Raw genomic sequence first — 72,089 nt, 5'->3', positions numbered from 1 at the left:
CTGAAATTCATAATATTCAGTGACCCAATTTGAAATTTTTTTCTTTCAATGACATTTTTGCAAATGAGGGTATCTTTCAGTGACCTATATGCATTAAACCTGAGAACCTTTTAAAGGCTATTGAACAAATGTAACTTGAAAAGAACATAGCATCTGCCCAAGTTTCCAAAGCTAAAATTCATTAAAAACCAGTCAACAAACAAAAAAAAATTCTGGCGACTTAGTGCTTCTTTAATGTTTGTCTACCAGCTTTGTTCGTCTGTTGATTGAAGGAGATCTTCTCTCCTTGGTTTCATCGACTCATTCAGCCCTAGCTTTGATGGGTCCACTTTCGGGCTTCAACCCTCTATATTGCGGGCCTTGTTTTTCTTCTCAATGTGCTCTAAGTCTGGTTCATGGAAGGAGCTGGCCCACTTTGTCTATATTAGAGGTTTTCAAACCTTAGACTAGATAATAATTAAACGTACTTTCTTTAGTTTATGTCCATTCAATTTAGTAATCGTTGGTTACTTTTACAAGTTTCTCTACGTGTATTTATTCAAACTAAAAGTAGTCGTTAATGGCTAAGTTGAATACAATGCACTATTCAAATTTATTCTTCTTCTTCACTCTCTGTTCTCAACCTTCTTTAATCTATCTTCTTCTCTTTTTTATACTTCCACAATATATTGAAAATCGTCACAATATGAGAGCTCCACAGTGTTAGAGAGATGAAGTGCACCATTTTTTATCATGCTAGTTTGGTTTGGCTAGCTTATTTGATCCAACCTCGCCTTGGCATTAACTCTAATACTTACAGTCATTATCGATTGTTTGGCTTTGCAGGGAATATGTGTTATGGGAACTTCCCGTGAGATAAGGTAGAGAGAGAGAGAGGAGAGAGAGGAAAGATAAGAAAGAAATAGACGTAGAAAAATAGATCTAGAAAGAGAGAAAAATAGATCTAGAGGAGAGAAGAAAGAGATCTAAAGAGAGAGACGAGAAAAAAGAAAAGAAGAAGAGAGAAAGAAACGTAGAAGAAAGAGATTTGGGAGAGATAAAGATAGGGGTAGATAATTGGACATTCTCTAAGTATTTTTATGTCCATGTATTTTTTTGTTGGATCTACTTGTCGAAAAGTATTATAATGGGTACTTGGCATTATGCCATGATAAAAAAATTCCGAGCCAGCCTAATAAGCACTCGATCGGGCTGGGTTTCTCAGCCATATATACACCCCTACATGCCCAAACTACAACGTAATTAAGCCCACGGTCTAAACATTTATGGGCCCATGACCTAAGCATCTACAGGCCCACGGCTTAAGTATCCATCATCTCAAATAAGCCCATGGCCTAAAGCATAAAACATGTCCACAAAATTATAAAAAAATAAATAGAATAGATTTAACCATTTATAATTTTTTTTGAAGGAAATGTCGAAAGATCTGATTGTATCAAGTAAAAATCAATATAGAGTACCACATCATGTGGTAAACAAATCAAAAAATAGAAACAAACTAAATCGTACCGCACTATAATAGTGATGTCTTTCACAACACTTCTAAAGCGCCGTTAATATACAAAAAATATCGTTAAAGGTATTTCGCATCGCTTGATGAAACGTCGAACAAGCGCTGTTAATACGCACCAATTGCTGGGTGCGAATTATTTTTTGTTACGATGACGCTTTTATATATAGCATCAATATATCGAAGTTGTAATGACGCTTCATTTTAGTGTTGCAATTGTTTTTTTTTTACAGTAGTTATATTAAAAAGCGCCGTAAAAATAAACGAGCATTGACGCTTTCTAATAAGCGTAGTCGTTGATACAGTTTTTTGTAGTGTCGATGCCAACGGACATCAGAGGAACTACACACGGGTATCACATCCGACTCTGGACAAAAAAGACAACACAATACAAAACAAACAGATGACTCTTGTATTCATACTTGAGGTAGGATTGAAACAACAAACTTGCATTTGCAAAACCATGTCTATCGGTTTGAAACTACCTCTAAGACAGATTTATCAATTTGAGACAACTAGGGATGGAAACGGAGCTGGGCGGGGGCGGATCATGGTCGCCCCGCCCCCGCCCCGTACCTCTTGGTGGTGCCCCGCATCCCGCCCCGCCCCGCCCTGCCCCGCATGTCGTGGCGACTTTTACTCCCCATCCCCGCCCTACCCCGAGGATCCCCGCGCCCCTCCCCGCCCCGATTCAACTTCTTTGAAAATTACGAAATTAAATTTCTTTTACTCCCCATCCCCGCCCTACCCCGAGGATCCCTGCGCCCCTCCCCGCCCCTATTCAACTTCTTTGAAAATTACGAAATTAAATTTCTTTTACTCCCCATCCCCGCCCTGCCCCGAGGATCCCCGCGCCCCTCCCCGCCCCTATTCAACTTCTTTGAAAATTACGAAATTAAATTGCACACCCTAGGATTCGAACCTAAGACTTCTAGGTTGGAGAGTAATGAACTAACCAATAAGCCAAAGCTACTATCATATTACATTTGTCAACTAATTAAATTATTACCTTTACATACCACCTATTATATTTTTAACACAATTAAATAATTTTAGTTTTACTTAATGGGTATTATTTTAAATTTTATATTATACACATCTATAGTTTTAAATTGTTTAATTTTATACTTTGTTTTATAAAATCTTAGGGTCTTAAGATTTTATCAACATTTATGAGTAGAGGGTCATGTTATGGCTTTAGGGTTTAGTGCTTAGGTCTAGAGTTTAGGGTTTAAATTCTTTTAGGGTTTAGGGCCTTTAGGGTTTAGATGTTCCGGGTCTTTAGGGTTTTGGGTTTAGGGTCTTTAGGGATTTGGGGTTTAGGGTTTAGGGCCTTTAAGGTTTTGGAGATTAGGATTTAGGAGTATAGGGTCATATTTAACTTAAGATTTAGGGTCCAATATTTTTATCAAGATCAATTCAATTGACTTAGGAATAGAGACTAGAGAGTCATATTTAACTTAGGGTTTAGGATAAGCTTTTATTCAATATAATTAAGAGTATGATAATATTATGTTTAGAGACTTAGGGTTTAGGTGTTACTTGGATTTTAATAATAATATCAAATTAAAATATGTTTAGACAAACAAATATTTTTCTATATTATGTTATATATATATATATATATGAATATCTATAGTGGGACGGGGTGCAGGGAGGGCTGCTGGGAGGGGGATCTGGTTAGGGCGGGTTGGGAGGCATACCCGCCCCAGCCCCACCCCGCAATGGGTTGAGATTTTTTGCCCCGTCCCCACCCACTACAAGCCTCGGGTCGGGGAAAATCCACGCGGGGCGGGTCGGATGGGGGACAAATTGTCATCCCTAGAGACAACATTAAAGTAGATCTAGAAACAGAGGTAGATCCGGGTGTAGATTGAAAGAGATTGACCATCCTCACCATCATCGTCTTTGTTGCCGCATTGATGTTGACAATTGACAAACCCATAAGTAGAACACGTAGAGAACTCAAATTATTCGGCAAGCATACTAAGGCTGCAAGCAAATGATACATTTTGTCCCTCATAAATGGGGTGTATAACAAGTCAGACCCTCACGTTTCAAACGCATCAATTTGGTCATTGGTCTTTGTGAATTGTAACTGACCAATGATAATTGGCATATCCTAAAATTGACCCGTGCGAGTTACAATTCACAAAGACCAGTAACCAAATTGTTATGTTTGAAACGTGATGGACTGAGCTGTTACACACCCCATATGTGAGGGACAAAATGTATCATTTACCCCTAAGGGCTGTCCCACGAGAAAGAAAGAAAACAAAGGGGAGAAGGAGGAGGTGGAGAAGTTGAGAGTTTGGAAAGATAGAAGGTGAAACATATTGTTGGTGTGAGTCATGTTATATAATTGAGTCTGTATTTATTTGTGATTGATTGTTGTATTAGACAAAAGAGGATTTATAGGGATTGTAACTAGGTTACTATTTAGATTAGTTGACTACTGTAAGTTAGCTTTTCAATTCCTTCTCTTTCCTTTATAAATACAATAGACAAAGACAAAAACCTTGTAATAATCAACTGATCCTGTTTTAAGGTCTTCTAGTTTTCGCACCATCAATTGCAACTATGGAGAGAACCAATGCCGAGAAGGAGATGTCTCTAAACCCAAGTTTAATTGACTTGGTGTTTTCTTGGTATCTTGAGGATGTACTCAATAAAGATTTCTACAAAGACAAGGTATAATATATATATATATAGATATATATGCCGTCTACTTTCTCTCCAGTCTCCACCATACATGGGCATGCATGTGTAACGTAGCCATTGGTACATCTATTGCTTGGATAGTTCAACTGAATTTATTTATTTTTCTACGGATGGGGTTATTAATGACGTCAGTAGACATTATGTAAATTGAAAATATAAATTGTGGGTTTTGTTTAATGGTTTTTTTTAATAGAAGGTTTTGTTTAATGATTTACTTGTTTTGATTCCACCGAAGTTGAATTATTTTCAGAAAGAAAAAAAAAAGAGAGAGAGAGAAAAACTGATATATATGACTATATGTATATATGTATAATCATTTTCATTAATACTCACTCTGTCTCATGCTATATGATTATTATTATATTGATTTTTCTTGTAATGGACGTGTGGAGCCTCAGGTAGTTTTGCTTAAGGGCAGGCCACCAACTAACTTACTTTTTGCCTCTCCAAATTTTGCTTTTCTATTGAATAGATGTCGAATTCTTCATGCTCCATTATTTAGCATTGAAGTTCTGCATGAAATGATGGATGGAGACTACCACTTAATTTTGTAAGAGCGGACAAATATTTTACCATCAATTTATCACCCACCAAGACTCTCGAAAGTAAATAGCTGACAGAACACAAATTCCTTTCGTCATTCTCACTGCTTTTAAACATTAATTAAACAGATATGGTTCCGTCATTCGTTTAAAATTAAAATTATAAAGTTTACATTTTGAATTCAATAGTTTAAGAGGTGTGACACATCATATCACCTTTTTGTTTTTTCATTTTTAAAAAATATATGACTTTTTCTCTATCATTAGATGTGAATTGTAGACTCTGGAGGATTGTGGAGCCCCCAAATCTTAATCAAACCATCGAAGAATTAGGGGCATTACAAAAAAAATAAGTTGGGAGGGGCTACCATTCGTTTAGCTAGAATTAGTTAGGGTTAATTATATTTTTAGTCACCGAAAGATAGGTTACAATTCCCCTGAAAAACATCCGAAAACATGTTTTTTGGTTAATTATAGTAATGCCATAATATACGTTGAAAAGAATATTCATGTCTTGTTTCTCACATTATGTTGATTTTTGATAATTTATACAGAATGACAAAATGGGAGAAGTTTGTTCTAATAAGGACATGTCAAAATATTTTTAGAAATAAGTACAAAAGTTATAAACTTACCAAAATGCCATTCCTTTTTTTTTTTCTTCATTGCGCCATAGAAGAAAGTTGTCTTCTAATCATCGTTCACACCAAAATAAAGCTCTATGGTAGCCCAATCAACATTGAACGTTGATGATCACTTGGGTTGTTGAAAAAGCTTGGTGAAATTACGAACCACCTTTCAAACACACAGACAATGCACACAAAGAGATTGACTAAACCAAATCAAGTATCCAAGTTAGAACAATTGTAGCGAACAAAATCAAGGCCGTAAAAAACACATGATTTATGTCCACCAATTACAAAGAGAATAAGTCCACTCTAGATGCTATCTTGATCTCTCAAGCTCTCTCTATGTCCCGAAAACCCAATCTGCGTCACGTTGCCGGACAACTTGATGACCTGTCTGGATAGGTCTTGATCTGGTCACAAAATGAACACCCGCTGTCCGGACGGAAACTCCTCTTCAGCGACTATTTGAGCCCAATACTCCACAAACATGACATGGCATTAAAAAAATGAAAATAATTAAACAAGTTCATCATTTCCTTGGATTTCATTTAGCCCAAGAAGATATGGGAGAATCTAGTACATGTTATGTATTCATCAACTGGGGTTTCACACGTGTCAGTAGACTACGTGACGCTTGCCCAGTAAGTCAAACCTTCCGGATGTTCTTTCACACACAAAAATAAAATCCAAAATCTCCATTATTTTTTTTATATCTTTATAACTCAAAACCTCGGAACAGAAAAAGCAAGCCCAATGCAGAGGAAATGATGACAGAAGGGACAGAAGCAGAGTTGAAGCCCCAGAGAGGAAGTGTGTTCCCCAAGAAGAGGAGGTTAGTGAAGACGATGATCCTTCATTGCATAATCAAATCTATTGCCTCTGTTTTCTGCTCATCTTCCTCTGCACCTCCTGATAATTCTGAAGCATCAAATGCCAAGAAGAGTAAGAGCACATACCCATACCCACCATGACATCCATTCCATTACATCCACAGTGGCCGCCTTTTTTGTTGTTGCCGTTCTCCAATTCCTACATAGAATAATTGGGTTTTTGGTAGTTTGGAATGAATGTCTCTGTTTTTTGTTTTGGTTAATGGCAACTGCATGTTCTGTAGTTAGAACTTCCGTTGTGATTCTCTGTTATGAGTTATATCCTTTATTTTATTTACAAAGGAATGAAAGGATCGGAAATACTTTACTTATAAATCTTTAAGAAATGCATTAACATAAATACAGCAGCTAAAAGAGGTAATAGAAAAGTGTGTAAACTATAAGAATGGATCAAAGTGGATTGTCTCAGATAGTGGCGGATCCAGGATTTGAATTTACTGAGGGCATAATTAAATAGTAGGGGTTTGGGGTAGCACCCTCGGAATTTTTTTTTTGCCTCTTTCAGTCTTCCGGCTGCTAATTCTTAGCACAAACTCAGACTCAGTTGTATTCTTGGCTCTAAAACATTGGCCAATCTGATTAGCCTTGCTTCTATGATCTTTTCTCTTTGTATTATTCTTCACAAATCCACTCAATAGAAATGGTTTCAATCTTCCCTTGATAGGGTTTTTTTGTTGCCCAATTTTCCTGCTATTTCTGTCGAGCCATTCTGCTAGGCATAGAGATTGATTTTTTTTTTTTTTTTTAAGATTTGCCTCTGGGTCCTGCACTAGCACTTTTGCGTAGGGATGGCAAAAAATCAAGGGCACTACAGACAGGATACCCGATCCGTTTAAAACTCAAAAATCGATCCTATAAGGTGTGGAAACGGTTTTGATTTTGATTTCGTAACACTTTCGGGTCGATTTTTTATTTTTGATGCTGGGTTTATGTTACAAGAACCGTTTAGTAAATAAATTTAATTAAGCTAGTAGTAAAATATATCGCACTAATAATTATAAAAGAGACGTGAGTTATAGTAATTAACAATATTCAAAATCACACTATAAAGGTACACTATTATAATTGTAAATTACAACATGATAAATCATATTTTGTAAAACGAGGTAATAGAATGATAGATTTTACTATAATAACATCATAAATCAAACTATATTAAAAAAAGTGAATTGAATTTGAATTATACATTTTTGTTTGTAACAAATAATACGTTTTGTTGGTGATTGTAATTTATATGTTGTTGACTAGTTGTAGACTTGTTTTATATTTTTGATTTGTTGTATACTTATTTTAATGCATGATTCGAATTTCGGGTTTAGTAGCAGGACGGGTTAGGGTTCAAATTTGCGGATTTAGAAACGATTATTCGACCATTTATGAAAAAATAAAGAAAAACATATTAAAAGTTAAATGATAAACGGATATCCAGTGGTAAACGTTTTCAGTTTTGGAAATTGAAATGGTTTTTTAAATGATTTTGGAATGGTTTCAATAAATGGTACCTTAAATGAAAAAGATTTTGGTATTTCTTAGTTGGAAAGGTATCCAACTCGTTGCTATTCCTCGCGCAATAACTCTACCAAAGATCCTATTACAGGAATAGCTTCCGGTTATTATTTTTACTGCCCAATAATCAATTTGGCCTCAAGGTAAGGAATACGCGGTTAGATGATACTCACCAGAATAGTGAAGACTTTGCTGCTTGTAAGATGACAAGAATATAGCTTGGCTTTTTCAGACATGAAGCGACCAAGAGAAGTCTTTGGAATTAATTATGACTTCGAACGCAAAAGGCTATTACAGTCGATGAAAGCAAGTCTCTACTGTTAAATTAACGGAAAGTGAATAGATAATCTTATCATTAAATGTTAGAAAGCTGTATCTTTTGGTCCAAGACTTTATGAGGTGATTAAGTGGTAAAAAAAATCATTCTATAAGAGCTGAGAAGAAGATTTAACGAAAAAAGAGAGCAAGATTTGCTAGCCTAACCTTTTCCTGGAAAATATTCCTTAGCTTTAGTTGCTTTTGTTTCTTCCGAGTTGGTGAAAAAACAACCAAACTCACTATATTGATCTTACATGACTCCTATTGCCGTTGAAACATTAATGCAATTAACTTCTTCTGGGTTTGGACTTTGGATACACATTCATAGAAGGGAAAATTCCAGGCCGGTACCTTTAACGAAATTTTTGGACATTTTGGTCCACTTAAAATTACTTGAACACGTAAGTACTCATGAAAATGCCAATTACATCACTACCCCCGCTATATATCAGTTCATGTTGCTATTTCAAACAGTAACATAAAAGAAAATTTTCATTTGTTTCAATATAGTCATTTGATTAGAATTCTCAAATATTGGTTAGTCTTAGCGCCTACGTGGCGCATTGACCGTCAAGGCCAATGTTAATTGACGACGATTTGCTAGACGGCGTGATGACTGGACAAACTGGATGACATGGTAAGAAAACACGCGGGAGAAGGGATACCTAAGACCCACGAAAATCACAAAACAAAAACCCTAAGTGTCCTTTCGTTTGTCACAATCGATTTTCTCTCAAATCTTCCTCTCAAGGCTAAGAGTGTTTTCATCATTTCCATTGATTTTTTCACTTGATCGTCTGCAACTTGCCACTTCCACGACTAGCTTCATTCATTATTTTTGTCGCAGTCACGTTTGAGAAGGTAATGATCTTCGTTTGTGATAATTCTTTTTGTTGCATGTTGTCTATGTTGACCTTTTATGTTCGATCTTGGGTTTGGGGTGCTTGATGTAGCATTGTTGTTATAGGTTTTTGTTTGTAGCTTAATATATTAGGGTTTGCGTACAATACAAGTTTATTTCTTATTTGGATCATCTGTTTGTCAACTTTTGGCGGATTTGGGTCTTATATTCCTTCAATTTCTTGTATATTCATGTCTCTTGTCTAGAAAATGAGACTTGTTGTAATATCCCGTCCAGAAAAATAAACCTAAATCAAAATAAAAATAATTAAGAATGTAAAAAATTTTATAAATGAAATTGAGGTGTTTAATTGTGGAAGTGTTGATTCAAGAATAGTGTAGTACCCGGTTTTCGTCCGGCCCAAAAAAAAATATATAGAAAAAATTAAAAAATTGAAAAATACAATAATGATAATAATAATTCAAAAGCCCGTTCTGGAGCCCGTAATCTCACAAAAAATTCAAAGTCTATTTCTTGGACCCACAAACATGCGAAAATCCTAAAGCCCATTTCTTGGGTCATAAGCCTATAAAAATTCAAACCCAAACCCAATACAACAAAACCCTAGAAAATATCTAAAAAATAGGAGAATTAAATAAAATAATAAATAAAACCTTTAAAAAGGAAAGGTGACACCTTTAAAGTTTTTGCAAAAACATTGGAAAATACCAAAATATTAGTTTCTTAGGAGAAAATAAATAGGGTTTGGGGGGACATTTTGATAAAAGGATGAAATAGGGTTTTATAGGGATATGGTATAAAAGAAAGAGAGATTGTGGGAGAGAGGGGGAGCCGCACAAAAAAAACAAAGAAAAAGGGGCCAACAATAGTGAGAGCCGCACAACACACAAAGGGAAAAGGAGAACCGGGAGTAGAAGAGAAAGGGAGAATCGGGAGAAGAAGAAGATTTTGCTTCCACCAGTGTCGTTGATCTGAGAAGGTGGTAATGAGCTTACCCTTTGATTTGATTCCACTTCTTGTTTTTGTTCTCCTAGTTCTATTCGTGTATTTTTCGGGTTCCATCTTTGAAATAACATTAATCTAAACATATTTTTGGTCATTTTTCTGGTTTCGTTTCTTTGATCATACTTAGCATCTCTTCTGGTTGTGTGTTCTGTTTTTATCTCCGCATCTTCTGGTCCTCTTCATGAGAAGGCAGATATATACTCTCTGGTTGATGCTTGAACTTAATATGTTGTGCCGCTGTTTGGTTGCTTTGATCGGGTTAATCTGCTATGTTAATATACTGCATATATCTGGTTAATATACATGCTGATGTCTATATATGCTGATGTTTATATATGTTTATTTGATGACCGGTATATATATATATATATATGTATGGTGTGTGTGTATATATATACATTGTGTGTATATGTGTGTGCAGAGTGTGTGTATGTATAGATTTGTTTATGTGTATATACATATATATATATAGTGTGTGTGTATGTATATGCGGTTTGTGTATACGTGGTGCGTTTATATATATATACATTGTGTCCGAGTGAGTACATATATATCGTGTCTGTGTGTAAATATATGTGTTATATGTGTACAGATTTCTTTATGTGCATATAGATATAGTGTATATATTTGGGTGTAAATATTGTGTGCTTGTGTATGTATATACATTCTGTCTATATATGTTGTATGTGTATATATGGATCTGTTTGTGTGTATATACCGTAGGTTTATGTGTATATTTGTACATGTGTTTATATATGTATAGGTAGGTATACATGGGTTGGTGATGATTGTGTATTATATTGGATATGTTTATATGTGTAAATGAATCTTTAAATATGGATTTGGTTTGATATTATATTTGACCCCATTTTTTGTGTGATTGCTTGTTGGATTTGGACCGGGTTTGATCCCACTTTGGCCGAAGGGAATACTTAGAGGATTTGGGCTGGATTGAAGCAATGGGCCTCTCGGGTGAAATTGGATTTTTATACATTTTATTATTTGTCATGTATAATTGTAAAGTGTAAGTCTTGTAATAGTGTAACAAAAATAGTGGATGTAAAATAGAAAATGCATACATGATATTCTAGGATGCTAGAAGCATATAGACATTAGGAAATGTTTTTTGTGAATGATGATTGCATTAGGATGCATGCTTAGGACTTTGATCTCTCACACTATGCCATGATGCTTAGATGTATGCTAGAATTGTTTGAATGCAATGAAAATGAATGCAACGCGTTAGTCATTAGAATTAATCCAAGCCGTCTCACCTTAATAAACACACCAAGATTAACTTATGGAACCTTTATGTTTTGTTTAAATACCAAGGAGCCTTCAAGATATTGGGGTTCCATCGGCATTCATCCAAAACATTTGGATTTCGTGGACCCGGAAAGCAAATATGTTTTTAGGGATTAGGAGAATTTATTTAAGGACTCAAAGGGGGTTTAAAGATATTTGGCCCGTCTGATGGGCCTTAAATGGATTCTTTCTTTTCTCATGAAGAATATAATTATGAGTAAGGCTTGAATTGAACCTTTTTCATTGATTGTGGGCCTTTTTGGTGCATCAACCAAGTTCCAAAAAAATCTCTTTTCCAAAACCATCAAAACTCATTCCCATGTTTCTATCCAAATAGCCTTTTTTCCCAAATCATCCAAAACATCAAGACCCACTCCGATATGGATTTTTCATCCAAGACCAAGTAAAACATTTTCGGCCAAGCCGGGAATGGCCGTAGTGATCCCGTGCATCTTTTTATCCATAACCACTTCAAGTGGAGTCTTTTATTAAATATTTTCGGCCAAGCCGGGAATGACCGTAGTGATCCCGTGCATCTTTTTATCCAGAACCACTTCAAGTGGAATTTTTTTTTTATTAAATGTTTTCGGCCAAGCAGGGAATGGCCGTAGTGATCCCGTGCACCTTTTTTTTTCAACAACCACTTCAAGTGGAGTCTTTTATTTAACATTTTGGTCAAGCCGGGAATGTCCATAGTGATCCCGTGCACCTTTTTTCCTTCTTTGTTTATCAAAACCCATAAAAATAAGATTTTTAAAATCAAATCTTGGTCTAACATTAATGGAACATTTCCACCCATTTGATAATACATGATTTTCCGGGCATATGGAAAACTCATTAAAACATTTGGGACATACAATCATTCCTCAAAACAAAGTAGAGCCAAATAGGAAAACACTTTTGAAGGTAACCATTTTCGGGAGTTGTGGGGTGCCTAACACCTTCCCCATGCTCAATAGACCTCCTTACCCACTTTTCTCGTAGACCAAAATGGATGTCCAATTGCATCCTAAAAATCAATTGGTGGCGACTTCATTGTTTTTCCAGCCGGTTGCTTCAAATAGTGTGAATCAGATTTAAATCAGACTCAATATTTAATCTAAAATGTATTAGAAGAACTAATTGAAATGGTATAACTGTAAATAAATTGCTGGTAATTTTGTAAATGAAACATTTGTGGGGGCATACTATTAAATTGATGGTTGGTAATTCTGTAAATATGAGTGTCTGAAGGGGAACTTTCGGAACAATACTTTTGGGTGGCAGCTTCGTAAATAAAACTTGGTAAAAGCTATAAATATGAGAGACAATTGGGGATAGAAGTGGCAATTTCCTGGAGCTATTAAAGCTCAATAAAATGCATGAAAAACTTACTATTTTTGGAAACCAAAACCTGTCTATTTCTTCTTCCGCGTGCACCATCGGCCAACACCACAACTCCGTCGTCCGGCCACCGTTTCAGATAGTCAACCTACCAAGAAGCTTCTCCCGACCCCCACAAGCATAACCCAACCAACTTCACCTGAAACTGTCACTCATAACCACCGGAATCATTCTTGGAAGCTCGCGGCCACCGTGATTAATGCTGGGGGTTGATGCTGATGCTGATGCTGATGCTGATGAGGTATTAGATGCATTCATGACAAGTTTAGAAGAAAATGATGCTGTGAGAAATGCTACTGATGAGGATGTAGGTGATAGAGAAAGGGATGAATCATCTTATAGTTTCCACGTGGGTAACTGTCATGCGACACAAGCAAAGAAACCATTGGCTTTGAGGCAGTGAGCATGGTGAGGTAGAAGGGATGAATCATCTTATAGTTTCCACGTGGGTAACTGTCAGGCGACACAAGCAAAGAAACCGTTGGCTTTGACAGTCAGTTCAAGCGCTTCAGTCGCCACGTAGGCGCTTAAACTGACTGAGATGTGAGAATTCTGATCGAATGCCTATATTGAAACAAATAAAAATTTTAAGTGACCAACTTGAAACATTTGAACTTTCAATTACCAAATTGGAAAGTGTCTAATCTTTCAGTGACTAAAAGTTGTAATAATCTCTTAAAGGTAAATAGGAAATGTCATCCAGTTACAAAAAAAATAGAATCTTCATTTTTGGCCATCTTTAAAAACGCCCAGAACAATTTACAGGGTCCATTTGGTAGAGTTTTTGGATTGATTTTCAATACAAACAGAAAAGTTGTGAAAAAAAAAAAATTGAGCTTCAAACTTTGGAATATGTTGTGTGGTGTTTGACGAATTAAAAGTTGACGTTAACGGAGAAACTGTTGAGTAAAAATATTATAATATTAGATTTTATGATTTTTATATTAAATTTAATATTAGATTTAATCTAATAACGATAATTTTATTAAAATTAATTTTCAGCATAATTAATGTTATTAATAATTATAATAAAATAATTATTTTTGTTATTAGTTTAATCTCAAATTTAATTAGTTTTAAAATTAATGTGAAGTTTAAAATTTTAATTATTTTAAATAAAAATGTTAATAAAAAAATAACGTGCATGTCAAATGTATTGGGCACAAGTGCACAACGTATTTTTATTCTTAACATTAATAAAGAAATGTTTATTGTTAATTAATACAAAATGCAGCTGGACCCCACATGATTTTTTGAAAAAATAATATATAAAAGGAAGCGTCAAACGCCCGAGCGTCTGAAGTGTCAGCGGATCCAGTGGCATGCATGTGTGGGTCATTTGGTGCAGTGGAGCTGCGTCGCAGCTCCGTCAGTGGATCCGCCTTCGCACCCGATACACCAAACAAACGGACAATTTTGTGTTTTACTAGTAATTTTGGTCAAGGAGCATCACAAAGCATTAAATGCTAACATCTTTAAAAATGTTATCGCTATATCGTCCTTTGTTGTCTTCCGCAATGACATACATAGAAAATGTTCAGTATTCTACCCGGTTTAACCACAGCTACCCAATATTCAGGAGATCCTTTCTCCAAATTCGTTGTGTCCGCGTTCCTGAAGGCATCCCCTTCTTTTAAGAGGATTCGAGGTATGTCAAGCTCTGGTAAGGTTCTTCACTTTTACATCAAATTGAACCACATGCTCCACCACTTTTGTGGGCCCCCATCAATTCCTTTGAGCAACTACCGTCCATGTACAATCCATACTAGATCTGACCAACTACCCATCGTACCTCCTCTACGTTCTTGACAGCCCATCTTTGTCTCAATCTTCCGCGATGACATACATAGAAAATGTTCATTCAACAATGAACTGAAAACCACAACTTTACTCAACAACGATCAAATGGGAAGCCAAAGGATAAACAACAAATGTAATATGAAAGATGTATTCAATGAGTCATAGGTTTTTCACATAAGAAAAATATCCATTTTCTATATTCATTCCCCTCTCAAGCTAATTTTCATGAAATCTTATCATAATTTAATCTGATCGCAAACAGATAATCACACTGCATGAGGGGAATCTGGCAACCATTTGTCAGCTGGTAACAATCGCTAAAGTTCACAGAATGTTGAAAAAAATATATATGAATAAGCAAGTTTTAATTTGTATGATTGTAGGGTCTTAGAAAGAGTGTGACAAATGGGTCTTATAAAAGATTTATCAGAATGTGAACCAGACTGTGAGAGAAAAAGATGGCTGTCGTGAAATGAAAACCGGACTGCTTCTACAGATTTGTTGCGCTTCCAGATGGGTTTCTTGTTTCCGGTTTGGCGGAGAGAATTTGAGAGTGAAAGAAAGAGAGAGTGAGACTATGAGAGAGAGAGTTACGGGTTGGGGTTGGGGTTGGGGTTGGGGTTGGGGTTGGGTTCTATGGATTTAACTGCGTTATTTTGGTTTTAAATTTTTTTCAATTTTGAGATTGCCATGTCATGTAGCTGATGCAGAATGCTAGGTGTATTAGGGATAGTTAGGGATGCTTGTTTATGTATTACTAGTACTACCGAAGTTTTATTTTGTATGATTGTAGGGGCCAAATTTGATAAGATGCTCAAACTACACGCGTAATAAGACATCTCTTTTAAAAATAAATATTTACATAATCTCACATTTATCCTTCGTCTTCAATAGACATGAATTTTTTTTTTAAAAAAAAAACTATATCTAAGACACCTACTCTCCATCTCCACCATTGTCATGTTTGCCTCCATCTCCACCACTGCCATTGTCCGCCTCCATCTCCACCATTGTCGCCGCTGCCGTTGCTCCTCCACCACTATCACACCTCCACCACCATCGCACCTCCACAATCATCTTCTTCATTTTTTTACTATCCTTCTTGTTTTTATTCGTTTTCGTCTTTATCTTGTTAGATCTGAGATGTAATATGATATATGAGATCGTAATATGTGATATGAGATCGTAATCTGAGTTCATATCTAAGATCGTATGTTATTGTTTCAATATTATTACAGATTTGAGATTGTATGTTACTGTTTCAATGTTATGAAACGATAGCATTACACGAGCAAAATGTACTAGCTTCGGGTCTCCCTTTACAGTGGCAATTTTGGACAAAATCTGTCTGGGCATTGTGCGTCTCAGTGAGGGGAGTCTAACGGCGGTGGTGATGTATAGCGAACCATTATCGAAATCGTCTGAATTGGAGGCTTTTTCTTTCATGTTACTGTTTCAAACAGTAACATCATCATGTTACTGCTGCAAAAAATAATATTAGACTAATATTGACCTACATTATCATGTTAATGTATTGGCATTGTAATGCAGAACTATGTACTATAGACTGGGTATTTTTTTAAGGTCATTTGCTCCAGTACGAAATATGACAAGGGTTTTGTTTATTATGAAACAATAACATGAACATGTCTAGATGATTTTACAGAACTTGGCAAATTAATTATTTCAGATCAGATCTAACACTCATAAATTTAAGGAAATCCTGAACGAAAATCATGTATCCAACATCTACACCTAAATAAAAACAAGGAAGAATAGAAACAATATATCTAAAGTTTTTAAAGCTTTAAATTGTGAAAAAAAAATAGATCGAGAGAGAGAGAGAGAGAGAGAGAGAGGAGAAGAAGGAGAAGAAGAAGAAAGAGAAAGAGAAGAAAGAGAGACGGAGAAGCAAGAAAGAAAATAAAGAGAAGAAAGAGGTCGGGGGTATAAAGGTAAATGATCATCACATGAGTATTTGTATGTCCATGTGTTTTTTTGTTTGACTTAAAAGTCCAAAAGTACACTAATGAGTACCAACGTGGCATTGTCCCCTTCTATTTAACGGGCACATGGCTCATGTATCCATTAGCTTCAACAAGCCCGTGGCTTAACGCACAAAATAGGCCCACAAAATTAACAAAAAATTAAATAGGATATATTTAACCATTTATAGTTTAAATTTTAAACAAAGTATATCCAAAGAAAAAAATAAATTTTTGGAAGATTCATGTAATCTTATACTAGAAACATAGCTTTTCAAGATTCCAAAGTATATGTTATGGTCTAATGTTATATGATTATAATTCTATTGATCTTCATTTTAAGTTTGTAACGATCGTGTGGAGCCTTAGGTAGTTTTTCCTAAGGGCCCCACTTAATTGACGAGGCCTCAATTGGTATAATATTTTTGTAGGGTTAATTATAATTTACCGTATCAAAAGATATGGGTTGTTACAATTTTAACATTAAAAGATTTTTTATTACAATGTCATAATCCATTGTTTCAAAATGAGACTTTTAAAAGACTCGGGCATATTTCAATCAATTTCGGCCAGGGTTTTTGCTGACATGTCATTAAATTAAATGTCATTGGTCAATATATGCCTTCATGAAAAAAAACTGACCTATTATCCAGTTTGACACACTACAGCAGCAAAACTACAGCTGTGATTTTTCTTGACCGCATGTATAGTTAAACTTTCCCCACAGTCTTGGTGATCGCAACTATAGAATTTTTTTTACCAACAGTTATGTTGACCGCAAGTATATAAACATACTAAACGGCGTCGTTCACCTAATTTAGAAACCTCACTCGTACTCCACCAAGTCTTGTAAACTGTCTGATGCTCCTCTCCTCTCAAATCCCGCAAAGGCACAATACTTCATCGCTCCTCTACTCTACGACGACGGCTCAACGATGGATGACACTTGAAAAGTTTCGAGTCTTCCCTCAACAACGATTCCCACTGTACAGGTTAATGTCAGGTAATTTACAGGTTTTTGTTTTGAGAAATCCCTAGTGTTCGCGACCTTGCAATGACTATAGTGGGCCAAACAATAGAGATGAAAAGGTGAAGAATCTCAAGATGTAGATTGCTCAATACAATGTCCATTTACCGACGTTGTAGTCTCAAATGCGCACTTTGTTGGCACATATTCATGGATCTGGGAATAGAGAGATAATTACTTATGCTATCTCTATTTATTTTTACTTTCCTCATCAATGCTCTTCCTCTTCAAGCCACGAGCCTCCGGTGTATGGTGATCAACGTAAGCCAGCCAAATATGCATTTTTATTATGTAATGTTAACTAATTATATTTTTTTAAAGTTGATAAAGAATTTTCTTATTGTAGGTCATCCTTGTTAAATCTTGTTTGTTAACTTTATTATGGGAATTAATGTTAAGGACGTTGAAGTATTTCATATTGCTCATTTTGGAGTTGACTAATTTTGCATGGTTGTAGTGGCCATATTTTCAATACTTATATTTTGGAAGTTTTGGATCATGGTAGTAGACTATTTTGGAGGTTTTGGATTTGATTTTGGAGGATGTGATATGTGGTGTTTGATTTTGGAGTATATTTGGTGTATGAATATTCTGTGGAAGTGTATTGGTATATGATTTGTTATATGCAGGAAGGAAATCACAAAAACCAATAGAATGATAAATTAACCAATAGAATGATAAATTATCCAATCTTTACCTGCGCTCACTGTTACTTCTACCTGCGGTTTGCAAATTTTTAGCCGCGGTTTTATATCAACAAATGTGCATACACTACCTAGCTTTTGCCGTGGTTTAAGCTTTTGTGATTTGCAATAAACTCATACTACTAGTCGTTTTCTGCTTATAACAACAGTCGAGAAAACACGGGTAATAACTACCTAAGATAGAAAAAGCGTATATATTGTTTTCTCTACAGTCGCGGTACAATATTTTTTACCCGCGATAGTCGAAACCACGGGTCCATACCTTGCGACGCTCGAGTAGGCTTTGGAAGGTCAACCGCGGGTATAGTCTTTGCCCGCGGCTATAGGCTATTTTTGTTGTAATGACATAGCACCAAAAAAAAATCTGATCTGTTCATCAGTTCCATTTTGGCAGTTAAACTTGTTCAAAGCAGTCCACTAAAAGAAAGTGACACACGAAAGAAACACTGAAATTTTTTAGTTACATCATGGAAGTCATTATAAAGTCTACATACTGCATATGCATATAATTATTATGTCTGAAACAAAAGTTGATGATTGTAAAGCACTAGGAATGTGCAAAATAGGGCAATTGAGTTGTTGAAATAAACAGAATCCGAAGATATCACACCTTCTGTCATATGCATCATTGGATAAATTTAACTACTAAAACCACTTATAAGGAAACTTCCTAGAAGCTACTTCCAATATGAGAAGTATTACTTCCCAAGTTCACTTAATTTTTCTCTCAATAAATATGCTCAGGCGTCATCAAGACCCAGCTTGGAATTATAATGCTCATTTTGAACAAGCCACAACCATATTATAATTTCTGAATTTGATCAAAATTATTTCTTTTAAGGAAAATTTGTACGGCAAAAAATACAAAAAAGAAGAAAAAAAGAAAAGAAAAGATAATCAAACACTAGGTACTTGGATGTGTCACTGTGTCAATGCGTTTCAGTTGATTTATACAATTTACTTGCCCAGTAGGAAACATTCATTGATTATTTGATTTATACCCACACACACACTCAATATCTCACAAGTCCACTCCCAAAAAAAGGAAACCCAGTACAGTAAAAATGAGCTCAGAAGTCCCAGAAGAAGAAGAGCTGAAGCCCAAGAGAGGTAGTGTGATCCCCAAGAAGAGGAGATCAGTGAAGACGATGATCCTTCAATGCATAATCAAATCTACCGCCTCTGTTTTCTGCTCATCTTCCTCTGCAGCTCCTGCTAATTCTGAAGCACCAAATGCCAAGAAGATTAATAGTATATACCCATACCCACCATGACCATTCCATTACATCCACAGTCACCGCCTTTCTTGTTGTTGCCGTTCTCACAGTCATGCGCAGAACAATTGGGTTTTGATTGTTTAGAGTGTATTTCTCTGTTTTTTAGCTGTTATTTATACAAGTCTGAAGTCCCCTGTTTTGTTTTTGGTTAATGGCAACTGAATGTTCTCTACTTTCTACTTCTGTTGTGAATCTCTTGGCGTTTCCTTTCTGGATTTGACAAAATATGGTTTTGTGAATTTTAACCATAGAGATGAGAATCCCAAATCCCAAAAATATGGTTAAAAAACGGCTAAATCATTGTTTATGTCCTCAATGTTTCTAAAAGTTCTCGATTATGTCCTTAAAGTATAAAATTTCTTGATTATATCACTGATGTTTTCAATAATTCTCAATTCTGTCCAGATTTAGAAATTTCCGATAATTCATTGCCTGAGTTTGCTTATGTGGCACTGGAAATACTATTATCTATTTCCATGTCATATTTTTTTATAAAAAAAAAGTCATATCACTAAAATATTAAAGAAGCCCGATATTCTTACTTTTTCAGCTATTGACAAGAAGAATCCAGCCCCACATGTAGAATTTTTTGGATTCCAGCGATTTGTTTGTTGGACAAAGAGAAGCAAGTACCACAGGTTTTATCAATACAGACAATGTATCTTCATCTGGACAAGAAAATGTCATGGTTGATGAGGACTTTGGGTTCTCTTTATCATTCCCTGGCTTGTTAGATGTGGACCCGACTGTGGAATCATCTGCTTCTGTTTTGGACCACTGAACTACCTTTAATGATAGTGTTTTGAAAGGTGGTATGTAAATGGAGATCTACTATGTCTTAAATGTAGGATCCATATTAGCTTTTGCTAGGGACCATATTAGACTTTGTGTAATGTGGTTGTACCATGCTATTTGACTCTTGGACATGACAGTATTATATATATGAAAATGGCTATAATATTATATATAGTGCAAATCACTAGCACCAACTTTGTTATATTAAATATAGTGTAAATGAGTTCCATCAATAGAACAATGCCATTTGCAACAAAAACAAAACATGCCTTCAGACCCTATGCCTAAACACTATGCCAGATCCAACAAAATATTATGGCAGTGGCCTTACATTTTTCTAACATCACTAGTAGCCTATATACATATGGCAGTTCAACAAAATACATACTAGTAGGCTAAATACATATTCCCATTCAAACAAAAGTCCATGCTAGTAGTCTATTTCTTCTCCCAATAGCTCATACTTGGCAGTCCAACCACACACCTAAAGTTTTCATGCTTGTTCACCCCTGCCATGCTTGCATCTGTCTCCTTTCCTTTCTCTCTATTCCTCAATACCATTTTGTGGACACTTGACGGGCTTGCATCCACAGCATTTACTTCAGTTTTCCTCTTCTTAGCAATGATTTCAGATTCCTTTTCTTCTCCATCAGAAGAAGAGTCATCATCAATAATAATCACCTCCACCTGCATTAATAAACTTGCAAATTAATTACACCACATATATTGAGGTGTAGGAATCTTAGGTAAAATGTTATTGCTTTACCTTACTGGGCGACTTCTGATGTAAAACATCCCCACACCACGCACATTCCTTCTTACTCTTTTTGTTCTGCATATAAACATCATATGTGTATGTCTTGGTGTGGTCAACATACACATGCACACTTCCATGCTCAACACCCATCCATCCCATCTCAATATACTCTTCTTCATCCTCCAACAACTTCAATCCATGACATTGAGCCCTCCAAGGCTTCCGATACAATATTGAAACACTGTCAATATCAATATCAAAACCCGACAACCACCAACCCATCTCCTCAAAACCCCACTCCTTCATGCTTACAACCTTGCATGGTTCGACAGAACCCCCACTGTATTTGTTAGTCACCATGTCCAAAGTCCCTCTACAATGGACAAACATCATGAATTTTGCGTCTTTTTCAGTATTCATAATGCTAAACCCTAAAAGAAAACAAAATATGGGATCAACAAAAGTTAATCGGAGATGAGAGATTGTGTTCAGCGAAGACACGATTGTGTTAACTGAAAATCATACCTGGTTCGATTGAGCGCCGATCGGAGAGGAAGATTGGAGCGTCGGAGTTGGAGCGTCAATGGAATTGGTTCTCAAGAGCAATCCCTAAATCGTATTTAAGATGTCTATAATATTGGAATGATTTACTGATTTTTTTTAAAAAATAATGACATGGAAATCGATAACAGTATTTCCGGTGCCACATAAGCAAGCTCTGGCCATGAATGATCAGAAATTTATAAATCTGGACAGAATTGAGAATTATTGGAAACATCAATGATATAATCAACAAATTTTATACTACGAGGACATAATCGAGAAATTTTGGAGACATTGAGGACATAAAGAATGATTTAGCCGTTAAAAAACATAGCCATATCAAACACATCCACTAGATACTTGAAAACGAATTCGATAATCTTTTTTGCAGGGGGAAAAAAGCAAAAAGAAGGAAAAAAAAAAAACACTTTAGATTTTTTTTTTCTTCCTTTTCTTTTACACTAGAGTGAAAACTGAGGAAAAAAGAGAGAATTCGTTGGAGAGGACATTCCCCGATATAGTACGAAGATTTAGACTTTACTGTTTGTATGTTTGTAATTATTTTAGGTTAAATTAAAATTTTTACAATGTGAATTATTTTGTATGTTTTTAATTATTTTAATTTGAATTTTTATGATTTGAATTTTTTTTTGTATATTTGTAATCAATTCAGTTTGAATTAGAATTTTTATGATGTGAATTCTTTTGTATTTTTGTAATTATTTTAGTTTGAATTTTTATGATTTGAATTTTTTTATGTGTTTGTAATTATTTTAGTTTGAATTTTTATGATGTGTATTTATTGTATGTTATTTATTATTATACTTATGTTAAATTACTTTAATACCCTTTTCAAGTATTATAAATACATGTCTTTAGTATCATTTTCTCTACATCTTTTTTTTTTTTTGTATGTTATACTCTACATATTTTTGTAAATTACGTTACTCATCCACTACAATTTAAGTAAATTATCTATAATATTTTTCCAATGTTATGAATAGTTATATAAGGTTATGGGGTGAAGATTTAAGATTATTCAGTGGAGGATCAAGTGAGGTATTTTCATATATTAATTTTTGTATAACTTTTTTAAAAAAATCTACACACGCACATATATATATATATATATATATTTGTAATGTTAATAGTAATTCATTTCTAAGCATGATGATCCATGCCAAGAAGAAGTCATCATGTCGAGAAGAAGTTGGATCAGCATTTACTTAAGCAAGTTGGATCAAAGTTCGAACAAGATTTTACTAATGAATTTACAATATATATGATATATTTATATGCAAATGATATAGTTAGAAACACCATATACAAAATTCTAATTATTTTATAATATGTGTAGATATTTCAATCTTAACAAGAATTAATCCAATGGTACGTCGTATTGGATGAAATCTTGGATTCATTGTTATCATCTTATGGTCGAAAATTGGAGGTCCTGGAAAGCGTCACAAATTGTTAATGGTATGCAAGTATGGTGGAAATTATAGATCCTTGAAGAACTCGACAAAACTTGCAGGGTTCAAGAAACAACTCTGTCATTATGAGAAGTTTTTTCATTCAATAAATGTATCTCAACCCATTGTAGACATAACATCTGATTAATATGCTTTGTATTGATAATGTTGTTTTCTTAATAATTTTTTTAACAAAATAAATTAAAAATTATAAAAATATAAAAAAGGTGGGGTTAATGGTGGGACCGGGGGTGTATAGAGGAAAAAAAAAGGAGAGGAGTGTATAGAGTAAAAAAGTGGGTGTATTTAGACTTTGGCTAAAAGAAAATTAAGGAATGGATAATCCGATCCTTATATAATTCAGTATCATTAAATGTTATAAAACTGTGTATTTATCTTTTGGTAAAAGGCTTTAAGTTGTCATGAAGTGATAAAAGTATTCTACAAGAGCTGAGGAGAAGATTTGGAAAAAAAAAAAAAAAGAGAGAGCAAGATTTGCTTGCCACTTTTTCCTGGAAAACTCACTATTAGTCTTGCATGACTCCTATTACCGTGTAATTACATGTTCGCTGTAAAAAAAGTGTCATGAAATACACGTTTGTGAGAGAATGAGACCGGACGTACGATGACTCATTTGACCAATTACTTTCAATGCTGGCAACTTGCATTCAATCCTAACAACTTGCAGTACCAGATGAGAATAATATTCAAGTCCTTCTTTGGGCCACCACTTCTTTCACAAGATGTCCTGAATTAGTCCCTGGCAGAGTGGGGGCAATTTTTTTAGGCCACCACTTCTATCACCAGATTAATTTTTTTTCTTTATAAAAAATTAAATATATTATTTAATTAAAATACTATTTTTGGCATTTATAATTCTATTTTATCTTTATTGTATACGTTATTTCAAATACCCAACTACCAAGAGTTCTTTTATTGTGTCACATATCTCTATTTTATCTTTTCCATTTCTCAAATAGTCAAATACCTAAAAGGCTAAAACTGAAAGTTCAATAGTTACTTCTTGGTGTAACGTGTTTAAGTCAAAGTGATTCATTCTCTGCTTACAACAAAGAAAAGTTTATTCACCTTGTATGTTATTATTCTCTTGTATATGAACTTTGTGTTACTGGAAAAGGGAGATTAGAGAAGAAAATGAGATGATAAGTTCATATTTTTGTTACATGTTGTGTGTAGATTACTCTTTTGTCAGGAATTTATTATAGCTTTAAGTCAAATTTTTTTTGTCTTCAAATTTGCCCCCACCCACGGCCAAGTCTGGCTCAGCCACTGGTGAGAAGCGCTAATTTGATTAAGATCAGAGAATGAACACTCACCCAAAAAAAAAAAGAAGATCTAATCGCCTTCAACATTGACTGTTGTACCTAATAGAGTTAACAACTTGAACAATTCAATCGTTCGCTTTCTCATTCATCAAGGTTGTATATAAGTACATGTTTGTGAAATATGCTTAAGAATCGGAAAGGCTGGGTGTCCTAATCTATTGTTCCATGTCGAGAGAGGTATTCTTATGCTAGAGATGGCTAGTAGTGGTGGTGAGGCCGGCCACTCATACACTCCGTCTTTAGTGGGTCCTTGTAGCATTGTTGTCCCCGTGCAAAGAGCCTTCACAAGAAAAGTAGAGGGTAAGAATTCAACGGAAACATTATTAGTGGTGCAAAATTGAGAAATGGAAATTAAATTCTTTTTCATACTGGGTACACAAAGGACATTATTTAAGGAAAAATTAGAGAGAGGCGTGTGTAGTTTTGTAGAACCAATATGTGTGATGCGGAGTCCATGTCCATCTCCAATCATAATGTCATTTGAGCCAGCATACAGAGCAAGCAAGGAGAGATTGTTTAAGTCTACCATCACATGATGGGAGGCACCACTGTCCATGAGCCATGAAGTGGAGTTGGGGTCAGTAGCTGCATAATGGGCTGTCGGTTGCTATGGGGTAGTAGCATTGGTGGAGGATTGGATTGGCACTAGGCGGAATGAGGGGCAACATTTGACAGTATGACCCTGAACTAGACAAACTTGACAAAAGCCTAGGTAAGGGCGTGAGGGACGGTCACCACGGGTGGTGTTTGGGTTGCCAGTTTGTGGTTTTCGACTAGATGTGGTCGTGGTGAGGGACGCCAATTGATGGTGGTACGGGTGGTGGGATTGCCGAGGTTGGGAAAGAGGAGATTGCATGTGTAATTGCTTGCAAGGAAGCCTCAAAATTAAGTAACTTCTCATAAAGCTCTTCAAATGTGATAGAGGAGTCACGAGCTTGGACCGCACGGACCAGCTCCTAATATTCATCACCGAGGCCATCAAGTATTTTCTCAATTAAATCATGATCATCAATAGGAGCACTAAGGAGAGCAAGTTCATCAGCCCGCGCTTTGACTGATTGCATAAATTCTATCACACTGAGTGAATCTTTGGTGAGCATTTTGAGTTAGCTTTTCACTTGCTTGATTCGGCCACGGGAAGGCTTGGCATATGTGTTGGCTAGGGTGTGCCATGCAGCATGAGAGGTTTTGGCTTGAGCGATAAATGGTATGATAGTGGGAGAGAGGGAGCCAATAATACCATTGAGGATAAGTTGATCTTGTCTAGTCCAGATGGTGTGATTGGGATTGGTTTGAGTGGTGTAATTTTGAGTGATGGTTGTATGTGGGCAAGATTTGGATCCATCAACATAACCAAGGAGGTCATAGCCAATGAATAAAGTTTTGAACTACAATTTCCATGAAAGATAATTTATCCGAAGTAGTCTCCGGGTAAATAGCTTTTTATTCATTTCTTTTTGATGACTCCAAGCCTCAAGCCATCAACAGCTTTTTATTCATTTCATTTTGGCAACTCAAGATCCCACTCATCCAACCCATCTTTCTCGCGTTTGCATTCCTTTATGGGACTTTGTTCCAATAGGTTTATTCCTACACACAACCCATCAATAGCTTTTGGGATTTGGCAACTCAAGGTCCCACTCATCCAACCCATGAATAGCTTTTTATTAATTTCTTTTTGGCGACTCCAAGCCTCAAGCGGAAATCCTCCTCCATTAGGGGAAGTCCATCCTGTAGCTTGACCTTTGGCTCCCATCCAAGCAACTCTTTTGCCTTTGTGATGTCAGGCTTCCTCTGTCGAGGATCATCCGGAGTATTCTCCACTAGATTTATCACCACGTCAGGACTAATCAGCTAACAAAGACTTGAGACCTTTAGGTGTATTCACTGGATTTAATCATCATATTGGTCTAATAATTTTTGGTACAGCTCTTCTTTATAATGAGACTGAGGTACAAGAGGATTTGTCCAAGAATGGTTAGACTAGCTTCACAAGTTCGTGAAGACAAAGAAGCATTTGCATGGGTGGAGAGGTTGATAGATCGCTTGTAAAAACAAGTTGACAATGTTTTAATGTCCAAATTAGCTCTTGATAATTCAAATAAACCAGCGGAGGATATGAATTTATCTCAAAAGGGGGTGTTAATGGAAAATGTTAAAGGATTAAAAAGTGACATTAAATTAAATGTCATTGGTCAATATATGCCTTCGTGAAAAAAACAAAACCAGACCTATCATCCAGTTTTGACACACTATAGCAACAAAACTATAGCCACGGGTTTTCTTGACCGCGTGTATAGTTAAACTTTACGACGCCTCAACGATGGACCACATTTGAAAAGTTTCGAGTCTTTCCTCAACGACGACTCCCACAATATAGGTTCATGTCAGGTAATTTCCAGGTTTCTATTTTGAGAAATCCCTAGTCTTCTTGACCTTGCAACGACTATAGTGGGCCAAACAATAGAGATGAAGAGGTGAAGAAGCTCAAGATGCAGATCGCTCAATACAATGTCTATTTACCGACGTTGTAGTCTCAAATGAGCACTTTGTTGGTACATATTCATGGATCTGGGAATGGAGAGGTAATTACTTATGCTATCTCTATTTATTTTTACTTGACCTATGATATATTATGTGTGGATTTAATATATGTGGATGTGTTCTAGTGACAAATAGGCGCATTCATCACCTAATAACCATCATCATGTCTCAAACACATTGGATCCTCAACAATGCTCTTCCTCTTCAAGCCACAAGCCTCCGGTGTCTGGTGAACGACGTAAGGAATGTAGAAGGGAAACTGATAGAAGGTACGATCTTCGTTGAAACCTTGGAAAACAAGTACACTCAGAGAATTGGAAAACAAATCTCGTTGGAACTGTTATTAATAAAATTCAAATGTGTCTCAAATTACAACTTGAAGGAGTATTTATACTAGAAAAGAAACCCTTAAACCCTTAGAAAAACAAAAGGAAACCAAATTAAATAAGGAAACATTGTAAAGTAGGCGCAATAATATAAAAGTGCTGAGTTGACCCCTTAAACGTGTAAATTTGGACCCAAAATATGCCATTATGAAGGACAAATTCATAATTAATAGCGTAGGGCACATAATTCCCTTTTCAGAAACATATTATGGGCCCCGTAACTCCTTCCAGATTGAAAGTTATGGGCTCTCAAAGCTCTACCGTTAAAACCCTTGCTTTCAATCCCAATTTTCATAAAATTCAGTTGGAATCTGTTCTACATCAGTAAGCAAGCCAAATTTGCATTTTTATTATGTAATGTTAACTAATTACATTTTTTAAAAGCTAATAAAGAATTTTCGTAATGCAAGTCATCCTTGTTAAATCTTGTTTGTTAACTTGATTATGGAAATTAATGTTAAGGACGTTGAAGTACGTGGTTGAAGTACTTCATATTACTCATTTCGAAGTTGACTAATTTTGGATGGTTGTAGTGGACAAATTTCGGATGTTTACATTTTGGATGTTCTGGATCATGCTAGTAGACTTTTTTTGGAGGTTTTGGATTTGATTTTGGAGGATATGATATGTGGTGTTTGATTTTGGAGTATATTTGGTGTATGAATATTCTGTGGAAGTGTATTGGTATATAGTTTGTTATATGCAGGAAGAAAATCATAAAAACCAATAGAATTATATGCAGGAAGAAAATCACAAAAACCAATAGAATGATAAAATTATCCTATCTTTACCTACGCTCATTGTTACTTATACCTGCAGTTTGTAAGTTTTTAGCCGCGGTTTTATATCAACAAATGTGCATACACTATACCTAGTTTTTGAAGCGGGTTAAGCTTTTGTGCTGTGCTCGAAAAACTATAGGTATAAATTCAGTTGCGGTTTTGTAAATCGCAGCAATAAACTCATACTATCAATCTTTTTTCCTTATAACAACGGTTGAGAAAACACGGTTAATCACTACCAACGGTAGAAAAATGCGGGTATTGTTTTCTCTACCGTTGCGGTACAATATTTTTTTAGTTACATCATGGAAGTCATTAAAAAGTCTACATAATGCATAAGCATAATATTATTATGTCTGAAACAAAAGTTGATGATTGTAAAGCACTAGGAATGTGCAAAATGTGGCAATTGAGTTTTTGAAATAAACAGAATCCGAAGATATATAAAATCCTATAATATCCAAAAATTCATAAGTGTCTCAAACCATTCACAAACAGAATGCACACCTTCTGTCGTATGCATCATTTGGTTAATTTAACCACTAAAACCACTTATAAGGAAACTTCCTAGAAGCTACTTCCAATATGAGAAGTATTACTTCCAAGTTCGCTTAATTTTTCTCTCAATAAATATGCTCAGGCGTCATCAAGGCCCAGCTTGGAATTATAATGCTCATTTTAAACAAGCCACAACCAAATTATAATTTCTGAATTAGATCAAAATTATCTCTTTTATGGAAACTTCCAAGAAGAAGCTCCTGGTAACTCTAAATTTGCATCTTTACTTGCATTTTCAAATTACATGTCAAAAGATCGGATTTGAGGGCTCCACAATATCCCAGGGTGTTGGAGTTTTACCCCTTCTTATAGTGACAGTTTGAGTGCTCAGTATTCGAGGTTTAACTGTTTATTATATATGCGAGAATGTGTTTACTATGTGCAGCAGTGCATCTTGAGATAGTCTATTTTACTTGATAGTTTCAAGTAACTTGATGTAGGTTTGGATTATATTTTCCAATTACATGAAATGAGAAGTCATCATTACGTAATCATATCATCATAATTAATTATCTAAGTGTTATATAAATTTGTACGCGAAGAAAAAAACAACAAGAAGAAAACAGAATCAAATACTGGGTACTTGGGTGTGTCACTGTGTCCCACGCGTTTCGGTTGCCTTATACAATTTACTTGCCCAGCAAGAAACATTTATTGAGTTTTATCCACACACTCAATATCTCACAAGTCCAGTCCCAAAAAAGGAAACCCAATACAGGAAAAATGAGCTCAGAAGTCCCAGAAGAAGCAAAGCTGAAGCCCAAGAGAGGAAGTGTGATCCCCAAGAAGAGGAGGTTAGTGAAGACGATGATCCTTCAATGCATAATCAAATCTATTGCCTCTGTTTTCTGCTCCTCTTCCTCCGGAGCTCCTTCTAATAATTCTAAAGCATCTAAAGCCAAGAAGAGTAAGAGTACATACCCATACCCACCATGACCAGTCCATTACATCCACAGTCACCGCCTTCTTTGTTGTTGCCGTTCTCCAATTCATACACAGAAATAATTGGGTTTTTGATTGTTTAGAATGTATTTCTCTGTTTTTTAGCTCTTATTTATACGTGTATGAAGTCCCCTGTTTTGTTTTTGGTTAATAGCAACTGAATGTTCTCTACTTTCTACTTCTGCTGTGAATCTTTGACTATTAATTTCTTGGCTTTCCTTTCTGGATCCCTTACGAGTCTTTCTTGATTTAACAAGATATGGTTTTGTGAATTTTAACCATAGAGATGAGAATCCCAAATCCCAAAAATGTGGTTAAAAACAGAGCCATATCAAACACATCCTCCAGATACTTGAAGAAACTTGAAAACGAATTTGATAATCTTTTTACAGGGGAGAAAAAGCAAAAAGAAGAAAAACGGAATTCTCCAGATACTTGAAGATACCTTGTCTTTTATCAGTCATCAGACATGAACTAATCAAGGGAAAGTCTTTTGGCACGAAGTGTGAGTCAGAAAGTAAAACGGAATTACACTGTTTTAGTCAATAAAGGCCAAGGGAAGTGATTATCGTTAAATTAACAGAAAATTAAGGAATGGATAATCCGATCCTTATATAATTCAGTACCATAAAATGTTATAAAACTGTGTATTTATCTTTTGGTGCAAAACTTTAAGTTGTCATTGAGTGATAAAATTATTCTACAAGAGCTGAGAAGAAGATTTGACAAAAAAGAGAGCAAGATTTGCTTGCCACTTTTTCCTGGAAAACTCACTCTTAATCTTGCATGACTCCTATTACCGTGGAAATATTACTGTAATTAACTTGTTACATCACATGTCCGCTGTAAACAAATGCCACGAAATACACGTTTGTGAAAGAATGAGACCGGACGTACGATGACTCATTTGACCAATGTACGGGCTCAGCCAGTATTTTGTATGCTTACTTTTCAACGGACATTTGGGAGTAAAAGCACTTTGGACAACTTAATTATAAAAAGGTCATGGATATTTTTAAAATTGTAAAAAAAGTACAATTTAAGGGTAATATGGTCATCTGACTTAAGATATTTTTTAGTTTATACCTACAATACCCTTCTTCTTCTTCTTCTTCTCCCTCCAACTATCCAACTCTAGTGTGTCCTCTCTTTCTCTCCTTCTCTATTAAAAGTTATCTCATTCTTTCTCTCATTCTTCTTCTTCTGTGGTTCTCGATCTGAATTTGTTCTTCGTTGCCTTCTTCTCCGTTTTTGGCCAAGATTCTCCTCTCTTCATTGCCTTCTTCGTCGTTGCTCAATCTGGACTACGTCGAGTTGCTTTGCTTCGTTTTTGACAGATCTGGACTATGATTTGTTGTTCAATCTGAGCTGTGCTTCATTTTTTTACATATCTGGACTCTGATTCTTTTTTTACAGAGATGTATCACTATAGTATCAATATAGTATCACCAACACCAAAAAACCACTAAAATGATACAATTAAACTAGTATGCATACTTCATCTTCCTAATTACTTTTCCTTTTTTGATTTTCTTTTCTTGGTTACCTCTCTTGTTCGTTTTGGAAAAACATTTACAAGTGGAGAGATGTATCACTATAGTATCACGAACACCAAAAATTCATTAAAATGATACAATTGAACCAGTATACATACTTCTTCTTCCTAATTACTTTTCCTTTCTTGGTTTTCTTTTCTTGGTTTGAACATCTCTTGCTTGTTTTGGAAAACATTTACAGCTGCAGAGATGTATCACTATAGTATCACCAACACCAAAAATCCACTAAAATGACATAATTGAACCAGAAAGACATATGATGCAATCAAATTTACATTCTAACATTTATATCATCATTTTATGAGCAAAAGATATAAATTGAACCCTAAATTCGATCTTCTATTTAAAAGTATCACTATTGTATCACAATTCGTGGAGAGAGAAAATCAAATTTGAGGTTATTTTGGTAAAAGATGATCCCCAGTGTACTTTTTTAAAAGGATGTTTTAGTGATTATTCTTATTTACAATTTAGTATAATCTAGTGTACCGGCCTCCAAAAGTCCCTACTTTCAATGCTGACAACTTGCATTCAATCCTAACAACTTGGAGTACGAGATGAGAATAATATTCAAATCCTTTGGGCCACCACTTCTATCACAAGATGTACTGAATTAGCCCCTGGCAGAGGGGAGGCAATTGCCCCCACTCACCTTTTTTTTTCTTTTTAAAAAATTAAATATATTATTTAATTAAAATGCTATTTTGACAGTTATAGTTCTATTTTATCTTTTTTTTGTTTACGCTATTTCAAATACCCAACTATCAAGAGTTCTTTTATTGAAGAAATTATGCCACATATCTCTATTTTGTTTTTTATCTTTCTCTCAAATAGTCAAATACCTAAAAGGCTAAAAAACTGAAAGTTCAATAGTTATTTCTTGGTGTAACATGTTTAAATCCAAGTGATTCATTCTCTGTTATTATTTCCTCGTGTATGAACATTGTGCTACTGTAAAAGGGAGATTAGAGAAGAAAATGAGATTGTAAGTTCATATTTTTGTTACATATTGTGTGTAGATTACTCTTTTGTCAAGAATTTATCATAGCTTTAAGTCAAATTTTTTTGTCTTCAAATTTGCCCCCACCCACTGCCAAGCTTTGCTCCGCCACTAGTGAGAAGCTTTAATTTGATTAAGATCAAAGAATGATCACTCACCAAAAAAAAATGATATGATCACCTTCAACATTGACTGTTGTACCTAAGAGAGTTAACAACTTCAACAATTCAATGGTTTGCTTTCTCATTCATCAAGGTTGTATATAAATACATGTTTGTACCATCAATTGTTTTGGAGGTGCAATTGGTCACCTTTTGAAATACCGGTCTGCCATTTAGAAAATTGGGCTCGGGGGTCGATTGAGTGTGGGGAAGGTGTTAGCACCCTATAACACCCGTTCACGCGGTTACCAACATTGGGACAAGGGTTAAAATATTTTTGAATTTTCTTAAAAATTGATTTCTGGAAACTTCACCTATACAGGTACAGAATACCACGATAGAGAAGTTTAAAAAATTCAAACAAAGGTATGTTTTAAAATTTATTTTTGGAAACCATTTTTGTTCGAATGACAGCTATTCCGATTAAAAGAAAATAAAACAAATACCAATAAAGTGTTGGCTAAAAAAAAACTCATAAATCAAAAGTGGTAGCAATGTTCCTCCTATACAGGGATAGAATCCCACGAAGGAGAGAACTAACGATAATCCAACCTTTCAGCAGACCCGACTCCAAAATAAAAGCTCTTCCTATACGGAGACAATCCCACGAAGTAAAGAGTTTACGGATTCAAGATCTTACTGCTGGCGGTTGGGTTCTCACCTATACGGGGACAAAAAACCCACGAAGAATGAGAACCCGATAGGCTTGAATAGTGGCAGGAAAACAAAGACTATAATCAGAACCCAAGAAAAAACAAAGACAAACAGAATGTTCAATAAATAAAGCAAAATGATTACAAGCTATTCATACAATCAAGAAAACACATAAAACAAACAAAACCCCCCTTTTTCTTTCCTATTTTTATTAAAGGCAACACCACTCCTTTTTCTCTCTTGTTTGACCGAACCCACCACCTCTTTCTCTCCTTCTTTCTACTTCCCTCTCTTTTCACTCTGCCATTTATTAATCTCTCCAAAACCAAACCCCACTTTTATCTCTTACCAGCTTATTACTTCTCTCCTCTTTTGTATCCTACCCATAATCTCTACTTCCTCTCTTTTGTTCTCACTAACCCAATGACACCAAGACACCAAAATCAAGTGAAACTTTCAAAACTCAAAGGATATCCCAAATCTCTATTACTATGTAGTGACCGAAGAAAATGAATTTGGAAAAGGAATTTTCTGAAAGCAGCAAGAGTAAATCCATGGAAGAATATCACTCAAGCTTACCCAAGTAATCTGGCAATAGAGAATAAGAGAGTGAGAATTTGAGAGAGATGTTTTTGGGTGAGGAAATCTGTGTGAACAAGTGAGAGAATTGGTTTCTTGGAGAGATATCCCCGATTTTTCTGCTACCACCATCCGTCTCCTTTTTTTCACTGTGCCGCCTCCTCCCTTCTTTTTTACTGTTTTCTCTTTTATATCATGGTAAGAGATTTTCAAGGTTTTGTTTTTTGTGGACTTGGGCTTTGAGGGCTTGTGGGTTTTGGCTTGAGCTTTGTGGGATTTGTTTGTTGGCCTATAATTTTTGGGCTTATGTGAAATTAATTGAGTTTGGGTTGGATTTTTTTTAGGTTTTGAGTTAGGACACAAATTTGGCTTGGTGTACATTTAATTAGGATTTGGACCAAAATTCAGTTAGACTCTAAATTTGGATTTTTCACAATATATTTAAAAAATAAAATGTTTGAATGAAATAAAAAGTAATAAGAAAAATGATCCGAACAAAATCCGGGTATTACAAGTATTAATACTGATAAGAGTATTGTGAGATTCATTGGTGTTGTGGATGGTAGCTATTGTTGTGGAGTAGGTGTTAGAGGTGTCCGTGGACATGATTTCAGTTGTGTAGGAATATCAAAAAAAAGGGAAGATGAGAGGAATTTAGCTGGAGATCAAACCTATATGATACCATAATAACTTGAACAATTCAATTGTTTGCTTTCTCATTCATCAAGGTTGTATATAAGTACATGTTTGTGAAACCACTTCCTTTTTTTTGATAAAGCAACAATATATTCAAACAACTAAAATAGTACAAGAAAATAAAACAAGGCATCGAAAACAGATGGCCTGAGAATATGCAAGAACCAAAACAAAAAAGTACAAAATAGATAAGCATCCACTTGATGTCCATAAATATTTTAAAGCAGAAAACATGAACTCAAGATATCTTCCAATTTATATTTTCAGCCCCAGTGGTCTAGTTCTGGGACTTTGCCATGTATCTGATGTATGATGCGTCCATGCGTCCATGCGATTGTGCTTATAATCACCTTGCCATCTGATGACAGCATGTACTGGTACCGCCTAGTTGTGATCCTAAACAAATGAGAGAGGACCAACTGTGCTAGCATCAAGAGCACAAAGAAAGACACAGAAAAGAAAAAAAAAAAAAAAGTGTTTAGAACAACACAAATACACATACCCAGTGATTAGACCAGAAGACACACTCACCCAACAACACATATCCCCAGACACACAGTGTTTAACCCACAAAACACACGCACCCAGTGTTTGTGAAACCACTTCCTATGATTGTTATGATTAAAGATAATGATAAGACTTATCTCTAGCTACAACTACATGTACAACAACTTGATAACATACAAGTACACAATCGGGATGGCTCTTCAACTTGATAACTTCAACTCAGTTAACTCTATTATAAAGAGATCCGTTAGGAGCTAATAATGGTTGGTCCGGTAACTCCGGTTGGTAAGTTGTGTGATAATTAGCTCTTTTATCTGGAGTTGTATGCTAGTCATGCTCTTCTATTCGGGTTCAATCTTTTCCAAAATCGTAAGTTTATCTGATATGTATAGTTTGTGGGCTACTACACAAACCCAATAAATTTACCAATTGAGAATATTAATACATAGAAAGTGAAATTAATTAGCAATAAGTCCACTTTGAACAAGAAACCAGCAAATTTATCAACTCATCTCTATCAATCATTCACCAATATTTTCCACTTGCTTTTGATTTTAGTTCTTTTAATGCTTTGGGTTATTTATATATTCTTCTTTTAATATTTTTTACATACATTGATTGGGTGATCCCCACTGAGTCTTAGAGGGCATGAATTTCGACCAAGATTTGAAATTTCGACCATTAGGTTCCATTATCCTCTCCATGATTCGAATTTCGACCAAAATTTATGCACAAATCTCCTCTATCCTTCCCCTTTGTGTCACCAACTCTTCCATCCCCTTGCGGTCTGCTTTGCCTCTCATAGGTAGAAGAGAAACATAAAACAAACCAAACGTGAGCCCTTTTTTGTCTTCTTTTATCTTTTCCTTTTGGCTTATAAAAAAATGGAATTATAATGGCTCATTTTAAACCAGCCACCGCATTAACATTTCCGAATTTGATCAAAACTAAATCCCTTTTAAGGAAACTTCCAAGAAGCTACATTTGCATATTTACTTGCATTTTCCAATTACATGAATAGTATTAGGGAGGATAATAGATGGTCTAAAAGAATGGAAACACGTAGACTTACTATGATGACTCAATATTTTGTGTCTACTTTGAATATCCTTTTTTACATAATAAAAACACACGAACACAATATGCAAAAGTGATTCTATGTATGTTCCAAACAAAAAATGGCCATATTCATCCCTTAAAATTTTGGATTAACATGACCCTTTATTGAGGTTTGTTTAAAGTAATATCTAAAAGCTATACAACTTTGTACGCCAAAAACAACAAAAAAGAAAAGGCAAGAAACACCATCTACCACATTAGAAACATAAAATATGCTACTTTCAATATTTTTGACAAAATGCTTTACCTAAAAGTAGAAGGATTGAAGGAATTAAAATGACCCATATCAGCCTACACTACTTCTCTATGAGATAAAGAGTGATGCATGTAGAAGAGTGTGTTTTTTTTTTTTGGTTTTCAAAATATAAAAAATAAATATAAACAATGGTGTTTGTTTGTAATTTTTGTTTTCGTTTTTATGAAAACCTACAACAGATTTTCAAAATTTTTGAAAAACACAAAAAAGAGTGTTGATTAGAAAATTAACTCATGCCTTGTCAGCATGCCAGGTGTCATGTTCAAACACGACGGAGATCAGAATCAGGACAGATTGGATCCTACCACCATGATACTCTATATCAGACTCTGTTATCACCTCACTCTATCAACTCCTATATAAAAGAGACTGAGGTTTTGTCAAGGTACACAAGACACAATGCTCTCACGTTACACAATGCGCAAACTCACTTTCACAATACTCTAGTTCACTATAAGATTATTAAAACTTCACGAGTTTGACACTGACTTGAGCGTCGGAGTGTCCTTGGGCCACGAAGGGTCGCCCTCTCCCTTGTTCTTGCATGATTCAAGGTGGCTTGCTGCTACGTCAGCCCTCTCAATAGATGATGTGTGGATCGTCCAGATCTTTGCATCTATAAAAAGTTTTCAAAAGTTTTTATAACACCACACACACGACAACCTCATTTTTCTCTCGCATGACATGCATATTGGCCGTTTCGACTTCGGGCCCAAATTGGGATACAGGCCCAGGTCGATATCGGGACGGTCTTGGGGATCAAGTAGGTCTCGGCATGGGTTTCGAGGTCAAGTCGGTCCCGGGGCAGACTTCAGGGTCGGGTCGATCCCGGGACGATTTTTGAGGTTGGGATGGTCTCAAGATAGGCTACGTCCATGTACGATCCTTCCTAGATCTAACCAACTGCCTATCCTACCTCCTCTACATTCTTAACAGCCCATCTTTTCCGCAATTAGGGTTGTTATTGGTATGGTAAATTATCCATTGGTATACCGTTACCGACACATTGGTTACCAAAAATCACAGAATACTGGTATACCGTTACTAATACTTCGGTATGGTAAATTTACCGCTAACTTCGGTAACGGTAATGGTAAGCAAAATTCAAAATCGATAAATTTCCCGATTACCGACATATATATTAAATATATATTAATATTATTTTTAGTTTTAGTTTTAGTTTTAGTTTTAATTTTAATTTTTTTAAAATTATGAAGTTTTGACCGTAGATTCATCATTCATCTACTTAGTGTAATCTACACCATTGATTGTTTGCTAGGTTATTCACTTACTCATTTCATACGAATCTCCCCTCACTCTCTCAAGTCTCTCTATCTCTGCCACTCAGTCTCCCCACTCTCATTCCAATCTCATCTCGATTAACATCTGCTACTCTGCCTGCAAGACTGCGAACTGCCAACTGAGATTCTGCGACTCTACGAGATTGCGAATGCGACTGCCTACTAGCATCTGTGTCGTGATTTTCTTCGGCTTACCTCCGCCTCCACGCCTCCATATTGGTAAGTGGTACTAGTAACCATCTCAATCATAGACTTCTCTGCTTATCTGCTTCAATTTTTATTTTATTTTTTGAACAAATCTGCTTCAGTTTTAATACAGGGTTTTAGGGGAAGGGGGAGGGAATTTAGGGACTTTAGGGTTTTACCTTCATTTAAATCAATTTCCACATTTTAAGGTACAGATTGGGCTTTCGCTTGTCTTGGATTTATGTAACAATGCAGAGAGGATATTTACATTTCTCTGTGAAGAGAAGTTTGGTTATGCTATATTGTTGTTGATAAGTTTATAAGTTTTATCTTTTTGCTATTGCACTTCTGAATAGAGGATTATTCAATTTTATTGAATACTTGTATCTGAGGATTTTTGCTACTGCACTTATTGTATACTTGTATCAAGAGGCATTTTTTTTTTCATGCAGGTGACAGGTTTAAAAATTGGTAAATTTACCAAGTACCAGTTCACTGTTACCGATCGATGGGTATACCGACCATCGGTATACCGACTCTTCCGGTAATGGTAACGATAGCAATTTTTGAGTTACCGAAGGTTCACATAAGAAAAATTGGTAAATTTACCAATTACCAGTTCACATAAGAAAAATATCCATTTTCTATATTCTTTCCCCTCTAAAGCTAATTTTCATGAAATCTTATCATAATTTAATCTGATCGCCAACTGCAAGAATACGATAATCACAGTACGTGAGTGGAATCTGGCAACCATTTGTCAGCTGGTAACAATCACTAGAGTTCACAGAATGTTAAAAAATATATATATATGAATAAGCAAGTTTTATTTTGTATGATTGTAGGGGCAAATTTGGTATCATGCCCAAACTACAAGTGTAATTAGGCCCACGGTCTAAACATTTATTGGCCCACGGCATAAGAGCATTTGCAAATGGGTGTCGATATTTGCACACAAATTTAGACTCAATACACACATATTTTTTAAAAATATTTTAGTTTATCAATTTATCTTTAAATGAAATTACTTTAAAACCTATCTACTTTTTGCTCTCACATTTTTTACTCAATACAATACAATTAAATTTAACTTTGTAACCCTAATCTTTTAGTTAAATTTTTATATGAATGATCACTCTCCTCTCGCCTCCTATCTTCTCTTAGTCTTCCATCTTTCTCCCAATATTGGATATTCATGGATTACAAGAATAATATTATAATAGAGAATTCAATATCTTCATCTAGTTACATTGAAGAAAAGAGGAAACTTGCTGAAAATTATTAAAAAAAAAAAAAAAAGACTACAGAGAATCTCATAGAAAACAATGAAGAGAGCGATATTGGACAAAATCCCCCCAATAAAATAAGTATCTAATTTTTTTATTTTAATTGTGTTAATATGATATTGGTAAACCCTTCCATTTTTTACGGCGAAGGACATAAGAGTTACCTCCAATATGAAAATTTTAACCACCATCTTTTTATTTTAGAGTGTGGTGTATATTTAGGAATTCATTGTTATCGTGATTTGACATTCCATTTGTTGTTTCACTGCAAAAAAGTATGCAAGATTTTATTAGAATTTTTTCCAATAATACGAAGTCTTTTTGTCTATTTCTCCTTAATATAATTCAATAATATCAAGTCTTTTGTGTCTATTTCTCCACTTTCTAAACTTAATTTTGAAATAACTGTCAAAAATATTTTAATGATTATAAAAGTAAGGAAGTTGAGATATGTATGGAAGGAGAAATGGTAGTTTAGGATATTAAATATTATATAATTAATATGTATGAAAGGGTTTTTTAGGAAACTCAGTGTGTGTATTGAAAACCAATTAAGAGTGTGTTAAGTAATTGTATGCATTGAGTTCAATATCGTGTGCAAATATCGGCTCCCTTTGCAAATTTAACGGGTACACGGCTCAAGTATCCATTAGCTTAAACAAACCCGTGGCTTAACCCATAAAATAGCCCCACAAAATTAACAAAAAATTAAATATAATAGATTTAACCATTTATGGTTTAAAGAAAGTATATTCAAAGAAAATAAATAAATTTTTGGATAATCTTATACTATAATTATCTTTTTCAAGATTCCAAGTACATGTTTTAGTCTTATGTGATATGATTATGATTTTATTGATCTTCATTGTAAGTTTATAACGATTGTGTGGAGCCTAGGTAGTTTTTTTTCTATGGGCCCCACTTATTTGAGGAGGCCTCAATTGGTATAATATTTTCAAACCATCCACACACAGAATGCACACCTTCTGTCATATGCATCATTGGATAAATTTAACTACTAATATTCATAAATTTTTAGGATTTGTTTGGTATATTTGTTTGATAAGTATTTTTGTTTTTATTTTTTGATAAATAGATTATAACCCAAAAACATGTTTAATTGTTTATTTTAGAAAAATACGAGAACAGAAAATCACTCGAAAAAAATATTTTCTGAAAAAAATTAAAAAAACACGAGACTAAAATCATACAATTGATCCAAAAATACATGTAATGCAATCAAATTTACATTCCAACATTTCTATCATCATTTTATGAGGAAAAAATATAAATTGAACACTAAATTAGACCTTTTGATTAAAATTATCACTATTGTATCGCAGTTCGTGGAGAGAGAAAATCAAATTTGAGGTTATTAAAAATCCACTAAAATGATACAATTGAACCAGAAAGACAAGTAATGCAATCAAATTTACATTCTAACATTTGTATCATCGTTTTATAAGGAAAATATATAAACTGAACACTATATAGGATTTTCTGTTTAAAAGTATCACTATTGTATCGCAATTCGTGGAGAGAAAATCAAATTTGAGGTTATTTTGGTAAAAGCTGGTCCCAGTGTACTTTTTTAAAAAGATGTTTTAGTGGTTATACCGTTTTACAATTAAGTACAATCTAATGTACCGGCTTACAAAAATCCCAATAATTTACCCTATGAGAGCCTTTTTTTTTTCTTTTTCCTTTTTTGGCTAATAAAATTAGATTTTCTGAATTTGATGAAAACTATGCTTTTTAAGGAAACCTCCAAGAAGCTACATTTGCGAAGTATTACTTCGAATCTCTCAGTACATATACTTAGGCGTCATCTTTTCCTGGTAATTCTGAAGCATTTTTACTTGCATTTTCCAATTACATGATATGAGAAGTCATCATTACATAGACATGATCATCTTAATTAATTATATTGCAAAAAAATAATTTTGAGTCTAATGTTTTTATTATACTTGCCCAATAATCATTTTTGCATATTTTGTTTGTGTGGTTTTATTATGAAAAAAAAAAGGATATTCAAAGTAGACAACAAATAATTGGTCGTCATAATAAAAGACTTAAACTTAATTGTTCAGCACCCACAACAATTTTAAAAACTCTAAAAAATACTTGCAGTTAGCTACAGTTGAACAAGGGATGAAGCATTAAGCAAACAACAAATATCTCACAGACAAAAAAGGGACAAAAATGACGTTCCAATATCTCAAACACATGCACTTAACGCGTTTCAGTGAACAACAAGGGATGAAGCGTCTAGCAAACAACAGATATACACAATCTCTTTGACAGTGACTCATTTGCGTCTCTCTTGCAAAAAAGATAAAAATGAAACTCCAATATCTCACACACAAACTCAATATCTCACAAATCCAGTCGCAAAAAAAGAAACCCAATACAGGAAAAATAAGATCAGAAGTCCCAGAAGGAGCAGAGCTGAAGCCCAAGGGAATAAGTGTGATCCCCAAGGATAGGAAATCAGTGAAGAAGATAAAACAAACCAAACATAATCTTAAAACTAGCCACGCATTAGAATTTCTGAATTTGATCAAACCTATGTCTTTAAGGAAACTTCCAAGAAGCTAGATTTGTGTCATTACTTCCAATTTCACGTACTTTTTCTCTCAATAAAAATCTATACACACAGACACCCGGTATCTCACCAGTCCAGTCCCAAAAACAAAAAAACCCAATACATCAAAAATGAGCACAGAAGTCCCAGAAGGAGCAGAGCTGAAGCCCAAGGGAGCAAGTGTGATCCCCAAGGCTAGGAAATCAGTGAAGATGATGATCCTTCATTGCATAATCAAATCTACTGCCTCTGTTTTCTGCTCATCTTCCTCTGGAGCTCCTGCTAACTCTGAAGCACCAAATGTCACAGATGGGACGGAAGCAGAGTTGATGCCCAAGAGAGGAAGTGTGTTCCCCAAGAAGAAGAAGTTAGTGAAGACGATGATCCTTGAATGCATAATCAAATCTACTGCCTCTGTTTTCTGCTCATCTTCCTCTGGAGCACCAGATGCCAAGAAGAGTAAGAGTGTATACCCATACCTACCATGACAATTCCATTACACCAATAATGTATAGTCGTAACAAACAAGAGTAATGAATACTTGAGTAAATTTTACCCTTATTTACCAAACAAGGGTAACACTTATTCTCCATAATTGTTATTACCCTTGTAACATTTATAAGGGTAATAAATTATACCCCTAAATTCTTACCCCCATACCAAACGCACCCTAAATGTTATAAAACTGTGTATTTATCTTTTGGTGCAAAACTTTAAGTTGTCATTGAGTGATAAAATTATTCTACAAGAGCTGAGAAGAAGATTTGACAAAAAAGAGAGCAAGATTTGCTTGCCACTTTTTCCTGGAAAACTCACTCTTAATCTTGCATGACTCCTATTACCGTGGAAATATTACTGTAACTAAGTTGTTACATGCCCGCTGTAAAAAAAAAACACACGTTTGTTAAAGAATGAGACCAGACGTCCGATGACTCATTTGGCCTATTTATGGGTTCAGCCATTATTATGTATGCTTACTTTCAATGCTGACAACTTGCATTCAATCCTCACAACTTGCAGTACGAGGTGAGAATATTCAAGTCATGTGGGCCACGACCACTTCTATCACAAATTGTCCTGAATTAGTAATAGGAGTAAGAAAAAAAAATCGATTCCGGGTCCGACAATATCACATGTTTGTGGAATATTTACATATTCGGACCATAATTCGGATTAAATTTCGAACGTACATGATGGGAACCTGGTTCTTTAATGTGTGTAACCAATGGCTTTACTCCGTATTGCTATAGTTTGGATTAGTGGGGTGACTAATTACTATAATTAGTAAGTCCACATGTCCTATTTCTATTAGTCATCACAATTTTATCGAAATTACTATAGTTTGGATTAGTTTGTGTGTTTTTTGTTCTCTTTCTTTTTTCTTCTCCTTTTGGCTTTATAAAAAATGGAATTAAAATGGCTCATTTTAAACCAGCCACCACGTTAACATTTCTGAATTTGATCAAAACTAAATCCCTTTTAAGGAAACTTCCAAGAAGCTACATTTGCATCTTAAGTTATTTGCATTTTCCAATTACATGATATGAGAAGTCATAATTAATTATGTTGCAAATTTGTTTTTGTTGAAACTAATTGTTGAATAGTCTTAGTGAGGATAATATCTGGTCTACTCATTTATTTTGTGTCTACTGTGTATATCCTTATTGATGTTTGTTGAAAGTAATATGCAAAATGCTATACAACTTTGTATGTACTAGCTACCTCATTTAGAAACATATAATATGCTACCTTTCAATATTTTTAACAAGAAAATGCTTTACTGAAAGTAGAGGGATTGAAATGACCCACATCAGCGTGTACTACTTGTGTATGAGATAAGACTTTTAAAAGAGTGATGTCTTCAAGGGTTCATAATTGTTAAATTCCAACCATTAATAATGAGTTTCTAGGAATTTGGACTAGCGTTTTCCATCACTATTGTTAGATAATGATGTTAGTTCATATCAATCAATCATCACTTATTATTATTATTATTATTTTCTAACTTCTCCTTTGATTGGGTTCCATTAAAAACCACGTTTTGTATATGCGGTTGTCTTTTATTTATTTATTTATTTTTCAATATTTAAATCTTTAAAATAATCATTAGTATCTTTCAAATAGGTATCAAACTGGCAATTAGTTGGGGTGGTATTGACACAGAAATTGCGACGGTGCTGGGCCTAACAAAAAGGATGATTATGCCGTTGAGGAAGCTGCTGACGTGGAGTCAGTTGGTAGGATGACAATGGAAGGTGATGGTACAGGAGGCACGTTGAGGAGAATATCTCGAGAAAGGAAAAGGCCTAACAGACTGAGGGATTATGTTTAGAGCTAGGATCCCGTCAGTCATAGAATAAAAGGGCATTGGGGGTATGGATTGCGGTGTGAAATGTGTGATGGTATGTGTTCCCTCTCCCTTCTCCAGATTCTCTCTCTCTCTCTCTCTCTCTCTCTCTCTCTCTCTCTTGTCTACCTAGTTGCTTTCTGTTGAATTACTAGGAGTTGCTCTGTAATTCCCTTATTTCATATCAATATACTATCAGCTTCTGCAGTTCATACCACTATCGTACATGGACTCCAACTATTCTTACGACACTATTAACTACTGGTAAGTAGGTCTTTTATTTCTTTTACTATTACTCTTATTCTATTTGAATTTTCTTAGTTATTTAAATATGTGTTATTTTATGCAGCATTCATTATTAATCATTCCTCTAATCAAAAGTTTCTCTTGATCAATATCTAGCACTCGAGTTAGCTATTTCTATATATCTATAATTTTATGTAACTAACAATGCTAATAATACTAATATTGCAGTGATTGTATCACATTCTACATAATTTTATATTTGACTTTATGCTTATTTTTGTCTCTTCTTCATTGGAATTAAGTTTGACATTACTTGAATATGTGTGGATTTTGATTTTGCAGGTATAATAACATAAAACAGTGAAAGGAGTGTAAGAAGCCAACCTTGAGAGAAAGTACATGTAAGAAGCTTAAATTGTGTGGGCCCGGCATATCCATTCACACATGAAGACAAAGCATAGGCGGCTAGCTAGAAGAGAAGGAATTTTGTGTTACTAACTCAGAAATATTATTTAATATTTGAGCATCTCTCTAGTGGCGCTTCTTCTTTATGAAGGAAATGAGCTCTATTGGATGTCGTGGTAATCTCTGGCTTGCGAGTCTTCAAGCTTCATGGTAGGAAATGTGGGAATATGGCTCATGATGATCATTTCGTTGCTGTTTCTACAAGAAAGATCATGTAACAATATAAACTTCTAAGATGTGCAGGACGAATGTGGGTTGAGCCTTGTAGAGTTGTACTTTAGTTGGAAACATGTTCGAGAGAAAAATGGGTTATTCAGCTAACATAATTCCATTTCTCCAAGTCCTTCTCTGATGTAATCCTGCTAAAATCTCCGTGCCTTCGCCACGTGTCACCAGGAGATTGACCGCTTTTTGTGCACTATGTGTCCCGTATTGCCACGTGTCTTCTAACTTGTAAGATTTAATTCTGGTACAAACATTATCACATCGACACAACACTATATTATATTCAAGATGATTGTTGCTATTGTAAAGTTAAAACTTGAATGAAATACAATTCACTTTCTCTCTATCTTATTTTTACTTTTCTTAGCTCTCTTACTTATCTCTCCTTTCCTTTCCTACAATCATCACAAATTATTATATGGTACCGGAGCAATGTTTTTTCTAAATCTTGTACTTTCGCTGCACTGTCGTTGCCAGTTGGTGTTTGAGTGCGGTTTTTAGGTTTTTCCTAGGTTTCCTAATTCCCTAACCCTAAGATATAAAAGGCGGCCACGAAATTGGAAGAGACATTTTTTTTTCCTAGGTTTTTTGGGCTACAAACCTCTTCCTCTCCAAGCTTTTGCAAGGGTTCAAGGAATCAAGGCTTAATTCCCGACATCAATTCCATCAATCTCAAGGGGTTTTTCTTCATCTCTCTATCTATTCATATTTTGGATTAGTTTTTGTTTCTTGGACGATGGGTTGTAACTAAACTCAATTGCTAGGGCTTGATGTAGCCAACATGAATATTGCAAGTTTTTCAATTTAATGAATGCATGATTTTAGTTCAATGATTATTGTCTTTAATTTCCATACTCAAAGTCTATTGTTTATTTGATTGCTTGATCACTAATTGGGTATGCAATTAGGCTCATCTAGTTAAAACTAAGGAACGAAACCAATTGTCGATTGCAGTGAACAAGGTTTAAGGGATTGGTTGATTGTTATAATTTTTTAGATCTTAATGAATTATTAGCCTTGGGTTAATGACTGTGAACAAACATGATTAATCTATTGTTAATAATATTTGTTGATACCACCAACGAACGAACTAATATATTTAAGAAAGAATCAATATTTGAATTGGAACCATAATTGTGTGTTTGTTAATTGAGTGCTTGTGATAGGATTGTTAGGTGAAATCATTATCCTAGTACTCTTCTCAGTTCTCATATTGATAACACAAAAAATTGAATTTTATTGTTTTGGTTGTTTATTTTCTTTACATTAATCATTCTTTCATTCTCCATCAATTCTCAGTAATTCATCACGTTAGGTACATTAATTAGATTAAACTAGTCTCCGTGGGATCGGCCTCGTACTTGCATACATCGTGCTGTTCATAGACTCTTATGCACTTGCGAGAATTTATTATATCAAGTTTTTGGCGCAGTATATCTAAAGAAAAACTGAATTTTTGGAAGATTCCTGTAATCTTATACTAGAAACATAGCATTTCAAGATTCCAAAGTATATGTTATAGTCTCATGTTATATGATTATGATTCTATTGATCTTCATTGTAAGTTTGTAATGGCCGTGTGGAGCCCTAGGTAGTTTTTCCTAAGGGCTGCATTTACTCGAGGAGGCCTCAATTGGTATAATATTTTTGTAGGGTTAATTATACTTTACAGTACTGAAAGATAGGAGTTGTTACAATTTTAGCACCCAAATTTTTTTATTACAATCCCACCTCATTTGTTCCCACCATCGAAGGTATTTTTGGACCTCAATCCCTTTCTTAGATATCGATCACTGCTACTTTTGGTCTCCCCACATTTGTATTAATGTACTGTTATACTCTCCGATGAGATGAGCTTCTTCGTCTCTGGTGACCTTCATGAGTTGCTACCGCTTCTTTGTTGGTGTCTCTGCCTCAAGTCTACTAGCTTATCAGTCTGCCCATTCCTAATCAAGAAGGTCTTTTTCCTGTGGTATCGGGCCTTAGCTTGTTTTGGTTTCTTGGGTTGTTTTAGTTCATTGGGCCAGTCAATTAGTAATATTACTTGGGTCTGTGAAGTTAAAGTCTCAAGTGATCTTCACTTTATTGAAAAATCAACATGTACAGAGATTGTAATGATATTTAGAGTTTAATAGGTAAATTTATCAATTATTAGTTCACCGTTACCAATCGATCGGTACATCAACTCTATCGATAACGGTAACGGTATGATTTTTTTAGTTGCCGAAGTATTCGGTAACGGAAAAATCACCCATTAATTTAAATTGAGACTTTTAAAGAACTCGGACATATTTCAATCAATTTTGATAAGGGTTTCTGCTGTCATGACATTAAGTTAAATGTCAATGGTCAATATATGCCTTGGTGAAAAAAAAAATCTGACCTATCATTTAGTTTGACATAGCGCCAAAAAAAAATCTGATTGGTTGATCAGTTCCATATAGACAGTTAAACTTGTTTCAAATTAGTCACTAAAAGAATATGGCACACAAAAGAAACATTGAAATTTTTTAGTTAACATACTAACATCATGCAAGTCATTAAAAGTCTACATAATCCGTAAGCATAATATTATGTCTGAAACAAAAATTAATGATTGTAAAGCGCCAGCAATGGAATATACAAAGTTGATGATTGTAAAGCACTAGGAATGTGCAAAATAGGGCAATTGAGATTCTGTCTTCTGTCATATGCATCATTGGATAAATTTAACTACTAGAAGAACCACTTATATTCATAAATATTTAGGATTTGTTTGACATTTATTTTTTATTTTTATTTTTTGAGAAGTAGATTATAACCCTGAAAACATATTTAGTTGTTTATTTTATTTTATATTTTGAAAAGCCCATAGACCACACACACGCTAAGCCGTGCCCCTCGACCACCACAGCGTATAAAAACTATCTAAATCTCAACCCCTGATGAGAATAGAACCCTAGACTTTAAGGTCTTGGGTAGGTAACTTGACTAATCAGGCTATATCCTATTCTCATTTAGTTGTTTATTTTAAAAAATATGGTAAGCAGAATATCACTTGAAAAAAAAAACACGAGAAATAGAGAAAACATAAAACTATCCTTTTAAGGAAACTTCCAAGAAGCTACATTTGCGAAGTATTACTTCCAATCTCCCAATACATATACTCAGGCATCATCAAAAGACCAAGCTTGGAATTATAATGCTCATTTTAAACAACCATATTAGAATTTCTGAATTTGATCATAATTATCTCTTTTAAGGAAACTTCCAAGAAGAAGCTTGCATTTTCCAATTACATGATATGAGAAGTCGTCATTACGTAATCATGATCATCATAATTAATTAATTCCAATTTTTTTTTTTTTGAGTCTGATGTTTTTATTATACTTGCCCAATAATCACTTTTGCATATTTTGTTTGTGTCATTGTGTGTTTTTATTATGCAAAAAAAGGAAATTCAAAGTAGACAACAAATACTTGGTCATCATAGTGAGTCTAATGTTTGTTCACTCTTGAGGTCGGTGTAAATACTCATTCGTCCCAATTTGTCTGTCATCCTTCGAAAATCCAATTTTTTAAGGAAACATGATTTAATACAATTCAATTACACAAAATAACTATGCTATTCTAAATTTGCCATTGTTGACTTAAATTAATTTTTTTTCCTTGAAGTTTGATGTTTTAAAACACCCAGACTAATTTTGAAATATATTAACAAAATTAGTAATTAATGAAAAAGAGCGACACTAATTTTGGGACAACCCGAAATAGAAAGGTAGACAAGTAAAATGGGACGGATGGAGAAATATCTAAATGCTATACAAATTTGTACGGACAAAAAAGAAAAAAAAAGAAGAAGAGAATCAAATACTAGGTATTTGGGTGTGTACTGTGTACACGCGTTTCAGTAGATTTATACAATTATTCTTGCCCAGTAAGAAACATTCATTGATTGGCTATTTTTCTTTCGCACTTAAAATCTCCATTATATATATATATATATATACACACACACACTCAATAATGTCTCACAAGTCCAGTCCCAAAAAACAGAAACCCAATACAGGAAAAATGAGCTCAGAATTCCCAGAAGAAGCAAAGCTGAAGCCCAAGAGAGGAAGTGTGATCCCCAAGAAGAGGAGGTTAGTGAAGACGATGATCCTTCAATGCATAATCAAATCTATTGCCTCTGTTTTCTGCTCCTCTTCCTCCGGAGCTCCTTCTAATAATTCTAAAGCATCAAAACCCAAGAAGAGTAAGAGTACATATCCATACCCACCATGACCATTCCATTACATCCAGAGTCACCGCCTTCTTTTGTTGTTGCCGTTCTCCAATTCATATACAGAAATAATTGGGTTTTTGATTTTTTAGAATGTATTTCTCTGTTTTTTAGCTGTTATTTATACCTGTATGAAGTCCCCTGTTTTGTTTTTGGTTAGTGTTCTGTATTTTCTACTTCTGTTGTGATTCTCTGGCTATTAATTTCTCCTCGCTTCTTTGCTGGTTCCCTTACGAGAATATCTTGGAAGACAACATGGATCCGAATTTGATAATCTTTTTGCAGGGGAAGAAACACTTTAGATTAGTGTTTTTTTTTTTTTTTTTTCACTTTAAGCAAAAAAGAGAGAATTCGTTAAGGAGGATATTCACGAGTATAGACTTTACCATCTGTGATGATACAGGGCTTCTAGAAGATACTTTATCCATGTTAGATTTTTTTTCCCTATATAGCATCCCTTGTCTTATGTCAGACATGAAGTATTGAAGACAAAAGTCTTTGGAATAAAGTGTGTTCATAAAAAAAAAAAAGAATAAAGTGTGTCAAAAATTAGTGATAATCAAAGCTGATTGACATTTTTTGAAATAGATCCACCAACACTACTTGAGAAGTAATGTCAATACCAGTTATGAATCACTTGATTGCTTCTAAGTATAATGTGGTGTTACACGTTCTTAGTTATGAATAGCGTTTGACTTTTTTGCCCCTGCATTCTATACCTCCATCTCAATATGAATGTATTACTATCACAATAGGATTTGTGAAAGGTAATCACTTCGTTCAGTTGGCATTGATAGATGGTTATCCGATGCCTCCTATTATGATTCAATGGTTTAGATACAAATATGATTCTCCAAACAAATGAGTCACTCCGTAAAATGAAAAACTTGCAGCATACATTAAATGTATCAATCAATTTGCATTGATGTGATGTAATAAGCTAATTTAATTAATTATTGAGGGTGAGAACAATAATTATGAGGGTGGGAAAATTAATTTTAAAATGTGAATCTAATGTCAAATTGAAGAATCAAATATCAAATCAAACATAAATTAATATAAAAAAATACAAATAAATTATTGAGATTGGGATTATTAAAGTTGGGGGACGGGGATACTGTCTCCCATATAGTGTACCTTGTCTTTTGTCAGACATTAAGTAATGAGGACGAAGTCTTTGGAATAAAGTGCGAGTCAGAAAGCAAAAAGCTATTACACAGTTCTTAGTCAATCAAGGCAAAGGGAAGTTATTACCGTTAAATTAACAGAAAATTAGGGAATGGATAATCCGATCCTTATATAATTCAGTACCATTAAATGTTATAAAACTGTATCTTCTGGTGCAAAACTCTTAAGTTGTGATTAAGTTATAAAATTATTCTACAAGAACTGAGAAGAAGGTTTGACAAAAATGAGGACAAGATTTGCTTGCCACTTTTTCATGCTGACAACTTGAAGTACGAGATGAGAATATTCAAGTCCTTTGGGCCCCCACTTCTATCACAAAATGTCCTGATTTTAGTATTGGGTTAGTGAGAAGTTTTAATTTAATCTGAACACTAACCCGAATTAAATTTCAGACGTAGATGATAATAGGAACCTAGTTCTTTAATATGTGTAACTAGTGGCTTTACTCTATATTGCTGTAGTTTGGATTAGTGTGGTGACTAATTACTATAATTAGTAAGTCCATGTGTTTTATTTCTATTACTTAGTTTGTTAAATAAGAATCGACAATGTTCTGTAAAGACCAGCTTGATATTGATACTAAAATGAAGAAGTATTTTCTCTCTGGTTTCTTTGTTGTTCTTTGTAGTTCTTCTTGTTTGTTCCACCACCTATGTTGTTAGGTTAAGGTTTGAATGGGGTTCATATTAGTACATAACCTAAATTAGTTTAAATCCGGACAAACAAATCGAATAATAACCTAATTCGGATAAGGGACCGAACAAGTAAACTGATGTGTTTGTACCTAGACCCGATTTTATATTGGATAAAGAATTTGTATGCTAGTCATGCTCTTTCATTTGGGTTCAATCTTCCCCGAAGTCATAAGTTTGTCGGACATGTGTAGCTTGTGGGCCACTACATGGACCCAATAAATTTACCAATTGAGAATATTAATACACGAAGTGAAATTAATTAGGAATAAGTCCACTTTGAACAAGAAACCACCAAATTTATCAATTCATCTCAATCAATCACTCACCAATATTTTCCACTTGCTTTTGATTTTAGTTCTTTTAATATTTTTGGGTTATTTATATGTAGTTCTTTTAATATTTTTCACATTCATTGATTGGGTGATCCCCGCCGAGCCTTCGAGGGCACGAATTTGGACCATCAGACCAAGATTTGGACCATCAAGCTCCATTAGCCTCTCCATGATTCGAATTTCAACCAAGATTTCTGCGCTAATCTCCTCTATCCATCCCCTGGCGTCACCAACTCTGTCATCCCCTTGCGGCCTTGCGGTCTGCTTTGCCTCTCACAGGTAGAAGAGAAACATAAAACAAACCAAACCTACCCTTTTTTTCCCTTATGTGAAAGGTAGTGTATGTAGTGTACCCTATGAGAGCCCTTTTTTTCTTTTCCTTTTGGCTTATAAAAATTGAAATTGTAATTGCTCATTTTAGGCCAGCCACCGCATTAATATTTCTGGATTTGATCAAGACTAAATCCCTTTTAAGGAAACTTCCAAGAAGCTACATTTGCATATTTACTTGCATTTTCCAATTACATGAATAGTATTAGTGAGGATAATATATGGTCTAAAAGAATGGAAAAACATAGACTCACTATGATGACTCAATATTTTGTGTCGACTTTGAATATCCTTTTTCTGCACAATAACAACACAAACATGTTCCAAACAAAAACTTCATATATATACTTTAAATTTTGGATTAACATGACCCTTTATTGAGGTTTGTTTAAAGTAATATGTAAATGCTATACAACTTTGTGCGCCAAAAACAACAAAAAAAGAGAAGGCAAGAAACACCAGCTTTCACATTAGAAACATAAAATATGCGACTTCCAATATTTTTGACAGGAAAATGTTTTACTGAAAGTAGAGGGATTGAAATGACCCACATCAGCCTGCACTACTCCTGTATGAGATAAGACTATTATAAGAGTGATGCATGGCATGCAGAAGAGTGGGTGTGTTTTCAAGTGTTCATAATTGTTAAATTCCAACCATTAATAATGAGTTTCTAGAAAACATAAAATATGCTACTTTCAATATTTTTGATAGGAAAATGCTTTACTTAAAAGTAGAGGGACGCTATGTTTGGTTCGTCATGGGAATGGAAATGAGAATGGAAACGGAAATCGGAATGTGAATGGGAACAAGAATGAAAATTCCTTGGATTGCGATGTTTGATTGGTCAAGAAATTGTGATAGGAATAGGAATGAGATTAATTGATAAAAGATTATATTATCCTTATGGTAACATTCTTTGTTAATAAGCTCTTGTGATTGTTGGATATTTGTATGAGTAATTAGTATATGTAGATGTATTTAATCCTCAAAGTCAATAAATTGAACTGTTTGTGTCGCATATTGTTTGTTTCTGTTGTCACCTAAATGTGGCCCAAGGTGATGATGATGATTTGCGGGTGTGCCAAGGATTATAGTTTCCTACACTAATGTGAATGAATGGCACCAAATGTAAATATGACTTCTAACTAGACGACTGAACGAACTATCTTGGGAGTTCAATAGTTCTAGGTTCCTCAACTCCACTGAAGTGTGCTTTGTTGAGATTGAGAATGAAAAAATATATAGACACCAAGAACAATTTACACAACGATGGTTGACATTGAAACTTGACAGGAAGTAAATACAAGAAAATTTGGAATGAATGAAATAATGTTTGCTCGAAATTGACACGGATTTGGAAATGTAATTGAAATGCTAAGATGCTAGGAAGCTTGAAAGTTGAAATTGCCTTTGGGCTTTAGTAGTTTGTTTGTTTGGTTGGTTGTCTCTCTTCTCTGTCTGTCTTCCACCTTATATATCTTCTGTCTTTGCACGAAAATCTCCTCCATAAACCATGATTTCTCTGCAGTTATCCTTGATTCATGCCATCTTCTGTCAGTTTGAAACCATTACCACATTACCATCTCTTCATGTTAGCTTTCCCTTAAATCTCTCACAAGCTGCCACCTGGACCATCTTGTTATAACTGCCACCACTTCTTCCTCTTTTCATGGGCCATTCTCAGTACAACTGTTCCTGACAGTTACTCACCACTTGGGCTTCTCTTCTACAACAATATGGGCTTATTTCAGATAGACCTGATTCTGAATATTTTCTGTTTATTGATACTCTGCCTGGTGGTCCTTTGATGCCCTTGTTGTCTTCAAAAATTACCATCTCTATGGTAATGGACCATCTCCTTCGTGATTTCTGGGTCAGTCTTGTTACACCCAGGTATCTCCATGAAGGTGCCAATATTGATAATCCTATGAACCCTCCTTGTGGCTTTAAGGCGTACAATCCTCAGCTCTGTGCTAGGCAGTTTGGTTATACCCAAAATGTGCCTCTTAACCGTCTTTTCCATTACAACCCTTCTGGAGAGGAGAGGACCATTGTTCAGTCCAGAGAAAGGATTGAAAACCAGGTGGCTGCCAATAATAACGCTTTGAGGAAGTTTGTATTCCAACTGCTTCCACCATTTAGTCCTGGTAGTACTTCCGACTATCAATCCTGGAAGGAAAGATACTATATAAATCTGCTTCCACTTGAACCACTTCCTCCTCTCAATACTGAATCTGAGGCAGATATTGCAGATGTTACCACTGGTATGTTTCTTGCTCTCCTTTTCACTTGCTTATCTGTCTATGAAATTCTGATCTGGCAATATGTTATGCAACCATTCCTGCCATTCCCATCTTTTCTAAAAGTTGAACATTAAGAATGAGCCACTTTCTCCTAAGAAGAAACCAAAAACTCATAAGAAAGTAACGGCTGTGAGAAGATCTCAACGATCTTCCACTAGAGTTAAGAAAACCATACAATCCAGTTCAGAGCCTGTTACTATCTTAGGGGATGATGACAGTGAAGCTTCTGGAGACGAAAGTGAAAAGATTTCCACCAGCTATGTAGGAGTTCCTTCAACAGATGAGCCAATTATTGCCCCCAAAATCTCCAACCAATCGTCTGGTTCAGTCACTCCTCTCTCTTCTCAGGTTGATATCTTTCTTTATTTTGCTACCATAAATAATTCGTTGATGCTTATGACAATACTATATGTATGCAGGCAGCAACATCATTTAAAGTGCTCACCTCTATCATCCCAACCAGCATAGTAAATCCATTAGCAGGTCTGGATTTCTCCTTCTTGACTCCACCTCCTCTTGCTAGCAAAGTGCCAACTGAGGAAGAACTACAGTATGCAACCAATAGACTGGTCCAGCTTTTTGAGACAAACCTTCCAGATGTTCAAGAAGCAGATGGTAAGGAAGCTTTGAAGTATGTGAAGATTTTGCTGGCAGATCCTCAGATAGCTTCAGAGAGTAAAAGCAGGCTCATACGTTTGGAGCATGATTTGCATCATCTACCCACTGCTTTTCATCAGGACTAATCTCTGGAACAGACCTTATCTGGCAAGTTAGAGGATTTATCTAAAGACCGAGCTGCTTATGAAATTTTACTTGCCAATTTTGAAAGTCTGGCTGCTGAAGACCTTGGGATTCAAAAAGACATTATTTCTGCTCAAGATGAAATTGAAACTTTGGAGCTCAAAATCCAAAGTTTGAAAGATAAGATTTTGCAGCAGCATGATGCAAGAGGCCAGGTCCATGAAAAATTCCAAGAGGCTCAGCAAAACCTTAATACTCTAGGTTCTTCTATCAAGTCACGACTACCTGATGCTCAAGCTTGGTCTTCAGATTTGCAGCTGACTCAAGCTCGTCTTCAAGCTCATCAGAATACCTGGTCGGCCTTGAAGCATATGCTAACTTAATTGTTGAATTTTGGCCTTTGTTTGGCCTTCGTTGGTTTATTTTATTGCCATCTGTATTGGCTTCCAGTACTCCACTTTGGCCATTATTTGGCCTTAATTTCGGATATTTTCTTTTATAATTGCTAATCATTTATTTGTAATTTCTTTTGTGTGGCCTGTGGCCATCTACTATTTTTATTCATAATATGCTGCCGCTAAGGCCAGCTCATGGCTGCGGCTAAAAAGCCTGCTTTTACATTCTTTATGCCATTACAGTTGTTGATTCCCAAATGCTTGGGAAATATGGCTTTAAGTATTTGCCATTAATAAACCTCTTATGTGGCTGACCATCTAGGTCTGCCAACCATTATGCATTGCCTTTGAGAATTCTGTGCACTTTGAAGGGTCCTTCCCAGTTTGGAGACCATTTGCCCAACTCTCTATCCTTAATTCCTGGTGGTAGGATTACCTTCCACACCATTTGGCCTTCATGGAATACTTTCATCTTCACTTTCTTGTTGTAGGCCTTTGCAATCTTCTTCTTTTGGACTATCATTCTGTTCAGAGCCTCCATCTTGTTTTCATCCAACTGTTCCAGCTCCATGTTCATGGCTTCTGAATATTCTCCAGCAGATAGACCATGTTGTTTTATGATCCTCAAAGATGGAACTACCAGCTCCATAGGTAGTACTGCATCATGCCCATAAGTAAGAGTAAAAGGACTAGTTGCAGTATTTGTTCTCTTGGATATGCGGTAAGCCCATAATGTTTCTTGTAGTATCTTGTGCCATGCTCTAGGATTATCCTCAATAGTTTTCTGCAAAATAGAAATGATTACCTTATTTGAAGCCTCCGCTTGCCCATTGGGCTGAGCATAGTATGGAGTAGATGTGAGCAATTTGATTCCATAATCTTCCAGAAATGCTTTGACCTCCCCTCGAGTGAACATTGTCCCTTGGTCAGTTGTAATGGTTTCTGGAATGCCAAATCTGAAAATGAGGTGTTCTTTGATGAAATCTACCACCTCTGCTTGCTCGACCTTCTTCAGGGGTATTGCCTCTACCCATTTTGTAAAATAATCAGTAGCCACCAGGATAAAATGATGGCCTTTAGATGAGGCAGGAAAGATCTTTCCAATGATATCAAATGCCCACCCTCTGAATGGCCATGGTTTAATGATAGGCTGCATGTTTGCTGCTGGTGCTTTTTGAATATTGTCAAACTTCTGGCATTGTTGACAGCCTTTTGCATACTTAATGCAATCTTTCAGGACGGTCGGCCAGTAATAGCCGTCTCTTCTTATCAACCATCTCATCTTTGGACCGGCTTGATGTGCACCACAGATACCTTCGTGTACCTGTTGCATTATTTTCATACTTTCAATAAAATTAGGGCAACGAAGTAACAAACCATCAGCTCCTTTTCTAAAGAGTTCCCTTTCGATCATTACATAGCTTTGCGCCATCACTTTGATCTTTCTGGATGCTGGATCATTGGGATATGACAGATGATTAATGATATCTCTCCTCCAGTCTTCCATCTGATTATCAAGAGCTAGGCATTCAACCGCCATGCCTCTTTCCTTGATAGATGGATGAGATCGTCTTTCCACCGTGATGATTTGTTGTATCAAACTTTCTGGAAGTATTAAACTAGGAGCTAGTTGGGCCAATCCGTTGGCCTCATGATTTTGATCTCGTGGAATGTACTTCAACTCCACTTCTTGGAAGTCATTAAGCAATTGCAAGGCTGTACTGTAGTATGGCGCCAATGTGAAACTAACACATTTGTATTCTCCAGCCAGTTGTTTTAGCACCAATTGAGAATCTCCCATCACCAGAATATTTTTGGCTTTTAGTTCAAGCAAGATCTCCAAGCCAATGATTAGTGCTTCATATTCCGCCTGGTGGGGATTGAATAACTACCCCAGCTCCAGTAGCCATCTCAATGCTAGACCCATCGAATTTTAGCACCCATTCACCTTCATCTTCAAAGGTTGGTGTAGTGTGCGCATCTATCATGCCTTGTAAGGTCTCAGGAATTTCCAGACATGGGTGGTCAGCAAGGAAATCAGCAAGTGCTTGCCTTTTGACTGCCTGTTGTGGTCTCTTTTTGAGGTTGAATTCTGTCAAGGCCAATGACCATCGACCTATCCTTCCTGTTAGCAATGGCTTGGTCAGCATGTGCTTGATCAAATCCATCTTTGAGATCACGTACACCTTAGTTTGAAGCAAGTAGTGCCTCAACTTGGTACATGCAAAATATAATGCAAGGCAGAGCTTCTCCACTACAAAATATCGTCCTTCAGTATCTGTCAGCAATCTACTCAGGTAGTAGATTGCTCTTTCTCTTCCAACATCGTCATCCTGGGCTAGTAGGCACCCAATGGAATCATCAGTTTCTGATATATACAACTTCAATGGTTTATGCCTGGTAGGTGGCATGAGAATTGGAGGTTTGCTTAGGTAGACCTTGATGGTTTGAAAGGCCTCTTCATGTTTTGACTCGCATCTGAATGCCTCCTCCTTCTTTAACTTCAATAATTCTGAGAACACCTTGGTCTTACCTGCAAGATTAAAAATAAATCTTCTAAGGTAATTTACCTGACCAACGAAGCTTGGGAGTTGTTGTTTGTTCTTCGGTGGTTGAGTTTGGCATATAGCTTTGGCTTTGTTTTGGTCAACCACCATGCCTCTTTGATGGACCAAAAATCTCAGGAAGTTTCCAGCTTTAACTCCAAATGCACATTTCAAAGGATTGAGCTTTAGTTGGTACTGCCTCATTCTTTCAAATGCATGTCTGAGATCGGCCACATAATCATTTGCCTTAACTGACTTGACAATGATATCATCAATATAAACTTCCAGTTTCCTGCCTATCATGTCATGAAAGATAGCATTCATTGCTCGTTGGTAGGTGGATTCGGTATTTTTTAGGCCAAAGGGCATCATTACCCATTCATATGTCCCTAATGCTCCTGGACATCGAAATGCCGTTTTTGAAACATCTTCTTCTGCAATAAATATCTGGTTGTATCCAAAGTAACCATCCATCATAGATAGTAACTCGTGTTGAGACACACTATCTATCAGCATATCAGCAATTGGCATAACATACACATCTTTAGGTGTAATAGTATTTAAATCACGAAAATCTACACAAATACGAATTTTGCCATTTTTCTTGACTACCGATACAATATTGGATAACCATTCAGCGTACCTGGTTGGCCGTATGAAGCCGGCCTTAACCAACTTCTGTATTTCTTCTTTGACATGCAACTCCACTTCTGAAGACATTCTTCTAGATGGTTACTGGTATGGTTTGTATCCTGGCTTGATAGGCAGTCTGTGTTCTACCACCTTTCTATTCAATCCTGGCATTTCCTGGTAATCCCAAGCAAAACAATCACAAAACTCGTGAAGTAAAGCTATTAGTTTTACCTTGATAGATGAACCCAATGTAGAACTTATGTAAGTGACTCTAGACTCTTCTTGCCCCCCCAAGTTCACTTCTTCCAAAGGATCTTGGGTTTCGGCCTTCAAATCGTCTAATTTGGCCGGTGCTATTTGTAAATCATTCCAACTCAACTCCTCTTTATTATTAGTGGCTAAACAGCCATCATCTTCTACTATCATCTCTTTTTCACTAATTTCTTCTGCTACAACTCTATCAATGGCAGCTTGTACTACAATCTTGTTTATTGCGGCCGCCACTATCTTCTCTTCATCCTTCGACCACATCATGGAACTTCTTCAATGATCGGTTCTGATCTCCTCGGCCTATAAGGAACAATGGCCGTTGGTTGCAATAATTGTCTTGTAATTTTCTGCATCTCTTCTTTCTTAGTTTCGAACTGGATTGGTCCACATTGGGCATGGTAATAGTGAGCTTCCACCTGGTCTGATGTAGTCTTGAATGGCTGGTTGTTCGCCCAAATGATTTCCACATCATTTCCCTTCCAACACACCAAGAGCTGATGTAGTGAGGATGGAATGCACCAATTGGAATGAATCCAATCTCTTCCTAATAAAGCTTGATATTTGGCATGACTGTCAATGACAAAGAAGGCAGTCATGGAGGATTTTTGCCCGACAGTCAGCTCCACTGGCAGTATACCAACTGCCTTAGTAACTTCACCTGTAAAGCCTGCCATAGTCACATAAGTTGGAATTAAATCATCTTCTTTCTAACCCAGCAGCCTGAGAACTGATCGTGGGATGGTAGTGACCGCAGAACCATTGTCCACCAAAACTCTATCAATTGGCCTACCATTTATCTGTGCTCTGACATACAATGGCTTGATGTGTTGTGACATTTGGATTGAAGGTTTCTCCAAGATAACCCTTTTGGGGGTTTCTTCATCCACTATCTGCACCGTCACTGAACTGAAAGGTTGATTGCCCTTCCCTAGCCGGTCAAGCTTTGGCATTTGAGTTTCCTTCATGTGCTTCTTAGCCTGCCAAGCAGCTGGAAAAACTAAAGTAGTAGTAGAACATTCATATGGTACCTGAATTGCTCCCACCATGAACTCCTTTGCAGGTGGTTAATCTTTTTTCACTTGGTGGTTGTCCTCTTGCTTCTTTTCTTTGTGAACCCATGTCCAGTTTCTATGTTGAACCACTGGAGACTTGTAATGGCTCCTCATATATGCAGCATACTGTCTCTGCTTTCTCCTCAACTGAGTTCTGGTTAGAGGTGCTGGAAACTTCTTATGTTTCACCAATTGTTATCTGTTGGTAATGGTGCTGGCTGGTGGTTGCACATAGCGTGGTTTCTGGTTCTTTTTCTCCTTGTAAACCTGAGAATTTTGAGAATTATGAGCTTTAGGTTCCCATACATGAGATTTTTTCCTTCAATTTCCTTTTAAGCTCCAAGTAGTCACAAAGATCTACATCAATTGCATGCATTGTAGTTGCCACCGGAGGAAATGGATCTTCATCTACCAGTATGGACTCCTTATCAGGGAATCGTAAGACACCCTTGTTGATTTTCTCTTGAATCATGTTCTTCAGAGTCCAGCAGTTGTTGGTGGTATGAGACCATAGGTCATGGTACTTGCAATACTCCTTCCCTTTCATATCCTCCTAAGATGGTATTTTGTGTCCAGCTGGAAATGTAACAAACCTTTCCTGCCACAGAAAATCAAAATTCTCCTCTGTTTTGGTCACATCAAAAGTGTAATTGATGTTACCACCCATAGGCTGCTTCTTTACTAGCTCAGTTGCCTTTGGTTTGGACAATGCGGGGCAAACCCAAACTTTCTTTTCTGAAGTCACCTCAGCAGCAGCCATCTCCATCACCTGGTAGTAAGTTCCCATAGAAGATTTCTTTCTCCTACTTTCTTCTTTTAACAACTCTTCATACTCTGCTACCTTTGCTGCCATTTCATAAAAATCATAAAATTCCATACCTTGGAACTTTTGGCGCAATTTAATGTCCAATCCTCGTTGGGCCATCTTGACAAATTCTGACTCAGGCAGATAGATACGGCATCTATTCCTCAGCTTTTTAAAACAAGCAATATAAGCATTGGTGGTTTCTTCTGTCTTCTGCGCCAATCTGGATAGCTCAGCCACAGACACCTCTAGTTCAGCTCTAAAGAACTGAGTATGAAATGACCGTTCTATCTCCCACCATGTGTTGATGGAATTCCTTGGTAATGTGGAATACCAAGTAAAAGCAACTCTTGTCAAAGAGTTTGGAAATAACCTAAGACGAAGGTTGTCGAAGTTGTCATAGTTTGCCAATTCGCCACACTGCACAGTGAAGCGACCAATATGCTCCACGGTGGACAGCCCTTCTTCTCCAGAAAATAAAGTGAAGTCGGGTACTCTGAATCCTCTTGGATAAGGATTTTCCCTATCCACAACAGCCGGATAAGGTTTGTGATACTCTGGCCGGCCAACCGGTCTATGGCTGTAACCATATAAATCTTGAACTAACTATCTGAGAATCTCCAGATCAACAGGTGGTGTTGGTGGATTAACAGGTTGAACTATTCAAGCAGTACCCACTCCTGCAGCCGTGTTGCCTCCAGATCCAACAGGTTCAGCATTTGCATAGGCAGCTGGGTTACTCATAGGATTAGTATTCCCATATGTAACAGGTCTGAAATTCTGACCATTACCAGATGGAGAGCGCATTGGGGGAGGTGTGTATTTGCTATAACCACCATCAGCCTGGTAGTTTACTCTTTTCTGTGATGGGAATTGCCCCCCCATAGTCAGATCTTCAAACTTCTGCTCCAGCTTTCGCTCCATCTGCTTCATGGTATCTTCAATTGTTTGATTTGAACGTGCCTCCAGATTCTTGATAGTTTTGACCAGATGTTCAAACAAGATGACGGCTTCATCAGATAAGCTAGCTGGTCGTTCAATCAGCTCCTATTTTTCTTCAGTACCGCCATCATTGGCAGCTTCTTCTACTTCTATCAACGGGTTTTCTTCCTGCAGATTCTCCCCAGCAACTGGTTCCTTTCCCAACAAACGAGTGCGCGGTGCCATGGTAGTTTTGAGCCTTTTCTTCTCCGGTCCCACCGGGTGTGCCAAAAAAGGTTGTTGTCACCTAAATGTGGCCCAAGGTGATGATGATGATTTGCGGGTGTGCCAAGGATTATAGTTTCCTACACTAATGTGAATGAATTGCACCAAATGTAAATATGACTTCTAACTAGATGATTGAACGAACTATCTTGGGACCTCAATAGTTCTAGGTTCCCCAACTCCACTGAAGTGCGCTTTGTTGAGATTGAGAATGAAAAAATATATAGACACCAAGAACAATTTACACAACGATGGTTGGCATTGAAACTCGACAGGAAGTAAATACAAGAAAATTTGGAATGAATGACATAATGTTTGCTCGAAATTGACACGGATTTGGAAATGTAATTGAAATGCTAAGATGCTTGAAAGCTTGAAAGTTGAAATTGCCTTTGGGCTTGAGTAGTTTGTTTGTTTGATTGGTTGTCTCTCTTCTCTGTCTGTCTACCACCTTATATATCTTCTGTCTTTGCACGAAAATCTCCTCCATAAACCATGATTTCTCTGCAGTTATCCTTGATTCATGCCATCTTCTGTCAGTTTGAAACCATTACCACATTACCACCTCTTCATGTTAGTTTTCCCTTAAATCTCTCACAAGCTGCCACCTAGACCATCTTGTTATAACTGCCACCACTTCTTCCTCTTTTCATGGGTCATTCTCAACACAACTGCTCCTGGCAGTTACTCACCACTTGTGCTTCTCTTCTACAACAATATGGGCTTATGGGCTGTAATTGATGATGGGTCGTATGGGCTGCAACTTGGGCCTTGTATGTGGACTAGGCTTATTAGGCCCAAGATATTTTTTGATGCCAACAGTTTCATTCACCTACTAATGACCAAATGACATAATATAGTGTCAAAACCAAGCTTATCAAGCAATTAACAACATAAATCAAAGTAGTATCAAACACATTAGATCCTAGGATGGTCTTCAGGGTTGGGTTGGTCTTGGGACGAGTTACGGGCCCGAGTCGATCTCGGAATGGTCTTCAGGGTTTGGTTGGCCGCGGGACTGGCTTTGGAATCAGGTCAATCCCGAGACAATTTTCAGAGTCTGGTCGATCCCGGGGGCTAGGCTTCAGGCCCTATTTTTTCCTTGGGCAGGCTTTAGGGTCGGGTCGGTCTTGGGCTGGGCTTCAGGGCCGTGTTGGGCTACATACCCAAATACAGTATTCAAAGTGTTTTCAAACAAAAACTGGTCATATACATACTTCAAAATTTTGGATTAACATGACCCTTTATTGAGGTTTGTTTAAAGTAATATCTAAATGCTATACAACTTTGTACGCAAAAAATAACAAAAAGAAAAGAAAAGGAAAGGAAAAGGAAACACTATTTACTACATTAGAAACATAAAATATGCTACTTTTCAATATTTTTGACAGGAAAATGCTTTATTGAAAGTAGAGTGATTAAAGGAATTAAAATGACCCACATCAGCCTACACTACGTCTGTATGAGATAAAGAGTGATGCATGAGAGTGTTTGAAAGCAGACTTCGTAAATTTAAAGTTACGGATGTCCCGAGCTGAGAGCTTGTGTGTGTATATGTGGATACAAAAATCTAGACAATTCACACATAAGCAGGGTTGACGCATCAACAAACCTCCGTGAATCCTGCAAGAATAAGGAAGAGGGTGACCCTTCGTAGTCTGGGGATACTCCGACACTCAAGTCAGTGTCAAAACTCAATGAGTTCTAATAATCTTAAAGTGAGTCAAAGAATGTATGTAGTCTCTCCCTTTGGCATAACCATAACCTTATTTATATAGGAGTTGACAAGGTGAGATGATAAAAACGTTTGATTTGGAGTATCATGCATAATAGGTAGGATATGAAGTGTACTAGGATAAAATCCCTCCTAATCCTGATTCCTAATCCCTGATATTCTTCACACATTTGAATGTTAGCTTGAGATATTATTCTTGGGAGTGAGAGAGATCATCTCCCAACCTCTTCCCTAGTAACATGCTTGTTGAAAGGTGGATGCACATTTCTCTTTTTCCATACCACGTGTGATGTTGAGTTGACATGTGTCATTTTATTTATCCATAATATATATAGTTGAAGAGAATATTTTCTCACATTCAGTTGATTATTTTGTGCCACTCTTATGGAACAAAAACTCCGTAATTGTTTGAAAAAACACAACACAATAAAAAAAGTATCGTCAATAGGTTAAACGTGCTATTTATATGTATTATTATATTAATAACTTCAGAATTCGAAGACAGTAGAAAAATAATAACTAAAAAGGCTAATAATTTCCTTGAACTTGCTTTAATTAGCCGAGGAAGATGCTGAAGGACCCACGAGTTTAGAGTAGGTGATGCTTGTCCAACATTCATTGGCTGTTTTTCTTCCACACATAAAATTAAAATCCAAAATCACCATTATTTTAGATATTTATTACTCAGAAGAACCTCACAAGGAAAGCCCCAAAATAGAAATCCTAATACAGAGGAAATGATCACAGAAGGGACAGAATCAGAGTTGAAGCCCAAGAGAGGAAGTGTGATCCCCAAGAAGAGGAGGTTAGTGAAGACGATGATCCTTCAATGCATAATCAAATCTATTGCCTCTGTTTTCTGCTCCTCTTCCTCCGGAGCTCCTGCTAATAATTCTAAAGCATCTAAAGCCAAGAAGAGTAAGAGTACATACCCATACCCACCATGACCAGTCCATTACATCCACAGTCACCGCCTTCTTTGTTGTTGCCGTTCTCCAATTCATACATAGAATAATTGGGTTTTTGATTGTTTAGAATGTATTTTTCTGTTTTATAGCTGTTATTTATACATGTCTGAAATCCCCTGTTTTGTTTTCGGTTAATGGCAACTGCTCTGTTGTGATTCTCTGACTATTAATTTCTTGGCGCTTCTTTTCTGGGTCCCTTACGAGTCTTTCTTTATTTAAAAAAATATGGTTTTGCGAATTTTAATCTTAGAGATGATAATCCCAAAAATGTGGTTCCTTTTCCTGTAAAAAACAGAGACCCATATCAAACAAATCCACCAGATACTCGAAGAAACTTGAAAATGAATATCTTGGAAGAAAAAAAATAAACTTTAGATTTGTTTTTTTTTCCCCCTTTCCTCTGCAAGCAAAAACTGAGTAAAAAAAGAGATATTCACCAGAATAATAACAAGATCTAGACTTTACTGCTTGTGATGATGACGAATATGTCCGGAAACACCATTAACACTGTAATCCAAATTTGACTATTATAAGAAAATGTCGGTTTTCCAAGTTCAAGTCAAAGCCCAAATGCCCAACCACTCAGAGCTTCTAGGATCTTATAAGACATTCTAATACTCACAGTTATCTTATTTAATGAAAAAACACATGAACTCATATACTATCCATCGTATCTTAATTTTATCAATGTAAGAATTCTTCTCAATATAATATACCTTGTCAGGCATGAAGCCACCAAGAGAAGGTCTTTGGAATTAATTGTGAATGGGAAACCCAAAAAACTATTACCCCGTTTTTAGTCAATGAAGGCAAGTGCAAGTGAATACAGTTAAATTAACAGAAAAGGACTGCCTACTTTCAATGAAAATTGAATACAAATAGTCAAGTCCTTTGGACCACCGCTTCTATCAAAATGTTCTGAATTAAGAGCATTCACATTGGGTTATTAAGAGCATTCACACAGTCATAAAACTTATGCACACACTCCTTATGTTTCAAACCTTGTGCTTCTCAAGTGTTTGGCTCTAATACACTCACGATGAAAAAAAGAAGTCAAGCACTCCAAAAGGGTTGGAGAGAGAAAACACAAAAGGAAAAGTGAGAAAAAAAATGCTTGTGTCATCGGGGTGTGTGTTGAGTGAGTCTCATAAAAAGCACTATTCATCAACTAGAGCGTACTCCAAATATAAGTTTTGGGTTAAAATTCTACATATTTTGAAGAGTCAAATATTGCCCATTGTCGGTAACTAGCACTCAATATATCAAGTAAGGGTAATTTCTGTTAAAGGTTTGACTGAAAGTGTGTAGTTTATTCTCTCTCAAGGAGGCAATATATATAAGTTACAATTAATCACCAATTAGTGATTCATGGGTATCAATTATCCTTTGATAAGGAAACCGGAAATCAATCATATAATAAGAGAATATTATGTTGACTTGTTTAACACCCCCTCTCAAGTTGGTGCGTAGATATCTACTAAGCCCAACTTGTCCAACGAGTCATGAAATACCCTTGTAGATACTGCATGAGTTAAAACATCTGCTAATTGTTGATCTGATTTTATGAATGGAACCTCCACCAACTTATCTTCTAGTTTCTCCTTGATGAAGTGTCGATCTACCTCAACATGTTTCGTACGGTCATGTTGTACTGGATTATCTGGTCGAGGATGATGGAGGTCCATGCAGCAAGCCAAAACAAGCTTGGGTATCTCACTGGTCATACAAAACCAGTTGACGAGAAGGACCCTGGCTATTTGCGATGGCGAACAGAGGATGCCCTTGTACGTGGATGGTTATTGAGGACCATGGAACAACACATACTTGGGTTGTTTATTGAACTTCCAACAGCAAAAGAGATATGGGATAGCGTCTCTCAGATGTTCTATGATAGTGAGGATGAATCTCAATACTATGAACTACGTTGTAAAGCAACAAGGACACGACAAGCGGGCTGCCAGGTAAATCTCTATTTTGCAGAATTAAAGGGAGTCTGGCAGGAAATTGATAAGAGACGTCCCAACAAGATGGTGTGTGCAGTCGACATAAAAACCCGGAAAGAAGAGATCCAACAAGAACGAGTATATGATTTCCTTGCAGGACTAGATGATGGCTTTGACTCGATCCGGAGTGATCTTCTCCGGATGAAGCCAATCCCGAAGATTGAGGAGTGCTTCAATACAGTCCGACGAGAAGCACAAAGACAGATAACTATGCTTGGAGGTAAAGAGAGTAGTTCATCCGTGGCCATGGTTACCAAGTCTTTTCCTAAAGACACCTCTCGGCCTCTACGTGACTCAGAAGAAGCCGAGAAGGACAAGCTTAAGTGTAGCCACTGCCATGGAACTCGACATACTAAAGAAACCTGCTTTGAAATCCATGGGTACCCAGATTGGTTCCTCGAACGAAGAAAGCAAAATCGAGGGAAGGGTAACAAGCGAACAAATCCGACGAAAAATAGCTCAGGAGTGGCAGCCATAGCAACCGGCCACTCAAATTCAACAGCTGTCGAGATAGATGGTCTCAATTCTGAATTATCTCTCCTCAGCATGATTTCCGAAGGAGATGACAACCGTGATACAGGTAATATGGGCACTGCCCTAACTATCTCTACAGCCCGTGATACAGGATGGATTATTGACTCTGGTGCTACGGACCACATGACATATAATCCGGCTTTTTTGAATTCCACAATTCATCCTCCTCGAGATAGTATTATTACAGCAAGTGGCAGTGTTATCCCTGTCACTGCAGCGGGTTCTGTAGCCCTTACTCATACTCTTTCTCTACACAATTGCTTACTTGTTCCTGCATTATCCAGTAATTTGTTGTCTGTAGGACAAGTAACTACTCAGTTAAATTGTGTTGTACTGATGTTTCCTACGTTTTGCTTACTCCAGGATATTCGGACTCAGGAGATCATTGGGCGTGGTACTAAACGGAGGGGGTTGTATTACGTGGAGGATATTACTTCAGGGCGTGCTTATCAAGTCCAAGGTAGTGATAATGCCGGTGTCAAAACCATCCAGCTCTGGCATAGAAGGTTGGGTCATGCATCCTTTGGATATTTACGAAAATTATTACCTAAGTTATTTCAAAATATTTCAGAGTCTTCTTTAGATTGTAATGTCTGCAAGTTGGCCAAGAGCCATCGTACTCATTATCCTATTAGTTTTAATAAACGAGTTATTCCTTTTGAATTAATTCACTCTGATGTGTGGGGACCGTCACCGGTTACTACTTTGTCTGGAATTCGGTGGTTTATTACTTTTGTGGATGATTGCACTAGGATGACTTGGATCTATACGATGAAAAATAAGAGCGATGTCAGTGGCATATTCAAAGCTTTCTATTACATGGTTCAAAACCAATATTCACTCCCCATCAAGGTGCTTCGATACCATGTTAAAGGTTTGATTGAAAGTGTGTAGTTTATTCTCTCTCAAGGAGGCAATATATATAAGTTACAATTAATCACCAATTAGTGATTCACGGGTATCAATTATCCTTTGATAAGGAAACTGGAAATCAATCATATAATAAGAGAATATTATGTTGACTTGTTTAACAATTTCAAGCACTCCAAACACCTCCCTTTATGGTGCTCTTATTCTATTCTGATAGGGTAAATATTGTGCCTTTTTTGCATTTTCTTTTCTTCTTTCTGAGGAATAATATTGTTAGCGTCAGAGTCATGCATGGTCTTTCAAACTGTACATGCGTATGTATAATAATTAATCTCATTCCATAAAACAACATAAAACAAATCAATTCATCACTCCATTAAGAATTCAACATAAACATCCACAAGTAAACAGAGAACATTAATACAAACTGAGTGTGAAATTAACATATATATATATATATATGTATTTCTAACATTCGCACTCATATAGCAAAAATTCATTAAGTTCTAAACATTCATGTAACCACCACATAGGTCATGTCCCTATATTCCTATAGTTCATGCAACCTATGGTATCTATTGTTAAGTATAAATCTAATATCTCCTTTTGATCTCAATTCAGAATAACATCAAATCATTCATATATTGATCAGGTATTGAAAAGCATTAAACACACAAATGAATACTCAAACATGAAATAATAATTCTGAATTAGTAAAATCAAATTCACAAAGTATTCATTGCTAGGCCACATTAGAGCCCTCACAAAAGGATTAGTTACTCGTACTACACAATACAAGAGAACTACATAATAAGATTCCATAAAACTAAATGAAAACCCAATAAAACTAGAGAAATTGCGACTCTCCAACTCCCATATTAATTCTGCCAGAGAACTCCCTTTAATAGTTCACAAAAACTTCCTTCAAACCCTACAGGACTCATTTCTCTTTCCTTATTGACTTTCATACCTCCTTTATTTCTCTATTTCCTGATTGTCTTCTCTAATTCTTGTACGCTTCTTTCAATTTCATTTTTCTTTATTTCCTTAATTTCCTATTTCTTTCCTTGTCGTCCAGCCGCCTATGATTTGTCTTCACGTGTGAATGCATATGCCGGGCCCATGATAGGACTATCCATCGAGGTGTAAATGAGCAAAGGAGCTGCTGCACAACTGCACAAGCAGTCAGTACAGGTGGCTAATTTGGAGTGGTTCAACTGCTGCTTTTCTATTGCTGCTTTTTATTAATTTTGTGATTTTCTATTTTGTATCTTTAGGATTTCCCTTACTAGGTATTTAGTGATAGGATTTTGTTGTGGAATACATTTTGGTAAGGAAATATTGGGAGGTCTTAGCTTCTCGAAAGCTATGTTGTTCTGTCATCCCTTATATCATCTTGTTCTCTATTTCTTGCTATTTCTTTCAATCAATACCAGAAGTAGTCCTTATTCTCGGTAGATCTCTGCTGGAATTTATATATGTTGATTGGTATCAATATTACCCTATCAAATGGTATCAGAGGCATTCGATTCCCCCCATGGCTAGATCAAAGTTGGAAAAGCACACTGAGGTGGTGGAACGTGATGTCTTCAAGTTAAAAACAAGCGTCACTCGCTTGACTAATGACATGGCTGAGCTCAAGGCGTGCTTATTGTCCATTCGCGACTCGATACAAGGTAAGAACACTATGAATAAGGAGAAGAAAACACTAGGAGAGGCGTCTTCTCACTCGTTGGAGAAGATTTTTAGGCATCGCACTAGCACTGATTGGGATTTTGATGTAAGATGAGTTTAGTAGTTTTATAATAATTAAGAGACTTAGTTTAATTATTTCATTGTCTTGTTAGAAGTCTATTTCCAATTTTATTATTAGTATTTTTTTTAATTTCATATCTATTAGGGTTTCATAGTTTTATTATTTATAGGGCTGTAAGCCGTCATGCTAAGGGGCATTTGAATCTTTGAAATAAAATACGTGTACATTTTATTGAGTTTTCTCAATTTTCTTGGTGGATTCTAAGTTATGGGCCTTGTCGATCTCGGGATGGTCTTCTTGGTCGGGTCGGTCCCTGGCCGAGCTTCGGAGTGGAGTCAATCCCGGGTTGGGCTTCAGAGTCGAGTCGATCTCGGGCTGGGCTTCGGGCATTGACTTTTTCTATGAATTTTTTTTTTTTGTTTTTTTGAAAGGCCCACAGGCCACACATGCTAAGCCATGCCCAAGGGGCATGAAGGCCACCACAGCTGATGGAAAACTACCCAAATCCCAAACCCCCTTGTGAGAATAGAACCCTAGACCTCAAGGTCCTGGGCAGATAACCAGACCAATCAGGCTATCTCCCATTCTCGACTTTTTCTACGAATTAAGAGTAGAGCTTTACGACATATTGTATGACGATCTCAGATTAAATCAAATTTATGTTTTGATTTTCTGTTTTAAATACGCAACTAAACAAGTAGTCAAATTTATGTTTTCGTTTTCTGTTTTATATTTTCTGTTTTTGTTTTATATTTTTGTTTTCATAATTTTTGAAAGTGATACAAAACATGAAAACAAAAACTAAAAACAAAAACAAAACATGTAAAACTAAAAATTTTGAAAACTTTTTTTTTGTGTTTTTAAAAATTTTGAAGACATGTTGTAGGTTTTCATAAAAACAAAAAATACAAAACAAACATTATTTTTTATTTTTGTTTTCTTTTTTTTGAAAATCGAAACAAAAAACAGAAAACAATAATAATACCAAAAAGGGCCATAGTTTTTGAATGATGGGCAAATAAAATTTTTCAAAAGAGAAATAGAAACATGACGATGCAATGTACATGGCATCATAAATGTTTTTGTCTGCAAAGTAAAATTAATAAAAAAAAACTCTTTCGGCTACTAAATGTCTAAATGTTCAACTAGATGTGGAACCCTAAAATAATGTTTCAAGTCAGGTGGGACAGACTCCCACATGCGCGTGCGAAATCTGTCTATACTGTACGCCTATTGAAATAAGTGGCCCTCTCATTTTGTCTTTGTTTTTGCAATTTATTTGGCTTCTTTGCACTAAAAACTCAACAGCTATAGACGCCACAATGAGTGAGTCAGGAAATCAAGGACGCAACAAGGATCCGGCAACTGGAGGAGGTGGTGGCGGTGGCGGAGAAGGATCCGCCCAGCGGCCTGTGTATGCCACTGGAATGAAACCGGTAGTTCCGCCCAAGAGAGGAGGTGTGATAAAGAGAATTGTCAATGATTTCTCCAAACCATTTTCTGCTGGCTCTGGGCCTTCTTAGATTTACGCTATTTGGTAATGAGTTAATATTCTGTACATATTTGATGGGTTGGTGTTATTTTCTCTGTTAGCATCACCATCACTACTTCCATGCCACCCTTAACAGTCCTTAAATCCTTAATATGCTTGGCTAAGTACTGCAGTTAAATGATTAGTTCTTCTTTCGTAATTTCTGTTCGTGTCGTGAATTTCTGTTGTAATTGAGATTCTGTTGAGATTTTATATATATATAAAAGAGTTTTAATGTATATCTTATCTTCCCTTCTCTTTCTCTCCCCTCAAATCCCTCAATCCAAACACATTCTAAATGAAGAAAGTGAAAGGATAACTGATTTGACCGAAAATAAATCTTTAAATTTAGCAATTCAAATTCGATTAGCACCCTAATCATTATGGGGTTATTTTGTCTGGGTCAACAAATATGTATGGAGTTTTGTGTTTTGATGATGTGACTGTATTGAGAGATGTGTTTTGCTGATGTGGCTATATTAGAAAATGTGTTTTATTGATATGACTGTATTGAAAGAATGTGTTTTGGTGTAGTTTTGTTGTGAACAACATAGAGGCATGAGAATTTGTTGGCCTCCATGTTGGGTGGGAAGGAAAAAATGTATTGGAATCTGTGTTTTGATGATATTGCTATATTGGGAAATGTGTTTTATTGATGTGATTATATTGAGAGACGTGTTTAGCTGGACTTTTTATGTAATAGAGATGAGACTCAGTATTGATTTTTGTTGGCCTAGCAAAATGTGACCATTGGAAGTGTCAATTTAACAAGCTCCAAATTTACATGATAGTTGGAAACAAAGATATATTCATGCGGTACTAAAAAAAAGATAAAATACCAGTTTATAAAAAAAATAAAATAGAATACAATTACCAAATGAGATGTGGTTTGATTGACAATCAATTGTATTAAGTATATGTGTCTCCAATGTTCGATTCTAATGCATCTCTGTAATAGTTTTTTTAAAAAAAAATACAATGATGATGACGCAATTTTTTTTAAAAAATTTACAATGATGATGACGCAATTTACTATTAGTGTCTAGTGATAATGCTGTGCAACTTGATGTAGGACCCTATAATAATGTGTCCCCGTAGATACGTAGTCCAATCAGGTGGAGACAGAGCCGACATGCGCGTGGGATCGGTACTATACGTGTATTGAAATAAGT

At 35.9% G+C, this 72,089-nt stretch overlaps 2 protein-coding genes across 2 annotated transcripts; one reads left to right on the top strand and one right to left on the bottom strand.

Annotated features, from left to right (window-relative positions):
• Positions 1-20,422: 20,422 nt before the first annotated feature.
• LOC119980033 lies at positions 20,423-21,599 on the bottom strand. The gene is made up of 3 exons (XM_038822679.1): positions 21,542-21,599; positions 21,026-21,389; positions 20,423-20,946 (listed from the first exon to the last, which is right to left on the bottom strand). The coding sequence occupies exons 2-3, from the start codon at positions 21,374-21,376 to the stop codon at positions 20,698-20,700; spliced, it is 600 nt and encodes a 199-aa protein (XP_038678607.1). The 5' UTR covers positions 21,377-21,389; positions 21,542-21,599; the 3' UTR covers positions 20,423-20,697.
• Positions 21,600-41,550: 19,951 nt separating this feature from the next.
• On the top strand, positions 41,551-41,972 carry LOC119980029. Its single transcript, XM_038822676.1, has one exon. The coding sequence runs from the start codon at positions 41,606-41,608 to the stop codon at positions 41,960-41,962; it is 357 nt and encodes a 118-aa protein (XP_038678604.1). The 5' UTR covers positions 41,551-41,605; the 3' UTR covers positions 41,963-41,972.
• The last annotated feature ends 30,117 nt before the right edge of the window (positions 41,973-72,089 follow it).

Source organism: Tripterygium wilfordii, chromosome 15, assembly GCF_013401445.1.
Source record: "Tripterygium wilfordii isolate XIE 37 chromosome 15, ASM1340144v1, whole genome shotgun sequence".
Lineage (NCBI taxonomy): Eukaryota > Viridiplantae > Streptophyta > Magnoliopsida > Celastrales > Celastraceae > Tripterygium > Tripterygium wilfordii.
The sequence above is the reverse complement of the archived record's forward strand: the minus strand, read 5'-3'. Positions and strand labels throughout refer to the sequence as shown.

What these genes read in the sequence shown, in the direction of transcription:
- LOC119980033 (XM_038822679.1), bottom strand. Translation starts at nt 21,376, where the DNA reads ATGGTGACTAACAAATACAGTGGGGGTTCTGTCGAACCATGCAAGGTT. An exon ending in ATCAGAAGTCGCCCAGTAAG is followed by an intron (nt 20,947 to 21,025) that starts GTAAAGCAATAA and finishes TTATTAATGCAG; the next exon opens with GTGGAGGTGATTATTATTGA.
- LOC119980029 (XM_038822676.1), top strand. Translation starts at nt 41,606, where the DNA reads ATGAGCACAGAAGTCCCAGAAGGAGCAGAGCTGAAGCCCAAGGGAGCA.